This window comes from Capricornis sumatraensis, chromosome 1 (genome assembly GCF_032405125.1).
Source record: "Capricornis sumatraensis isolate serow.1 chromosome 1, serow.2, whole genome shotgun sequence".
In the NCBI taxonomy this organism is placed as follows: domain Eukaryota; kingdom Metazoa; phylum Chordata; class Mammalia; order Artiodactyla; family Bovidae; genus Capricornis; species Capricornis sumatraensis.
In genome coordinates, this window is record NC_091069.1 from 245,929,494 (window position 1) to 246,001,582 (window position 72,089).

Below are 72,089 nucleotides of genomic sequence, written 5' to 3' on the forward strand. Positions count from 1 at the left end.
TGCAGTCCAAGAGACTCTCAAGAGTCTTCTCAGTAACCATAAGTTCATATTATATTTTAATTTTATGCAATGCCTGAGAAAAGGACACCAGAGATTGACAATAGACGACGCATTAACATTGATCTTAACCAAACAGGGAGTAAAGATAAAGAAATAAGTTTTTCTTATTCTCAAGATCTTTTTTGAAATTTTTTTTAGCCAGTCACTTTTCTGTACACCATGTGGCTAAGTTCCAATGTTTAAAAACTAATTTATAAATAACACTTATTTTAATTTAAGATTCTTAGGTATCAGTTCACTTCAATCGTTCAGTCGTGTCCAACTCTCTGTGACCCCATGGACTGCAGCATACCAGGCCTCCCTGTCCATCACCAACTCCCAGAGTTTATTCAAACTCATATCCATTGAGTCAGTGATGCCATCCAACTGTCTCATCCTCTGTCTTCCCCTTCTCCTCCTGCCCTCAATCTTTCTGAGCATCAGGGTCTTTTCCAATGAGTCAGCTCTTCGCATCAGGTGGCCAAAGTATTGGAGCTTCAGCTTCAATATCCATCCCTCCAATGAATACCCAGGACTGATCTCCTTTAGGATGGACTGGTTGGATCTCCTCGCAGTCCAAGGGACTCTCAAGAGTCTTCTCCAACACCACAGTTCAAAAGCATCAATTCTTTTGTTCTCAGCTTCTTTATAGTCCAACTCTCACATCCATATATGACTACTGGAAAAACCATAGCTTTAACTAGACAGACCTTCAGTGGCAAAGTAATGTCTCTGCTTTTGAATATGCTATCTAGGTTAGTCATAGCTTTTCTTCCAAGGAGCAAGCATCTTTTAATTTCATGGCTGCAGTCACCATCTGCAGTGATTTGGGAGCCCCCAAAATTAAAATCTTTCACTGTTTCCACTGTTTCTCCATCTATTTGCCATGAAGTGATGGGACTGGATGCTATGATCTTAGTTTTCTGAATGCTGAGCTTTAAGCCAACTTTTTCATTCTCTTCTTTCACTTTCATGAAGAGGCTCTTTAGTTCTTCTTCACTTTCTGCCAGAAGAGTGGTGTCATCTGCATATCTGAGGCTATTGATATTTCTCCTGGCAATCTTGATTCCAGCTTGTGCTTCATTCAGCCCAGCATTTCTCATGATGTACTCTGCATATAAGTTAAATAAGCAGGGTGACAGTATACAGGCTTGATGTACTCCTTTCCTGATTTGGAACCAGTCTGTTGTTCCATGTCCAGTTCTAACTGTTGTTTCCTAACCTATCATTTCCTTATTAAGTAGTATTCACTGTTTTCTTGATGCTTCTTCATGGTCTAGTGGTTAGGATTCCGCTCTCCTACTGCTGTGGCCAGGGTTTGATTCCTGGTGAAGGAAAAGTTTCTTCCTGGGCTTCCCAGGTGGCACTAGTGGTAAAGAACCCACTGCCGGTGCAGGAGACATAAGAGACATGGGTTCAGTCCGTGGGTTGGGAAGATCCTCTGGAGAAGGAAGTGGGCAACCCACTCCAGTATTCTTGCCTAGAGAGTCACATGGACAGAGGAGCCTGGTGGGCTACAGTCTATAGGATTGCAAAAAGTTGGATATGACTGAAGAGGCTTAGCATGCACAGTTTAATTATAAGTTGTTAGGAAATTATCACTTTATTTTCTTGAGCATGGCAAGATGGCTAATTGTACATAGGCTTTTCTTTTTCACATTTCCCCACACATGTTTGAGGAGCAAAAGAATCTCTGAGGCCATAAACTGGTCAAACTGTGAGTCCAAGAACATCCAAAATGGTGGTCTCCTCATCTGGGAGGGGTGAGACATCAAGTGGACAGGTGTTGATGCAAACCTGCCTACATCCAAGATGGAGGAGCAAGTTGAGCCCTCTTTGAGAATCCTCTTATTTCATGTGTTTCAAAGAGCTGTAGATGGAAATGCAACACGCAAAACTTCAAAGCATTATGCTGCAGGAACCCCTTCCTGAAACAATTCAAGGTGGTTTTGAAATGAGTCTGTTCTCTTCCTAGTGAAACTATTGCTATCCTGCCCTTTCTTTTCTTTGACTTTTCCATTAGCTGTTGGTATTCTAATAATAACCATCCACAAGTGTCTAAAGTAACATTCAAAGCTGATCAGCTTCTGGGAAACCATCTCTGCAGTCCTCCTGTGGATCCATGACAGACCAACGGAATGGTGTCCGAGGTGACTGTGGGTATCCATCCTCAAGGAGAGCAGTCTACAAAGATTTTGACAGTGTATCCTCTCAGAAAAACAGGTTAGAGCATGCATTCACAATAATTTTTTATTTACTTATTTTATAATAATTTACCCAGTATTCTTGCCTGAAAAATTCCATGGACAGAGGAACCTGGTGGGCTACAGTCCTTGGGGTCACAAGAGTCAGACATGGCTGAGTGACTTTTACTTCACTTACTGCTTGCTTATGTGCTCATATAGTAAGTGCAGCTATAAAACATGCAAAAATATACCTTAAAATGAACAAGAATATGATGAGATAGACTAGATATTTTATTAATTGTGATAGATGGCTTTATTAACCCTAATCAAGATTTCCAAGCACCATATATACTTGTGAGAGGTAATTGCTGGTGGAAGGTATAAAAATCTTTAACTCAAATAGTGTTGTTAACTGTACTTCTTTTGAGCTGATTTTGTTGATTGTGTTTTTAAGCTCATGTTGGCCCTTGTGAAGACATTCTGATAGGAGAATGGTTAGGTAGCAATTTCACTGTTTCCTTTTGCTGGCAGTATCAACATTATCTTCAATCTGTGAAGATTTTATGTAGGAATTTTTTTTATTCTTGTAGAGAATACATACCATAAAATTTACCATCTTACTCATTTTCAAGTGTATAATTCTGCAGAGTTGTCTATTTACGTTATTGTGAAGCAGATCTCCAAATTTCTCACCTTGCAAAATTGAAATTCTATCCTTTAAACATCTCCCCTTTCCCTTCCCTCTCTCCCCTGTTAACCAGCTTTCTGCTTTCTGTCTCAATGAATTTGACTACTTTAAGCACCACACAGAAGTGTAATTATACAATGTTTGTCTTTTTGTGACAGGCTTGCTTTACTTATCATCATGTCCTCAAGTTCCTCTATGTTGTATCGTGACTATGCAGGAATTTTTAAAGACACTTACCCACTATGGGGAGATTAGGTTGGTTAAAGGTAAACTGTATAAATATAAATCCTCTTACCAGAGCACAAGGGACTGCAGTGCAGCACAAAGTGCTATTCAGAGAGCAATTCAAGAGTAAGGATGTCGTAGAAAGCAAACTCATGGTTACCAAAGGGGAAGGTGGGGTGAGAGTGATACATTAGGAGCTTAGAATCCCAGGGATGGGGGAGCCTGGTGGGCTGCTGTCTCTGGGGTCGCACAGAGTCGGACACGACTGAAGCGACTTAGCAGCAGCAGCAGCAGCAGCAGGGTTAACAGATACACACTACTGTATACAAAAGAGATAAACAACAAGGTCCAATTGTAAAGCGCAGGAAACTACATTCAATATCTCATAATAAAGGAAAGACTCTGAAACAATATAACACACACACACCCCCCGACACACACACCCCCACACACATCCACCCACCCACACACATATATGTATATAGTAGTGGTAAGGAACCTGCTCTACTTCAGTAGTGTTGCCACTCCAGTACTCTTGCTTGGAGAATCTCATGCACAGAGGAGCCTGGCAGGCTACTGTCCACAGGGTTGCAAAGAGTCGAACATGACTGAAGCAACTTATGTCTGAATCGCTTTGCTGTACACATGAAACTAACATAATATTGTAAATCAACTATGCTTCAATTTGGGCTTCCCTTGTGGCTCAGCTGGTAAAGAATATCCCTGCAATGGGGGAGACCTGGGTTTGATCCCTGGGTTGGGAAGATCCCCTGGAGAAGGGAAAGGCTATCCACTTCAGTATTCTGGCCTGGAGAATTCCATGGACTGTATAGTCTGTGAAGTCGCAAAGAGTCAGACACAACGGAGCGACTTTCACTTTCACACTTCAATTTATGTACCCCGATGTTCATTGCAACACAGTTTACAATAGCCAGGATATAGAAGCAACCTAGATGTCCACGGACAGATGAATGGATACAGAAGATGTGGTGTATAATATATAATATATATAATATTATATAACATATATATAATATATATATATATAATGAAATATCACTCAGCCAATAAAAGGAACAAATTTGAGTCAGTTGAAGTGAGATGGATGAATGGGTGAAACCAATGCAACATTATAAAGCAATTATCCTCCAACTAAAATTTAAAAAGTGAAAGTAAGAGTGATAGTGAAGTCGCTCAGTTGTGCCCGACTTTTTGTGACCCCATGGACTGTAGCTACCAAGCTCCTCTGTCCATGGGATTTTCCAGGCAATAGTACTGGAGTGGATTGCCATTTCCTTCTCCAGGGGATCTTCCCGACCCAGGGATAGAACCCAGGTCTCCTGTATTGTAGACAGACGCTTTAACTATACTTCAATTAAAAAAATAGGGTGGGGGAGAGTGAGGTAGTTCTGAATAATCCTCAGTTGTGGGATTCCCACTCTTTCCCACATACAAATGATGATGTTGGTATCAATCCAGATATTAGTTATTGATAAAATCTGATTTCCTTCTTACTGATCTTAGGTCCTAAAGTGATATAACTAGACATTCTAGAATTCTCTTCACCAGGCATGGTTGTAAGTGCTGAGGGGCCGTCCACACCACAGTTCACGTCAATGGCAATCCCTGGATTTGCACAGTGCACAACCTGTGTGGCTGAACAGGGCGGCTCTGCCCTTCTGGGGTGCAACCAGCTTGCTTAAAGACTCTTGACCTGGAGAAAGATGATCATTTCTATGGCCTTGCTTAGAATTCAGAGAATTAAAGGAGGCCCTATATTCATTTCATTCCAAATAGTCATTTAAAATAGGGAACTGAGTGCTCCTAGGCTAATTTTATTCAAAATCACAGAGCTTCTTAAGGAAAAGTCAGGCTAGGTTTCACTTATACCTTTCCTATCCTATTAAATTGCTCCTTTTCTGACATATCCTAGATATAGCCCAATTTCTTTTATACCTGTCCCAGTTCCATTTAGGACTTGGGCATGAAATACATTAAAAATAATATTGTCCTTTTTTTTCTTTTCCAGTCTTGAATTAAAAAAGAACAACCACAGAAATCTTAACAAAGTCATTCTCTCCTTCACTGGTGCCTCTGCTTTGCTTGTAGAGATTCAACTTTCCACTCCAACCCCCTCAGTCCTCCCACCCCCGTCACACAGGAAGTTGGTAAATGTCAGTATTGCTACTCTTGTGCAATATCATGGAGGTCTCTGCCCACAAAGTTTTCTTCTGCGTCACCTGGCAGAGTTTCCCTGACTTAGAGTTTATACCAGTGGCCTTCATTCCTTGCCTTACCTCCTGGCTCTGTTTGAATGTGTAAGACCATTCTGAACTCTCAATAAAAACTCTTAGAAAATGTTTGCTCAGGGAACAGAGTCCCTTTCTATGGTCAAAACTACTGCACATACAGGCAATCCTGGGAGGTGTTTTGGGTTCAGTTCCAGACCATCATGATAAAGCAAAAATCTCAATAAAGCAACTCACAGAAACATTTTTGTTTCCCAGTGCATATAGAAGTGATGTTTACACTGTACTGTGGTCTGTTAAGTGTGCAATAGCATTATGATGAGGAAAAATTGCATACCTTAATTAAAAAGGTATTGGTAAAAAGAGGGTAGCCATCGCCGGAGCCTTCTGAGAGTTGTAATCATCTTGCCATACTTACATCAAAGATGACTGATCACCATGACAATATAATAATAATAAAAAGTTTGAAACATTGTGAGAATTACTAAAATGTGACACAGAGACACAAAGTGAGCAAATGCTGTTGGAAAAAATAATGCCAATAGACTTGTTTTACGCAAGATTGCCACCAACATTCCATTTGTAAAAAGTACGATATTAGCAAAGTATAATAAAATGAGGTATGCCTGTAATCAGTAATCACTTATCTTGTCAAATTTCTGTCTGCCTTTGAGATTATAAACCTTTAAAAGACAGATATTGTGTCTTCTACACTCTTTCTTCTCCCCAGCACATACCATTCAAACATATTGATGAAGAATCCATATACGTTGTACATTATGCTGGGTGAATGGACCCCCACCCCTCAAAGAGTTTATAGGCTAGAGGGGGAGACAGGATCACATAAAGTTAACTGGATGAGAGGGGCCATACAGAGTAGAGGTCTACTCACTGTATAAACCAAGTGCAAGGGAAGCATTGGTTGAGGTCATCGTGCTGGCCAGGGAAAGGGAAGAAGGACATGATCAGGAAAACTTCCCCAAAGAGTCACTGCTGACAAAAGCAGGGGCTCAATACATATTGGTTGAATAACTACCTAATTAATGGTTCATCTTAAAAGTCATATATGTTAGAGCCACATGTTTATGAGTCATGAAGTCCAATGAATAGATACACATCTATTAGGATATTGTTCAGTTATCCCTAGGTATCCAAGGAGGATTGTTTCCAGGACCACCCTGTCCATCGATGGTTACCAATCCAAAGATGCTCCTTATATAAAGTTCCTTGTATAAAATGGCATACTATTTGTATATAAGCTACACATATCCTCCCATGTACTTTAAATCATCTCTAGATTACTTATGACACCTAATACAATGTAAATGCCATGTCAATAGTTATAAATACAATATAAATGTGAAGTAAATAGTTGCTGGCATATAGCAAATTCAGGTTTTGGGAACTTTCTGGAATTTTAAAAAAATATTTAAAACCCACGGTTGGATGAATCCCAGATTTGGAACTGTTGGATATGGAGGGCTGATAGTAGTTGATTTCTAACTCCTGCTTAGTGATATAAATTGCTTTAAACATGTTAGAATTTTCCCCATCCTTATCAATAACGAGTTAGGTTCTATTGACTTATCGCATCTCCTTTAAAATTGGGAAGAGAAAATAAATCTGTTCAGTAATTTAGAAGCAGATTACATGAGAACAGTTGATAAGATTTTTGCAATTGTGCCTATTGTGTTTTTTTTGAAGTTCTGTGTTCTAATTGTTAGAAATGCCCATGTGAATTTAGATATTCCTGTTATCTACCTTCCGTGAGGGTATTAGAGTTTGTGCGTGGCAGAATATCATTACACACTTTGTATCTGAGCTTCTGGTGACTTTTTTTTTTTTTGCCATGTAATGCGGCTTGTGTGGTCTTAGTTCCCTGACCAGGGATAGAACATGTGCCCCCTGTGGAGGAAGCATGGAGTTTTAACCACTGGACCACCAGGGAAGTCCCACCTGGTAACTTTAACCATTATTATTTTCTTGTCTTTGGAGTTTGTTCAGGGCAAGGCTCATGCCTGTATTTATAGCTCAGTTCTCACATATGCACAAATCTTGTCAAAATATCGAGATAATACAGTGGCACATCACAAATATTATTTCTGGCAATGTTCTATACTTCAGAAAGCTATTTTACTTCTTCTTTGAGATATCCTCTTAAAATAGATAGAGCAATTTGTCAATTTGTATTTCCACCAAATCCTTCCTGCAAGTTCACTGTTGTTTTTTCCATCTAGATTTAATCTTTCCCAGCTTCAAAGCGGATTTGGTTCATTCTGGGGGCACTATTTTGTGAATTTCCATGTCATCCTTTTTCTGCTGTGTTCTTGCTGAGAACCAGATTTGGCTGATCTACATTTGAGAGCCCCCTCACAGTTGAATTTTGGATGATGATTTGGGATTCTCACCTGAAAAAAAATTAATGCAGTGTAAAGTAGCTGTAGGATTATGAGGAGACCCCCAAGGGGATCCCACTCTGCTCCTGTGTCCCTTCAGTGTTACGACAAGGAGACAGGACGAGAGCAGAGGAGTGGAGCAGATCCCCGTCAGAAATGAAAAAATTTAATGACACCCCACTCCAATACTCTTGCCTGGAAAATCCCATGTACGGAGGAGCCTGGTAGGCTGCAGTCCATGGGGTCGCTAAGAGTCGAACATGACTGAATGACTTCACTTTCACTTTTTACTTTCATGCATTGGAGAAGGAAATGGCAGTCCACTCCAGTGTTCTTGCCTGGACAGGGGAGCCTGGTGGGCTGCCATCTATGGGGTCTCACAGAGTCGGACACGACTGAAGCGGCTTAGCAGCAGCAGCAGCACTCCAGCATTCTTTCCTGGAGAATTCCATGGACAGAAGAGCTTGGCTGGCTACAGTCCATGGGGTGACAAAGAGCGGGACATGACTGAATGACTAACACTTTCACTTTTAAAAACAAGCCACAGCCCTGTCATCGTTTGCTCCCATCCACCTCTGCCATGAACCTCTTTCAAGGTGACTGAAGCTCAGAGTTGGGAGGTCCAGGTGAGCCTGAAATGGGGCGGTAGGGACAGGACTATTGACACAATTTGGGGGAGAGTGAAAAGCAGAAATGTGGTGTTTCATGTTGAATGTGGTGAAGAGTTTTGAGAGCATGACACCAAGTTCAGGCCCTACTAAGGGAGGGACCCTGGGTCGGTTGTTCAGCCGCAGGCTAGCCCTGTAATGTGGGGGCAGGGAGGTGCAGACATGGGGGCTGCCTGATTGCTTTTTAGCAAAAAAAAGCAAACCAAACTGAGAGACAGAGCGATGAAACGTAATTCCATTAGTCCTTTATCATGTCTGGAGCCTTTTACATATAATTTCTCTCCATCCAAGCAGAGCTTTAGGAATAGCCCATGCCTGACCATGGAAGCAGGTGGCTTGAGGTTCTTAGCCAGGAATCAGATGGAGTTTTCAGGCCAACTCTGAAGAAGCCCACTCAAGGACATGCTTGAACAAGAAATCAATGATGCTGGCTGACTCCACAGGACTGTTCTGAGGATGGAGTCATAAAGCTGGTTCAAAACATTTGGAAAGCGTACATTTTTAAAAGACCATATCAGTGCTAAGCTATAACCTCAATGTGGAAAATTCCCCCAATTGCAATTTCAAGTATCTTTACTGAGCGCGATTGTTGACTCTGATCAATACTCTGAGCTGCTCATTTTTTCCAGAGACTTTTCCTACACTAAAGCCCTATGTCCTCACCCTTCTCTCCTTGCCTGTGTGATGTCAGAGGATATACAGGGCAGATGTGTCAAGGGTCAATTAAAGGATGATGTTTGCACTTGGGAAGTAAAAGTTCTCACCATAGTAGGATCCAGGGTTGGTCTGTGCAGGCATGAAACAGTTTGACAGCATCCATTTCCTTCATTTGTAACAGCCCCCTGGAAGGCAACTTTCAACTCAGTTACAGCTGGGCTGGTTTTCCAGCAAATTAAGTTGTTCTGGATTTTTGAGGGATTTGAAAATAAAATTTGCAGCAATATCAGATGTGAAGGAAGTGGAGGCGTTAGACTGAGTTGGTTGGTGCTGCTGGATGGTGGGGGCGGTGTTTTTGTTTTAAGTGGAGAGTGAGCTAGAATTTTCAGCTTTCCATAGAGCAACTGATCCAATGGTTTATATAGCTTTTTTTTCTTTTAGTCATTTTATGTATTCATTTTGTATTGAAGCATAAATTGATTTACAATGTTATATTAGTTTCAGGTATACAACAAAGTGATTCAGTTAAATATGTCTTTTTCAGATTCTTTTCCCTTATATTACAAAATATAGAGTTTGCTGTACTATACAGTCAGTTCTTCCTGGTTATCTATTTTATATATAGTATAGCTTTTCTAGCATTTTCTGATCTCTCTCGATTCACTTTTTTTGGTTCATTTTCTACTTGTATTTTGTATCTATGTATATATACTCACAGACTTCCCTGGTGGCTCAATGATAAAGAATTTGCCTGCTATTTCAAGATAAGCGGGGTTGGGAAGATCCCCTGGAGGAAGAAATGGCAACCCACTCCAGTATTCTTGCCCAGAGAATCCCATGGACAGAGGAGCCTGGTGGGTTATAGTCCGTAGGGTCGCAAAGAGTCAGACATGACTGAAGCTACTAAATAGCACCAGCAATATATACTCACACACACATATGTAAAAAGTTTATTTTTTGTAATTATATTGTATACTCTATTTTTGCCTGCTTCATAGATTTTCTTACTGTGCTGTGCTAAGTCTCTTCAGTCGTGTCCGACTGTTTGAGACCCTATGGACTGTAGCCCACCAGGCTCCTCTGTCCATGGGACTCTCCAGACAAGAGTACTGGAGTGGGTTGCCATGCCCTCCTCCAGGGAAGCTTCCTGAACCAGGGATCAAACCTTCATCTCTAATGTCTCCTGTATTGGCAGGCAGGTTCTTTACCACAAGCACCACCTAAGAAGACCCAGATTTCCTTACTATAGGTGTGCAAATATTCATCCAAACTCACTGAAGTGGGCTAGGATTCAGTTCACTTCTTGAGCCATGACAGCTGATTTAGGACAAAGCCTTGCCCTGTCTTCCCAAAGTACACAACCTCAGACTTGTACCATGTTCTGAACCTATTTAGGTTTTAGTTGATTTTGGAAAAAAAAAACAACAACAAAAAACCTGGCTGCTTCTTTATTACCAGAAAAGAAAGACTCTAGCTCTTAAAGCCTGGAACAGCCCCTCCCGGAGAGGCACGCGGAGTCACGGATAGGACTGAGTCAGCATCTGTGCTTCCTCACAAGCAGTCAGTGCATGGAGACTAAGCTTTGCCTTTCTTACCAAGTGTCCAGGCAAGAGTCTGTGAAGTTAGTTAGACGCATAAAATAAGTCAGGACACCCGGACAGAGTGAATTATGGAGAGAGCGCTGTCTGAAGTGTCCCAGAGCCCCGTTCTAGCATCCTACACATCTGTGGGGTTTCCAAAGGCGGCTGAGGCAGGTTGAGTCAACCCACATGTCCTTTTATTCAACCTCAGGCTCAGGGAGTCTGCTGATCAGGTAAGAGGCACACACGTAAAGGGGTCACTAGGTCCTTCCAGCTTCCTTCCACCTTCCTTCTTTGATCATATCTACTCGCTTCTTGCATCTTCTCTTTCTAGAAAAAAATAAAAGCAGTGATTTATATCAAACACACAAACACAGGTGCAGCAGAAGCAGAGGAAAATTCAACTGAAATTCATAACCTAACAACTAGCAGATGAAGGCTGCATACTTTATGAAAAAAAAAAGATCATAAATACCAATATTTCTGCCGTTGGATTCTCACATAGACATGTGAAATACTTGCTTAATTTAATCATATTTATTTGACTTCTTCACGAAGAAGAAACTGAACAGGTGCAGAAGAAGCCGAGGGAATCCCTTTTTCAGGGTTCATCTGGCTGCACACGAGGGCTGGGCTTCCTCCTTCCTCAAGTTTTGCTGAGCTCCTTGGGCCACTGTTAATGTACTGCAAGAAAAATACAATGGGGACAAAGAGTCAGTTGTCTTTCCAAGCCTCTTTTGCATTACTTTGCACGCTGACTTTTTCAGGGATCTCCTCCAGGCAGTGTGAATGTTTTAATCTCATTGAATTCTCACAACTTGATGATGTGGGTGTATTGTTATCTTTGGTTTATAGAAGCAGAAACTGAGGCTTAGAGATGTCATGTGTCATGCACAGGGTCACACAGCTGCTAAGTGAAAGGGCTGGAGAGCCTGGCCAGCCTGATAACAGGACATTCTTTTCTTTCTTTTTTAAAAATCAATTTTATTAAGGTATATTTTGTATACAGTAAAAATTATCCTTTTTAGTTATATAGTTGATGAGCCTTGACATGTTTATAATCTTATAATTGAGGTTTGCTGCTGCTGCTGCTGCTAAGTCGCTTCAGTCGTGTCTGACTCTGTGCGACCCCATAGACAGCAGCTCACCAGGCTCCTCTGTCCCTGGGTTTCTCCAGGCAAGAATACTGGAGTGGGTTGCCATTTCCTTCTCCAATGCATGAAAGTGAAAAGTGAAAGTGAAGTCACTCAGTCATGTTCGACTCTTAGTGACCACATGGACTGCAGCCTACCAGGCTCCTCTGCCCATGGGATTTTCCTGGCAAGAGTACTGGAGTGGGGTGCCATTGCCTTCTCCGAATTGAAGTTTAGATTATCCTAAAAAAGAACTTCTGAGGGTGATAGGATAGTTAACATAGATTAGCTCTGAATAGTTGGGTTATAAGTGTTTTGCTTTCCTCCTCATGTATTTATTTTCTAAGATTTTCATTATGACCCTATCTCACTTTTATAAATAGAAAATAGTATTACTGAAAAAGAAAATGGGCATGGAGAAAGTTTTTAAGGGTAGAAAATACTCATTTAAAATATATAGGTATAGGATAAAGTATAAAGTGAATTTCAGTAAGACAAACCGCCAATCCCTGGAGAACTAAATGGACATTTCTCCAAAGAAGACATACGGATGGCTAACAAACACATGAAAAGATGCTCAACATCACTCATTATTAGAGAAATGCAAATCAAGACCACAATGAGGGTACCACTTCACACCAGTCAGAATGGCTGCGATCCAAAAGTCTGCAAGCAATAAATGCTGGAGAGGGTGTGGAGAAAAGGGAACCCTCTTACACTGTTGGTGGGAATGCAAACTAGTACAGCCACTATGGAGAACAGCGTGGAGATTCCTTAAAAAATTACAGATAGAACTGCCTTATGACCCAGCAATCCCACTGCTGGGCATACACAGCAAGGAAACCAGAATTGAAAGAGACACATGTACCCCCATTGTTCATAGCAGCACTGTTTATAATAGCCAGGACATGGAAACAACCTAGATGTCCATCAGCAGACGAATGGATAAGAAAGCTGTGGTACATATACACAATGGAGTATTACTCAGCCATTAAAAAGAATACATTTGAATCCGTTCTAATGAGATGGATGAAACTGGAGCCGATTATACAGAGTGAAGTAAGCCAGAAAGAAAAACACCAATACAGTATACTAACACATATATATGGAATTTAGAAAGATGGTAATGATGACCCTGTACGCGAGACAGCAAAGGAGACACAGATGTGTAGAGCAGACTTTTGGACTCTGAGGGAGAGGGAGAGGGTGGGATGATTTGGGAGAATGTCATTGAAACATGTATACTATCATGTAAGAAATGAATCGCCAGTCTATGTTCGATATAGGATACAGGATGCTTGGGGCTGGTACACGGGGATGACCCAGAGAGATGATATGGGGTGGGAGGTGGGAGGGGGGTTCATGATTGGGAACTCATGTACACCCGTGGCGGATTCATGTCAATGTATGGCAAAACCAATACAGTATTGTAAAGTAAAATAAAGTAAAAATTAAAATTAAAAAAAAAAAAGAAAAATGAGGGATAAATGGCCTGCCTCACCACAGCCATGCTAATTGCTTCTATTAACATAAAGGTCAGGATAAAAATTCTCCGAGCTGAATGTAGCATCAGAAGGTGGAAGAATTATAAAGGTTAATGCCTTTGTCATGAAGATCCCATCATTTTCTTTTTAGCCAACTTTTTGACATTTTTTGAAATCCTTCCAGCGGAAGTCCTCTTCTGATCTTTAGGGATTAAATTGGTGGATTTTTGAAATGTTCAGTGTTTGGAGTATTACCAGGAGAATCATAGATGATTTTAAAATGATCAGTGCTAAGAAGATACATCAGCTGTGTTCTGATCACACAATGTTGGCAGCAAAGTCTCTTCTGCTCTTCAGACAAATTTGGGGCCCTTTGCTTTAGAAGAGGCCTTTCATGGTGTGCCTCTCATGTCGCTGAGAAAACACTGATTTCATGACGGCGGTGGCACCAAGCACACATCAGCTGCCTGTGCTGGCCAACCCAGCTGCTAATCTTACTTCACTGTGTGATTGCCATGGTTCCCCAGCACTGTCCCTTTAAAATCTGGATTTCATCTAAAAGACTCACAATCTTTCATCAATAAAAATTAAACATAACACCATAGAAAAACGCCTTAATATAATACCACAGAAACACTTCTGTTTCATTGTTTATACACATGGTCCTCAAAAGACAGCTTCGAAGGATGATTTGAGAACTCTGGGGCCCTTTCTCCATTTTGCCCTCTCTCCTGTGTGCAGGAAATGGCAACCCACTCCAGTATTCTTGCCTGGAGAATCCCAGGGTCAGAGGAGCCTGGTGGGCTGCCATCTATGGGGTCGCACAGAGTTGGACACGACTGAAGCGACTTAGCAGCTGTGAGCAGGATATTGATTCTGCAAAGAATATTGCAATTATCTGAGCCTTCATGTTTCCTGAGAGTCTTCTAGCCCCCAAACACACAGATTGGCATTTTCCCCCTTATTTATGACCCATTTGAGGATCCGCTTGTCACAATGCTAGCATTTAAGGGGCGCCAGAATCCCTGAGCCATCAGCAATCTGAATATCAGGTTGCAGCCACACCAAAGGAAGGCAAAGTCGTGGAGAAGAAACAACTTCAGAGCAAAGTCAATCACCAGGGGAGGGACTGTGTGAAGGAGCAGTTGCTGACATGAGCTTCTAAGCAACTCTGGGGGTGGGGTGGATGTTTCTTTCATTCTTTTGCCAAATTTCTGTAACTTTTTGATTGTTATTGTTCAGTTACTCAGTCGTGTCCAACTCTTGGAGACCCCATGGACTGCAGCACATCAGGCTTCCCTGTCCTTCACCATCTCCCAGAGTTTGCTCAGGCTCATGTCCATTGAGTTGGTGATGCCATCCAACCGTCTCATTCTCTGCCCTCAAACTTTCCTAGCATCAGGGTCTTATCCAATGAGTCGCCTCTTTTCATCAGATGGTCAAATACTGGAACTTCAGACAAAATCCAACAGAGGTCAGACATTGGGGACAGAGAGGAAAATGTTAAAAAATGCCTGGAAACACATACTTTCCTTTCCCTTGAGACAGTTATGCCATCTACTTGATAATGCCAAGTAGTGTCTCTTTTGGAAAACGCTGTCACTGATGGGTGGATGGGAGAGTGGACTTGCTGCATGACAGGTCCTTACACGTGACAGCAGGAGCACCATCTTTCCTTCTCAGGAAGGAGCTTGGTAAGGAGTTTCCCCAGCTCTGCCCAGCTTGTGGGGTCTCTGTGACTCATTCCCCTCCCTCAAAATATGGAACTGTCCTTGACCCCCTACTCACTCCAGTGTGAGCTGGGGGACCCTAACCAATGGTCCTGAACTTGGGTCTTATCTTACCCGCCATCTGAGGTGATTGACTTAGTCTCTCTCCCTCCAGGCTGTGACCAACCAAAGTCAGAGCATATCCCCCTTCTCCTGGGGACCCTCAGGGCCTGGCGCAGTGCCTGGCCCAAGGAAAGAGGAGTAAATTGTGAGTCCAGGAGCCAGTCACCCCCTGGCTTGCTCGCAGCCTCTGTCTGACACTGAATCCATGACTTCACTGCTAATGGTTTTGCACAGTGGTAAATACACCCTTTTTTTTTTTTGTTAAAGAAATAATGTTTTATTGGAACACAGCTAGTGTTGCATATTGTCTACGGCTACTTCCACATTACAACTGCAGACTTGAGTAGTCACAACAGAGACCACTTGGCCTGTGACCCTAAAATATTTACTATCCAGCCCTTTAACAAAATTTTGGCTGGCTCTTTCTTAAGGAAGTGATTTTTAGAGCAATTAGGAAGTGTTACTTTAGCTTCCTTTGGAAGCTCTCTGGAGTTTCTTATTTTCTTATTGTGGATCTGAGTTTCTGTGTGGTACCATCTTCCTTCTGCATGAAATCTTTTATTTCTTAACTTGGGAGAAACCAAAGTCCTCTAATGGGAACTTTCCTAATGCAGCAACACTGACAGGCTGACCCCAGGGCTGTGAGGAGCTCTTTCACATCCTCTCCTACCCTGATGGCTTGATAAGGATGATGAGAAAAAATGCCTTTGGGAGCCAAAGACTTTTATGGGCCCTTCTGTCCTTTTTCCCATGGATCTGGTGCCATGAGGGTAGTCTTTTCTCCAGTGTTGCCAAAGCAAATTCATGCATGGAGCTCTTTCCAGAATTTTGTGGCACAACGGGTGAGTTGCCTGGGAAGATGGAAGAAGAAGGGATGGAGAGCTGTGGGACTCTGGGAATGCTGGGGACCCTTACTGCTGCAGAAGGCAATTTGTTCCCCAAATGTAAGGGGCCTTTGAAGTTAGTCACACTCTATTTGAGTCTTTTGTTGTTGTCCAGTCGCTCAGTTGTGTCTGACTCTTTGTGACCCCATGGACTACAGCATGCCAGGCTTCCCTATCCTTCACCATCTCCCAGAGTTTGCTCAAACTCATGTCTATTGAGTGGGTGATGCCATCCAACCATCTCATTCTCTGTCATCCCCTTCTCCTTCTGCCTTCAATCTTTCCCATCATCAGGGTCTTTTCTGATGAGTTGGCTCTTTACATCAGGTGGCCAAAGTATTGCAGTCATATCTCATCAAATTAAGAAACAAGCCAAGTTCTTGAAGACAGATTTATCCACTTAGTGGGTGCACATTCAGAAAATATTCTTGAACTATCATTTGTGCCCCTCTGGAATTCATTTCACATTTCATTCTGTCCAACCTTCTGAAATGAAAAGCAAATGTCTTCATGGGAACTTGTGTTTTATCCTAAAGATGAAAACAGTATGTACTGGCTGAATGGATTTTCCAAGCGGACATAATCTGTCCAGGGTTCTGGGTCTGCCTTAATGAGGAAGCAGGTTTTAGTGATTCTGGGTCCTATAAGACGTACGACTGGCATGACCGATTTTAAGGGTATCAACAGCAAAATATAAAAGGCAAGACACTCCACTGCAGTATTCTAGAAATCGTAGAATAAAAACTTGAAAAATGACAGCATGAATCATAACCCACAGTCTTGGCCCTTGAGAGAGCTGCAGAAGAAAGCTTTCGAAGACTGTATTACAATAATTGTATAAATCCATGAAATTACTCAACTTCCTGAGTCTTTCATTTGCTTTAGGGAAACATGGCCAGCACCTGGGCGAGCCACACAAGAGTGTGGCAAAAGGAAATGTCAGTGGTTCGCATCTGTCTTGTCTTGCGGGTAATGCAAAATGTGGGTATTTTGTTTATCATGACTTTTTGCAGTAGTTTTGATTTTCTAAAATATTATATTAATATTTGCCTTTTTTCCAGTTTTGTTGAAGTATGTTGTTTAGTTGCTAAGTCATGTCTAACCCTTTGTGACCTAATGGATTATAGCCTGCCAGGCTCCTCTGTCCACAGGATTCTCCAGGCAAGGATACTAGAGTGAGTTTCCATTTCCTTCTGTAGGTGGAAAGACCTAGCAATCAAACCCACGTCTCCTGCAGTGGCAGGCAGATTCTTTACCACTGAGAACCTGGGAAGCCCTTTTTGATGTATACTTGACAAATAAAATTGTAACATGATTAAAGTGTACAACTAGAAAATTTGACATATCTGTACACTGTGAAAGGAGTCCCATTATCGGTTTAATTTCAACATCCATCTCCTAAAATTTTTACCTTTTCTTTTTTTTTGGTGAGAGCTCTTAAGTTTCATTCTCTTAGCAAATTTCAATTTTACAGCAGAGTGTTATTAACCATAGTCACCATGTGACACATTTGATCTGCTAACCTTGCTCATAACTAGATTTGTAACCTTTTACCAGCTTCTCCCCTTTCCCCTACCGCAGCTCCTGGCAACCACCATTTCACTCTCTGCTCCTATGACCTTACCTTTTTTTTCCTCCTTCAGATTCCATGCAAACATGATCCCAGGCAGCATTTGTTCTGATTAACGAGTTTCTTGATGCCATCTTAAATTCTGTGCCCAAGGCGGGTGAACACTTCTCTCTCCTTAGCCAGTGACTTGATAATTACTCCAAGAACATAAAGGTTTTGTGATAGATCTCACAAGGAAGAACAGAGGACGTGGTGGCTTGTGATGGTCACGCAGTAGGATTGGGCTTCAGTCTGTTGGTGATGGGTAGGATGACCTCACACTCTCTTCCAACCAACACTGTTGAGACGGGACTTCCTGATGTGGGCATGGCCCCTGTTTTTCAGTCACTGAATCCTGTCTGACTCTTTGCAACCCCATGGACTGCAGCACACCAGGCTTTCCTGTCCTTCACTATCTCCCGGAGCGTGCTCAGATTCATGTCCATTGAATTTGTGATGCTTTCTAACCATCTCATCTTCTGTCGCCCCCTTTTCCTCCTGCCCTCAGTCTTTCCCAGCAGCAGAGTCTTTTCCAATGAGTCCCGGCCCCTAGATGTAGCAAAAAGTGACTGCACACACTCTGAGCTCAAAATACAAGAAGTGGTGCCAAAGCTGGTTATTTACCAGAAAACTGGAGTGGCTTGTTCCATTACTGAAGTTTCTACTATGAAAGGACTGTCTGTGAGTTTGCAACTTGGTTGAAAAGACAACCAGCCAAGTTGATGTGCTGAGTTAGACACCTCTCCTGTGTCACTTCAGGTCCCATTAGGGAGGGCCCTGTGGGTGGGCATCCAGCGTGGGCTCTGCAGGCTTCAGGCAGGTTTAAGTGACAGTATGTCACCTCCTGCCCATGCCCTGTGTCTCCATCTCCTTCCCAGGGGTGTCCTCCTTGTCCTTCGGCAGACACCATGTTGGAGACATGGCCCAGACTAGAAGCACTGGGAATTAAGCTCCATGGTGCATGTCTTGGGCCAGTGAGAGATGGGAGCTGATGGATCTTGGGAATCTGTCCTCGAACACAGTTCGAGCATCGCTGGAGGGCACAGTCTTGGGGTCTGGGTGCCCCTGGCAGTGCCTACCTGATGCCGTTTCCTTGCATAGCTATCTGGGCCCCACTGCCTTTCCTCTCCACCCATTCCTGGAACCTCCCTCCCCAATTAAATTGTAGCACAAATAGCTCTTGCCTTGCACTTTTCTTTCTGGGAAGCCAAGCTAAGACACGTTCCTTGTCATTTCCCTGTAGCCCTTGGTGTCCGGGGACTGACAAGGAAAATCACTTTAAGAATCATACTTTTGAAAACCAGTCCTGCCTTTTTATGAGTACTTAGTATTATGTTGGATTGTAAGAAGAAGCTATATACACTTATTCTTCATTTAGGCTCCTTTTAAAAAATTCATTTATTTTTAATTGGAGGATAATTACACTATAATGTTGTGTTGGCTTCTGCCATACGTCAACATGAATCAGCCAGAGGCATACATATGTCCCCTCCTCTTGAACCTCCCACCTTCCACCCCATCCCATCCCTCGATGTTGTCAAAGAGCACGGCATTGAGCTCCCTGTGTCATATAGCAAACTCCCACTGGCTATCTATTTTGCATATGGCAACGTATATGTTTCAGTGCTACTCTCTCAATTTGTCCCACTCTCTCCTTCCCCCATTGTGTCTACAAGTCTGTTTACTTGATTGGGATTTATCAAACTCTGAAATGCTATCCTTGTATTAGTTAACATCATTGAGGAAGGAAACCTCCCTCCCAAGACCCGTGGGAGTTGCTGGGTGAGGATTTAAGGACTGAGGACCCAGAGAACACCTCTCCTGGCCATGGTTCTGCCTTGTTGGCTCACATCCCCTTCCCTCCTGGCTGCTCCGCAGAGTCCCCCAGCATCCTCAAGCCTCCTGCTTGTGCTGCAGAAGAAGGAGCCTCCAATGCTGTCATGTTAACATTTTAGGCTGCATCCTTAGACAGGGCTCTTATACTTCCTGAGAAATTCTGCAGAGGCCATCAGTGTGTGTGTGCTCAGCGGTGTCTGACTCTCTGTGACCCCTGGACTGTAGCCCACTAGACTCCTCTGTCAATGGAATTTTCCAGGTGAGAATCCTGGAGTGGGTTGCCATGCCCTCCTCCAGGGGATCTTCCCGACCCTGGAATTGAACCTGGGTCTCTTGTGTACCCCGCATTGGCAGGAGAATTCTTTACCATTAGTGCCATCAGGGAAGCCCACACTTCCTGTTGGTGATAGAAGCAGCATGTTGGATGGTGATACATTTTTTCTTAAGCTATTTTTCTCTGCGGTGCTGTCTGCCCTCCATGTAGCAATCTCCCCACCTGCTGGTGTGTTGGGTGGAGGTGGGGTGGGCTCAGAAGGATACTAGAGGATATGCAGGCTCAGTGGTTAAAAGGTCAACTAAGGAGCCAGAGCCTCTGGGTTGGAGCTCAGGCTCTGCCACTTCCCAGCTGTGTGACCTTGAGCAAGTCCTCTGTGCCTGGGGATACAGTGTGTAGAGTGATGCTGATGAGGACCACGGTGGTATCTACCTGGTTAAGGATGCTGTCATAATTTACTAAGCCCATAATGCCCAGGACCACCTGGAGCTTGTCTGGCCTCGGCACACTGAGCCCCAGCTTGACTCAGGCCCCCTCCAGATATTTGGTTCAGGGGAGTTTCAGCTTCTTCCCTAGTGATAAAACAATCACCAGTGATGACCCTGGAGACCCCTGGAACAGGAACAAGAGCCCTCTTGACTGCTCCCCTCACTGTTCTAAGCCTTGCCTTAAAAATGTCGCCAGGTCTGAAAGAATTCTGAAACAAGATGTTTTGGATGACTAGTTCTTTTTTGTGGGGATAATTTTCTGATGCGAGACACAAGCTCCTTATGACATCTATCAGCTTCATTTTGCCTCCATCAAATAAGACCTGACACAAAACTCCTATCTTAGAAATTCTTGGAAAATGAACCCCTTTTCTTTCCCAGTGCACGTTTCATTTTGGTTTTCTTCAGGTTCCTTAGAGGTGATCTTTTATGGAATGAAGTATTCAGGACATTTGAAAGCTGTCAGTGTTTAAGGCATTTAAAGATAATGGAGCTGGATGTGCACCTATTTTGCACTTGTATGCCATTGAATTTGCTTTATTCAGCTCTAAAACCCTGTCCTTTTATTCTGTGGAATTTGCCATGTCTTCTGAGTCTTCTATGAACTATGTGGGGAAAGATGGAGAGTTTAAACCTTGGAGCGGTTCAACCCGTAACTGGCTGCTGTGTCACTTTTGACCCTTCACAATGGTGATCAGATTTCCATCCTGTACAGCAAATTTACCAGCTTCCTGTTTTCAAAAAATGAAACTGAGTAAACACAGGCAAGAATATAATGGCATTTTCACTTACAAATCTACTGTATTTAAGAAATGTGTAATCTGGTTTAAATCAAGATGATGATGTGTTACAAGTTGAGTGCTTTAGATAAAGATGCTATGATACAGGGAACGAAATGGAAGAAATTTATTGAAGATCAATGGATGTTTGGCCAGTACTGCAACCTTCTTCTTCCATGGGAACATGGGCAGGTCTGGATTCTGAGAAAATGTTTAAAATTAAATAAGAAGAAGGAACTCACATTTATCTAGGCTTTCCTTCCACTTTCTGCCAGAGAGAGGTGGTTTTTCTTCTTGGAATGAAGCAGAGTACTCTCCTGACCTGGGTGGGCATTTGTACTTCTCATTGACTGAGATAGAGTCTGTGTGTACATAGAGTGTGTGTGTGTGTGTGTGTGTGTGGCATGTGTGTGGTGGGATTTGTAATAAATGGAAGGCTTGACTTTTCCTCTCTCTTGAGTTATCATCTGCACCAGATAGTAAGTGTACACAGGGATGGTTAAATTTGTTCACATAAGTCTCTATCATTCATTTGCCATATTTATTTACAGTAATCATAACATGCAAGCAAGATTTTTCCAGATGATCCAGCTTCTATTAATCAAGGGTTGGCCAAGGACCTAGGAATTTCTCAGGACAACATTGGCAATAATAGGAACTAATCATTTTTTTAAATATTGCTTTAGGCTGAAGTCTTGGACTCAAATATAAACTTTAAGTTCATTCTGATCCTTGATAGGAGTCACCTATATCAATTTTCTCCTAGGTCAGTGCCTTGCTTCTCTTTCCAGGATCCCATCAGAGAGTTACATAATGATGACTATTCCTGCAAGGTACTAAGCTTGGCAGGAAGTCCAGTCTCCAGCCTTGAATGCACCACCAGTCAGCTTCGTGAACTTGGACAAATCAGCTCCCTGCCTGGCCTCTTTTTCTACACCTGAAAGCTGGAGAGTTTACAATCACTTTATTTTTCTCAACTTATAGTATGTTTTCCAATGATGACCAGAAAACGGGACTGACAAAATACTTCTCTCTCCACGGACTAGAACGATTCCGAACAGCATGTTATTTAAAAGTAGTCTCTGGATAAGCTTTGAGGAAACATGCTTATATGCCTGCATTTGCAATACATCACATAGCTCCCCAGACCACATATCCAGAGAATCTTGCCCAAAGATTCAAGGCTAACCATAAAACATTCCTTATGGCCAACTTAGTAAATTGAAAATACACAAGATAGGCATAAACATGGACAGAAAAGTAACCTAACGCTAGAGGAGATTCTGGCCATTGACATGGGACTTTTTAAAATTGATTACCATATATCTGAAGATGAGACATTGAACATAGTGATTGGAATAAAAATGTGGCAGTGTAATCACTGACAAAAGTGATAGCTCTGATCTTGTCGCAGTTGGCGCAGACTCTTTGCTGCTTCCCTCGTGTTTCTGTTGATGCTATGTTCCATCAACAGTATCCTGTCTGCTATCCCTTGTGACTAGTGAACTGAATTCATAGAACAGTGGCTTTGGTCCAGGGAGGCAGTCTGTGACATTTCAAAACATCCTGTCTTGGACTGATCTTTTCTTGGTCTCACAAACATCATGCCTCAACCATCTTAAGCTAAAGTGACATAGAAATTGATATGATGCAAGAAGTATTGGAAACAATGAAAGAGACAGAAATAACCCTGAAAGTGACTGATAACAATTTCTTTCTTTTTTAACACCTTTAGCGACAAGGAGCTGGGACAACCAATGGAAAAGACAAGCCATCTGGTGAAAATGGTAAGACCCCATGAATAGTCTAACTACTTACTTATTTCCTGTCTGTAGCTTTGGGCACATGGCAGGTGTGGATCATAACTTTCAGCCAAATCGGCTACTATCTACGCCTGCACTTTGGTGTAGAGTGGATTTTAGCAATTCAAAGTGGGCACCATGGTCTGGTTTAAAAGAAAAAAAACAAAAACTGAGCTAAACGCAGCGGATAAGATCAGTTTGCTTCCCAAAGGAGGACACCCATTCTGGGCAACATGATAATTACGATGCAAATATAGTTCTCTGCTTTCTTCATTAGGGGTGGTGAGAATCACCCGAGTTGTTGTGAGGATAAAATGAGATCAAATGAGAGAAGTGCTTTGAAAACTGTGAAGCGCTCAACTTCACAGGAAAGGAGGTTTAAAACTTGCTTTGCTCTCCCTCGTACATAGAGCAGGGTGCTGGTTGGGGGAGGTCCTGGATCAGTGTCACTGCATGGATTCACAGAAGATAATAGTAATAGCAGAGACCAGAGCATTTACATTCTCCATTCCAGTCTCCACCTCAGCCTTAAATTGTAGGAAGGATCATTAAATTTTATCGTTGAAACAGAATGGCAGTGGAGCAGCTGGGATGTGGCCGGGAAAGGGAAGAGGATGGACTCTGAAGGCGACAGAGCTGAAAAGCCCAGCTCCCCACCTTTAGTGGTTGTAGTGGAGGATGGCTGGTCACCAGACCCAGTAAGCACCCAGGGCTGGGATTGTGGTCCTGGTGAGGCTGAGCTCTTGCTGTTTCTGTATGTGTGCGCTGTCACTCAGCTGTGTCTGACTCTTTGTGACCCCATGGACTATAGCCCACCAGGCTCCTCTGGTGGAGGAATCCATGGGATCCTTCAGGTAAGAATACTGGAGTGAGTTGCCATTCCCTGCTCCAGGGGATCGTCCCCGACCCTGGGTGTTCCAACTTTCTGTTTATTACAAAATGAACTCACCTTTCATGAAAAACTACTCCTTGCTTCCTGCTGGATGGAATGTAAGCTGATGCTGCTCATCCAGTTGTAGATTATGTCAATCTCAGATCCCAGCTGTAAAAACTCCTTAGGGCCCTGAAAACCACTTAGGACCCTCTGTTTCGAATCTTAATGGGGCCTGAGCAAGTCTGAAGTTCTAGAACATTTCGTGGTGGGTCACTCATCTGTGGCTGCTGACTCACTCACCTGTTTTGGGCCTTTGTCCTGGAGGGTGAAAAGTTCATTGTATTAATAATAAGAGGGACTGGTACCCAAGAATGTCTTAATCAGACCTGGGGGCTTAGGGAGGGTAGGGGAGGAAATGCGCTCTTTCGCAAGCCTTTTCTGATGCCCACGGCTTTTCCCATTTTCTCTGTGTGGGTGCGGGTTGGTGGGTTTATTAGCAAGGAGTTCAGAGAGCAGAGAGGAGCAAAATGAGAGCTGCTCAAACAGAGAAGGATGGACTGTCACACAGGAGTTTCTTGATTTTCTGGGTTCATAGATTCATGTCCATCTTGTCAATGGAGTTAACATCCATGAAACCTACCAACCTTGGTATCATGGGATTTAGGGTCAAAAGTCTTCTCAGATGTGCCCTCATGAAGCAGTTTTCAACCTTTTGGCTCTCACAACTTCTTTCCATTCTTAAAAATTCACAAAGACCCCAAAGAACTTCTGATTTGTTGGCTATATCTACTGATGATTCTCATATTAGAAATTAAAATGGAGAAATTGTTAAAGGGTTTATTTGTTTGGTCATTAAAAACAAAGTGACAAATCTATGTTAACATAGACAACATTTTAAAAATAAAAAGTAATAATATTTTTCAAGACAGAAAAAAATACTTTTGCAAGACAGTGGAAGAGTTCTGTATTTTTGCAAATAGCTGTAATGTCTGGCTGCCTAGAAGACAGCTGCTTCTACGTTCAGTCTGTTGTAATATGTGTTGTGTAGCCTCTAGAAAATTCCACTGTGCACTTATGAGAGGACAAGATTTTAAAAAGCAAATAATACCTTGTTGTTGTTGTTTGGTGGTACTAGTGGTAAAGAACCTGCCTGCCAGTGCTGGAGGCACGAGACGTGGGTTCAATCCCTGGGTTGGGAAGATCCCCTGTAGAAGGAAAAGGCAACCCTCTCCAGTTTCCTGCCTGGAGAATCCTATGGACAGAAAAGCCTGGTGGGTTACAGTCCATAGGGTGGCAAAGAGTCAGGCACAACCAAAGCAACTTCGCATGCACACACGTTGTTGTTGTTCAGTCCCTCAGTCATGTCTGAATCTTTGTGACCCCGAGGACTGCAGCATGCCAGCCTTCCCTGTCCTCTACTATCTCTTGGAGTTTGCTCAAATCCATGTTCATTGAGGCAGTGATGCTATTTAACCATCTCATCCTCTGGTGCCCTTTTCTTTTACCTTCAATCTTTCCCAGCATCAGGGTCTTTTCCAGTGAGTCAGCTGTTCATATCAGGTGGCCAAAGGATTGGAGCTTCAGCATCAGTCCTTCCAATGAATATTCAGGGTTGATTTCCTTTAAGATTGACTGGTCTGATTTCATTTCTGTCCAAGGGACTCTCAAGAGTTTTCTCCAGCACCATAATTTGAAAGTATCAGATAATATAATACCTTAGTATCATAAAAATGATTTTGGTTTTGTGGCTCCCTGAAAGGAAGGAAGTCCTCTCAGGGTAACCAGTCCGTGCTTTGAGAACTGCTGCTTTAGGAGCTCACGGCTCATGTGTGAGGAGCCTGGAGTCTGGGGTCTGGCAGAGTGGAGGTCAAGGCCGGACTAGGTCCCTTGTGCTCCATAGCTCTGCAGCCTGGCTTTCCCTTGGCATCCACAGGGCCTTCAAAGCAAGTCTGTGTGCTCAGTGCTTTGCACCGAGGGGATTATCAGCTGTTACAGAAGACACTGCTTTCTCGTATTATAAAGCATGAAATTCATTTCCAATAAAAATGGATTTACTCTAGTGAAAAATGCATATGTCTTTTCTGGAAGTCTAAAAGTAAACAGAAAGGAAAAATTCAAGATGCTACAAATAAAGTGTTTCTTTATATAATTCTAGATATTAGAAGCTATTCTTTTGATAAAGACTATTTGATGGTTAAAGATTATTTGATAAAGACTCATGGCTCTGTATACGTTCAAATTGTTATTAACATGTTCTATCTTAATTTCAGATATAACTGCTCATGTGTGATATACATATGTGGTATTTCATTAAAACATTAAATTGGGGGTAAAGTTTTCTAGAAGTGGTCTAAATGTTTTCCTAAAAATCTAAGCTGCCTAGTTCCTTATTCTTAAATATGCAATATGAGAAGATCATCTTGGAATTTCTGTTTTAACCTAATATTACATCCCCTTGAAATTGAATTCATTTTATTCTGTCATCATGGGTGTCTCAAGAGATCTTTTATCTTAATATATATTTCCTATTAATACAAATGAAGCTATCTACATGTTTTGAAGAAACAGGGACCCATGAGAGTAGAGATACAAAGCACAGATTATCATAATGTTATGAGATCAGAAGAGTAGTCAATTAATTGTAAAATGAGCATCCCAAAATGTCATTAGTTGACTACAATTTGAATATTATAAATTGACTTGAGGTCTCCATTTAGCACAAAGCAATGAAGACTATAGGGGGCTCCCTGGTGGCTCAGTTGATAAAGAATCTGCTTGCAATGCAGGAGACTGCCTGCAATGAAGGAGACATGGGTTCGATCCTTAGGTTGGGAAGATCCCCTGGAGAAGGAAATGGCAACTCACTCCCAGATTCTGGCCTGGGAAGTCCCTTGGACAGAGGAGCCTGGCAGGCCAGAGTCCATGGTGTCACAAGACTTGGACATGACTTAGCAACTAGACCACCACCACCAATGAAGACTATGGGGCTATGGGCTTCCCACATGGTGCTAATGGTAAAGAATCTGTCTGCCAGTTTGGAAGACATAAGGGATGTAAATTTGATCCCTGGATCGAAAAGTTCTCTGGGAGCAGGAAATGACGCCCGACTCCAGTATTCTTGCCTGGAAAATTCCGTGGGCAGAGGATCCTGGTGAGATACAGTCCATGGAGTGCAAAGAACTGGACACAACTTAACAACTGAGCACAAACATACACATAGTGAGGACCATGGGAGTGAATTTAGGGTGCCTTGAAATTCTAATCTGGATTACAGAAGACACAAGTCAGATGCATTAAACTCCAGTGGGATCTAAACTCTTGAGCTCTGCTGAAATACTGTTAAATATTATCTCAAAAGGGTCATTGGCTAGGAATCTGGATTCTTCTAAGATTTATTTTTGTGTCGTTGTTGCCGTGGTATTTATTGATGTGAAATTTAACATATATCCACCCCATACTATACAGAACAACCTTGAACTTGTCCTTATTCTCCAGTACACCAGCCTCTGGATACACAACCCAGATAGTCCTCATCTTACCTGCAGCGTGAAGACATATTTTTCCCACAGAAATACTAGAGTTGTATTATTTTTTAATTAAAAAATTAATTCATTAGTATCTTGATAATTCAGAGATTTTCATTCTTATCTGAACAAAGTGCCTTTGTGATTGAGTAGTTTTGGCCAAGAACTTCATTTTTTTTGCACATAGGACTTCCCTATGTGCGTGTGTTAGTTGCTCAGTCATGTCTGACACTTTGTGACCCCCATGGATTATAGCCTGCCGGTCTCCATTGTCCATGGAATTTTTCCAGGCAAAAATACTGGAGCCATTTCCTTCTCCAGGGGATCTTCCTGACCCAGGGGTTGAATGTGGGTCTCCTGCATTGCAGGCAGATTCTTTACTGTCTGAGCCACCAGGGAAACCCATATAACTCTCCACTTCAGTGAAACGCCACTTCAGAGCTCTGGTTACAATTCATCTGCTACATTCAATTCAAACATGGCACAATCATCTGAATCAGATTATTCCCCACTAGTCACCAGTTTGTTGTTGTTCAGTCACTCAGTTGTGTCTGATTCTTTGTGACCCCATGAGATGCGGTACACCAGGCTTCCCTGTCCTCTGCTATCTCCCAGAGTTTGCTCAAAATCATGTTCATTGAGTTGGTGATGCCATTCAACCATCTCATCCTCTGCCACCCTCTTCTCCTTTTACCTTCAATCTTTCCCAGCGTCAGGGTCTTTTCCAGTGAGTTGAGTGTTTGCATCAGGTGGCCAAAGTATTAGAGCTTCAGCTTCAGGATCAGCATCAGTCCTTCCAATGAATATTCGGGGTTGGGCACAACCAAAAGGTTTCGTTTTGTAAGACAATAATTTGGCTGTGTCTCTAGACTTATATCTTGATGTTCGTTGTTCAGAGAGACTGTAAGAGTTAAATTTCTTTATTGATGAACAAAAGTGGGAAAATACTGGAAGGAGAGTGGCTGCTGGGTGACTTCCAATCTCAAGGAAAGATTTATGAGTAATAAACATCTGATGGAGCTTACTTTTAGTGCTTGGAGGCTTACCCAAGCTAGATTGAATTTCTAAAACTGGAATGGATTTCTCGACTTAGTGAGCTGTGATATATTTGTTTCCAAAAGTCTGCATTTGGAGGTGAAAGGCATATGGGCATACCTGAGTTTGATAAGAGAATCTCCTCACCCAGTCCTGGCTGTAGGTAAATACCCAGAAGGAAGGTATTTTTCTGAAATACCTGTGGGGCTTACCCCAGTTGTCGTCTCTTTGAGATGTGAGTTGTGTTGTGTGCGTGCTCAGTTGTGTCCGACTCTTTGTGAGACCACGGACTGTAACCCACCAGGCTCCTCTGCCCATGGGATTCTCCAGGCAAGAATACTGGAGTGGGTTGCTATTTCCTTCTCCAGGGGATCTTCCTGAATCTGGGATTGAACTCACGTTTCCTGCATCGGCAGGCGGATTCTTGAGTATCTGAGCAAAAATACAGCACCATACTTGGATAGGTCCTTCTTCTTTGGAAAAGAGGTCATGGTTTGAGAAGGTTCTAGTAGGTGTGGGATTGTACTAGGAGCATCCAAGATTTAATCTCTCTTTGATGAGATTATAGTTACTAACAACGAATAAGGTCAAAGATAGGTACTATCCTCTCCTTGTTTTGAATAAAGTCAAAAATCACATTTAAGTTTATCTCACCTTTGATTTTGAGGGAACAGAGACACACACGCTGCAACTTTATTTTTCTGCTATCAAGTATGTGGAGAAACTGATTGAAAAGGACTTGCATTCATAGACATAGAGACAGATACAGCAGCATTAATTTGAGTCTGATTTTTCAAATAAGAACTAAAGTTCAAATATTTATTCCCAAAACACGTTCCACGCTGCCCGCACCCACCCCCTTGGCTCCAGGGCACCCAGCAGATACCCCCTTGTTTCTTTTGGCATCTTGTTGACCTTTCCATGACCACAAATCGACATGGGCAGATTTTGCCTGGGCTACATTTCCTCTGGCCCCTTTCCTTGGTTTGCGGAGGTGTGTGGGGCAAGGTCTTGTACACAGACAGGATGGAAGATCAGCCTGGAGTAGGGAGAGACACCTTTGGAACTGGGGACAGAAAGGAGCTGACGGAATGCTCACCACCATGCTTAAGAGAGAAGGTCAGTTCTGGCAGGAGATGCTGCAGGGCTGGTCTGATTCTTTGGTCTGGGGAGGTTAGGCTGGAAGGCAAGAGGAGAAAATGCAATCTCCACAAAGGCTACGGAGGGATCATGCTTTGTACTGTCTATGGCAGAGATGTGACTTGGTTCTGCTTCAAATACGGGACGATGGTGCCTGAGGCTGGGGGGGGGGGGTTGGATGTTTCGGTAGGCTGCTGTGAGCGGGGATCTGGAAGCCAAGGCACGGTGCAGTTCCCCTCTACTCTGAGGATGTAATATGTTAATTCTGCATGAATCTCAATATGAGTTTAGGTGGAAGCTCAGCATGCAGAGCCTCTCAGCCCTTTGAAACAGGGAAAATGGTAACCTGGAATGCTGAGCTGCCACGGGTCTCAGAGACGTGCTGGTTAAACTGCATCTGGCTATGGGAAAAACATGTCTCTAAATAATCAATCACTGAGGTGTGCAACGATTCCCAGAACAGAAAGTTCTAAATCTGCTTCCTGGTAAAGCAGTAAAACCTGCAGGAAGGCCTGAGTTCACCTGGACTGATGCATTGTGCGTGCTGCCCTGAACGCCACAGAGCTCTCAGTGTGAAACATCAAATCACTCTGATCTCCATCAGGGGTCACTTGGCCCTTTCCTTCTTCTTTTTCTATATTTGAAGTAACCAGAAAAAACTTCAAAACAAGAATGGATGAAATATTGTACTAACATGGCTCTCAAATACTATTCACAGGACGTGCCCTTTGTGTTATGAGCTTGGAATGCTCCGAAGCTTCTCTATTCCAGAAGGAAGCTATGGATGGATAGCTTGTGATATTGATCCAGACGAGGAAAGAATGAAACTGGAATTGCTTAGAAGGCCAGGTCTTTAAACCATCAGGGTATCCACACAGACCTGATCAATGAGTAATATTGTTCAACAAGTGAACTGATTCTTTGCAAAGGTTATTTTAGGGATTAGGGCTGACAGGGAATTTATTACTGCCAATCTCAACTGAGTGACTGATTGATTAATTTCCCCCTGCACCCCCGCTTCAGGTTGAGCCTTATGATAATTTCAGTGTGCTAGTAAATACCGTGGATAAACACAATGCTTCTAATCCATTGTCTTTGGAGTAAACGTGCTTGAAGCATTGTTAATAGATGTGGAGCTTTTTACCTGCTCCTGGTTCAAGTTCTCTATGTCTGTGGGTGTTTGCATGGCCTAAAATGTTCTCACGCACAACCGATTCTGTGGCAGACTTGGGAGGGGAGTGGGGGAGGCTATATCAGCCCAAGTTCCTTGGGGAGTCAGGAGATAGGCCCCAAGATTGCATAAATCACAAGAAAGATGGCGGGTCATCTGGCCTGTGGTCCAAACACACCAGCTCATCCCCATGTTCATGCTGTCCTGAGTTCTCTCTTGACCAGGGGTCTGGGGTGTAAATGGGCAACTAGGTTGGGCTGTGGTCAGAGTCCATAGCACTGAAGGAGGTTAATAGACTTACATCTTAGCCAAGCTGGAAACCATGGTCTCAACAGCAGTATCATCTCATCAATTTAGTTAATTAGCTTCTGGCACATATGTGGTCACAGACTATTATAGGGACAACCCGTTAATTTTCGAAAGTAAAACATTGAAGCAATATTCTGATTTGTGGGCTTATCTGTATTTCCTTTCTCCTTCCCTCCTGCTTCCTTTCTTTTTTTTTTGAGATTAAATTTTAGATAGCTTTAGACCAACTGCAGATAAGAGTTTTTGTATTGTACGGAGAAGGCCCATGTGAATTTATAAATTATGCTGAAAGAATTCCCACTGAAGATCTTTTGAAGCCTGTGAATTATGAGCTTGTACCTGGAGAGTGATGATCTATCCTTTGCCCTCATCAGGAGACAGGAATGTTTCTTAGTCTGCTTATCAATTATTTGTATGGACATAATACTTCTCAGGTACTTGAATATGTTTTGCTTTTTTAAGCAGCAGGTGATACATTCATAATTTTATGTATAAAGTTAATTTGCACAACAAGCAGCTTTTCAGAAGAGAGAATCCACTACGCCTGCAGCCTGCGCTCCATGATAAGATGTTGAGATTTGTAGGGTTCCTATCAGAGGGGCGCATCTGTGATTACAAAGCATTAGAGAAGCTCACAGGTCATGTTCCTTCTTGGAAGTCAGTGTGTTTAGGCAAGAGAGTGGGCTGAGTTGCCTTCAGGCACTGGACTTCCTCTTAGGTGGGACCTGCTCTCCTGTCCAAGCTGTGCAGAACAAGGAAGTCTCCTGTGCCTGTGAAGGTCTGCAGGCATCCTCAGAGCAACCACAGACTCACCCAGACCCACAGGCAGACGTCTACCTTGTCTCACCTGAAAGCTCTCATCAGCGATCCTAGAACGTGGCTTTGGGGAGAGTCCCAGAGGGTTGTTGTGAGTTTCTGTAAAATCCATGCAGCGCAATTGGTTTCTTCCAACATTCTTAATCAGTAATGAGTTGGCATTTCCAATCAATAATAATTAACTGCCAAGATTTGGCTCAATTTACACAATTCAGCCAGGAAACGGTGCTATTTCACTCCGAGTACAATTTTTATTCTTTCCTAAATGGGTCCCTTATACTCAGGAAGTGACCACTTTTTATTCACTCTGACAAGCTGGGAACAAATTAGCTCTGAATCCTCTTTAAATTTTTTTAATTGAAGTAAATAGTGTATAATGTTATGTAAGTTACAGGTGTGCAAAATAGCAATTCACATTTTAAAGGTTATGCTCGATTTATAGTTATTATAAAATGTCGCCTGTATTCTCTGTGCTGTAAAGTATATTCTGCAGCTTATTTACACCTAATAGTTTGTACCTGCTCACCCCCTACCCCATGCTGCTCCTCCCCCTCCCCTTGCCCCACCAGTAACCACTAGTTAGTTCTCTATACTTGTGAGTCTGCTTCTTTTTTGTCACAGGTACTAGTTTGTCATATTTTTTTAGCTTCTACATATAAGAGATATTATACAGTAGTTGTGTTTCTCTTTCTGACTTCATTTCACTTATCATGATGCCTTCCATGTCCATCCGTGCGTGCATGAGTGCATGCTCAGTCATGTCTGACTCTTTGCAACCCCATGGACTGTTGCCCAGCAGGCTCCTTTGTCCATGGAATTTTCCAGTCAAGAATACTGGAGTGAGTTGCCATTTCCTTCTCCAGGGGATCTTCCCTACCCAGGGTTTGAGCCTGAATCCCCTGCGTCTCCTGCGTTGGTGGGTAGACTCTTTACCACTGCACCCCCTGGGAAGCCCTCCCAGTCCATCCATGTTGCTGCAAGTGGTACAGTGTCACTCCTTTATACGGCTGAGTAGTATTCCTCTGTGTGTGTGTGTCTCACATCTTCTTTATCTGGAATCCTTTCTTTAAGAGTGACTTCAGAATGTGATAGTGGATTTTGTTGGCCCTGTGCTAAAACGTCGTCTAGCAAACAGGCTGCATCAGTGTGATTTTGCCTTATTGAGGGCAGATGCCTTCCACTTTAGAGGCAGACAGGGCAGCAAAGGCGGTGGGTCACCACGCAGCTGAGTTTGTCTCAAGGTTGGCACGATATCACCAAGCCCAGGCTCTGGAAGGCAAGCCCCTACAAGCTCAGCCTTAGCTCTTCTTCAATTGCTGCCTCCTACTTCACTTTCTCTCTATTAAGGACCAAAGACAGGGCCAGCTGTATCAGTTGTAGGGTCCAGGGAAAAACTGAGGACCTGGGCTCCTTGGATTTGCCTGGTGGTGCTGTGGATAGGAATTCGACTGCCAATGTGGGGGCATGGGTTTGGTCCCTGGTTCAGGAAGGTTCCATATGCCTCAAAGCAACTAAGCCCGTGAGCCTCACCTACTGAGCCTGTGCTCTGGAGCCCTGGAGCCACAACTACTGAGGTTTGTGTGCCTAGAGCCCGTGCTCTGCACCAAGAGAAGCCATTGCAATAAGGCCTCGCTAGTTGCATCGCAACTAGAGAAAGCCCACGAGTAGCAACGAAGACCCAGCACAGCCAAAAAAGAAAGAAAGAAAACCTGGGCTCCTTGTTAAAACTTATTAAGCTGATCATTCAGTCAAGCCTGGTCACTTCCCTAGGGTCCCTGCACCTTTTGCCTGCCATGTAACTGGCCTGAGTGGTATCACATACAAACTCCTATTTAAAAACAATTCAATATTAACTTCCCTGACAGTCCAGTGGTTAAGATTCTGCACTTCCACTACAGGGCTCATGAGTCAGGGAACTAAGATCCCACGTGCCATGCACTGCACGACCCCTCAAGAAAGTCAGTTCATTATGTATTATCCATTTCACAATATCAATATGTTTCCACCCCCGACCCCCCACCCCAGCACGTTCTAAACTGCTACCCTGGTTTAAGCAAGCAGATAGATTATTGGGAATTTTTTAGGTATGAAAATTTACATCTAAGAACTTTTCCAAGTTAAGGGGGGTAAAACTTCCCTTTCTTTAAAGTTTTCTTTACTTTTTTAATGGCCTTGGCACATATTCCTGGATCACTTTGTGTGTTGGTTGTGATTTTGTGTGATTCCTGGTTTGGGGTCAGACTTGAAGAGGATGAAAGATTGCTGCAGACTCTCTGGCCCGTGGAGGGGAAGTTCTAAGTCGCTCCTCTTGCTTCAGGGCAGCTGAGGCTCCTCAGGCCAACAGTATGCAGCAGAGGGGGGCCTATGAATTTCCTGGCTTGGACCTTAGGAAACTGGAAGCTTCTGCTTTTTCCCTCTGGGAATGTTTGCTGTGGGAGAAGCCAGTTACCACTTAAGAGATTCCAGTAGATGGGAAGGAAATCCAAAAAAGAAGAAATGAATGTACATGTATAGCTGATTTGCTTGTCTGAATGGCAGAAACATCACTTTGCCGACAAAAGACTGTATGGTCGAAGCTATGGTTTTTCCATTAGTCATGTACTGATGTGAGAGTTGAACCATAAGGAAGGTTGAGAGCCAAAGAATGGATGCTTTTGAACTGTGGTGCTGGAGAAGACTCTTGAGAGTCTGCAAGGAAATCAAACCAGTCAATCCTAAAGGAAATCAAACCTGAATATTCATTGGAGGACTGATACTGAAGCTGACGCTCCAATACTTTGGCCACCTGATGTGAAGAACTGACTCATTGGAAAAGACCCTGATGCTGGGAAAGATTGAGGGCAGGCGGAGAAGGGGGTGGCAGAGAATGAGATGGCTGAATGGCATCACTAACTCAATGGATATGAGTTTGAGCCAGCTCCAGGAGTTGCTGATGGACAGGGAAGCCTGGCGTGCTGAAGTCCATGGGGTCGCAAAGTGTCAGACATGACTGAGCCACTGAACGATAGCAACAACAAGAAACTAATACAATGTTATAAAAGAACTATGCTCCAATAAAAAATTTAAAAATAAATTAAAAAAGAAGAGCCACTACCTTAAACTGCAAGCTGTAAGGAAGTCCAGCTAGTCCATGGGCAACGGCCTAGAGAGGTGCCCGCACAGTCAGACTCTGCTGGCGCTCCCCTCCCAGATGGCAAGAATGTGGGTGAAGGTTCTTGGGTGACCCCAGCGCTGGGACCATCCAGCTGCAGTCGTGTGGGAGGCTCCATCCAAGAGAAGAGAAGCTCAGCCAAGCCTGCTACACTACAGCACCGGGGGGAGAGGACACTCAGTTCTTGTGCTGAAGCTGCTACTTCAGGGTGATCGGTTCTGCAGGAATAGTTATCTGGACACAGGTAAATTGCTCCTCTTTGCTAACCCCTCGGTTCCTTCTCCTCTCACTCCACCATTCTCCAAGAACATCCTGGATCGCTTTCTATTCTTTGCTGGCTAGAGTAGGATCGCTTCAGCATGCAGACTTTTGGGTCCTTAACTACCAGAAATGGGATGCTGCAAAGCACTCTGGACTCAAGCCTGGTTGTGCTCATTCGTTTATCCATTCACTCAGGAAATATTTGCTGAGCACCTAGTATGTGCTACCCCTGGGGTGGGAAGATCCCCTGGAGGAGGGCATGGCAACCCACTCCAGTATTCTTGTCTGGGAAAATCCCATGGACAGAGAAGCCTGGCAGGCTATAGTCCTTGGGGTTGCAAAGAGTCAGACATGACTGAAGCAACTTAGCATGCACACACGCAGTATATGCTACACGTGGTACTCAGATCTGGGGATGGGGAATTTTAAAAAAGTGATGCTGGGAGAGTGAAGCGGGATGTCCTTAGTGATGGATGTATCAGTCATGATTCCGAGGGGAACCAGAGGACAACTTCCACAGGAGTAATTTGAAGAAGGTCAGCTCCAAAAGACCGTTTGCAAAGGTGCCTGCAAATGCCAGAGACCCCAGTTTGATTCCTGGATCAGGAAGATCTGCTGGAGAAGGGATAGGCTACCCACTCCAGTATTCTTGGGCTTCCCTTGTGGCTCAGCTGGTAAATAATCCACTTGCAATGCCAGAGACCTGGGTTTGACCCCTGGGGTGGGAAGATCCCCTGGAGAAGGGAAAGGTTACCCACTCCAGTATTCTGGCCTGGAGAATCTCATGGACTGTGTAGTCCATGGGGTCCAAAAGAGTCAGACCTGACTGATCAACTTCCACTTTCATGCAGTTTAGGGAAACCCACAAAGAACAATGTAGCATCTCACACTAGGAATAGCAGAACCTGCAGGGAAGCACCAGAAACTGGAGAGGGTGCTATGTGGGGAGCAGCCTGACAAGGTCTGTGGTCTTCTGTTGAAGGGCACAGCTATGCTTCAGGCTATTTATTTATTTATTTGGCTGTACCGGGTCGTAGTGTTGACACGCAGGATCTTTAGTTGCAGCATGTGGGATCAAGTTCCCCAACCAGGGATCAAACCTGGGTCCCCTGCACTGGGAACACGAAGTCTTAGCCACTGGACCACCAGTGAAGTCCCAGCCTCAGGCTGTTTTACAGACTTTTATGGTTGCCACGTTTCAGCAAATAAAAATTCAGAATGCTCAGTTAAATTTCAATGTCAGATAAGCAAAAAAAAAAAAAAAAAGGTGTAAGTATATCCCATGGAATATCTGGGGGCATAGTTATACTAAACTTTTTCTTGTTGTTTATTTGAAATTCAAATTGAACTGAACGGTCTGTGTTTTACCTGACAATCTGAGCAGAGAAGGAGGCAAATAAATACCCAGATCTTGTTTCTTCTGTCTTCTGATCACCTCTGGTACCACCTATGGGATGAATCCACTAGAGCCACAGCATGATGTTGAGGGAAAGGGTGGGTGGTGAGTCAGGAGGGGTGAGACGGGAGGACTGTCTTGCTTTTTACCCTTGCATGTCTCCCCCTGGGCTCTTGGCCAGGCCCTGAGTGTTCCCTCAGCCTCCCTAATTAAAAATATCAACTGTTAGACTGTAAGTGGTGGTAGCTTTACAAAGATGGTGCAGGTGTGATTTTTGAACCCTGATACTGGATTGGTTTCAGGAAAAAAAAAGAAAGGAAGAAAAGCAGTGTATCAGTATCATCCTTTTATTTTAACTGCCGTGTCATTGGTTGGCTTCATATTTTTTAAAAACAGGGAAACTGTCAGACCTTTTGGGAAAAGTGAAAGTGAAAGTCGCTCAGTCTGACTCTTTGTGACCCTATGGACTATAGAGTTCATGGAATTCTCCAGGCCAGAATAATAGAGTGGGTAGTCTTTCCCTTTTCCATGGGATCTTCCCAACCCAGGGATTGAACCCAGGTCTCCCACATAGCAGGCAGATTGATTGCCAGCCCAGTCACAATGGAAGCCCCTTTTAGGAAGGATGACATATTTGACATTCTTGGAGCAATTAGGCTCTCCTTGTAAAGGTTAACACATGTTCGTGAAGTCAATTTTAGCCCCAAAGCCCAACTTGGGTGTCATTCAGGAGGTGGCCAGAGATGCGGGGTACTTAACTGGGGATGTGGCCAGGGCGACGGTGAGGGTGGACGCAGGCTGTGAGCATCTCAACCCCATCTGAGGGGAAACCCTGGTGGATGCAGGCCAGCCGGAAACGGGGGTGGAGGCAAAGCAGGTCGGTTGCCCCCAGAAGTCCGGATTATTGGAGCAGGAAGCAGAGAAGGTGGCAGCTTCTGCCTCCTGGGATTTGGGGCCACCAGCATCCAAACATGGATGGGGCGGGGCAGTCTCCCTTCAATGAGCTGGTGCTGGAAGCCACACGGGTTTCTAGAAATGCTGCTTTCTATGTATGGAGTCCACTGTGTCTCTGGATAACTCACCCAGCCACCCTGGCCCAGAAAGGTGGGGGATGGGGGGCCGCCAGGACTCCAGGTGTCCCCCAAGGGAGGCCTGGACAAGCTGCCACCTGGCCTGGGGCCAGGGCTCTTGGTCTGGCATGTACTCACTCCCAGCCAGTGATGCAGGGTAGAGATGCTAACTTTTGCTGTCCCTGTCTTGGGGAGACGTCAAGGAGCAGATCTGCTCTTGGATTTCTGGGCCCCAGAGCTTTGAATTCAACTTTGGACTCGTGACTGTGAGATCAGCTGCTTAAAAACTATGAGAAATGACCATTTCTTTCCTTTGATGACATACGAACCAGGAATCGAAATCTTCATATCTCTGCCTCTTCACACAACCCGGGGAAAGGTTCTTTGGGGACCACAGTGAAGATAGTCCCCCAAAAGAAGAGAATTTGAGCCCCTTAATATAAGCCAGGCTTTGAAAGTTCAAGAGGGAAGAAGATTAACCCATGCTGTGGGATCATTGAATTTAAAGGGCAATTATTTATAGACTGGGCTTCCTTTGTGGCTCAGATGGTAAAGAATCCGCCTGCAGGGCAGGAGATCTGGGTTTGATCCCTGGGTCAGGAAGATCCCCTGGAGGAGGAAATGACAACCCACTCCAGTGTTCTTGCCTGGAAAATCCCACGGATAGAGGAGTCTGGTGGGATATAGTCCACGGGGTCACAAAGAGTTGGACAAGAGTGAGCATTATCACTTTCACTTTCATTTACAGACTTGGCTTTTTCCAGCATTAATGTCATAGAGTATTTACTATTATCCTTCACAGGACTTGCTACCTATGAGTGAGAAGCCTAATTACTTGCAGATTACTAGACTTAATTCAATAAGACATGAAAAAATTATGTTTGTCTTGAAAACTACCCCTTTCTCTCAAAAAGTGAACCGAGGAGTAGATGCGTCTTGTCAATCCTCAGGTGTTCTTTAGGGTTCTTACCACAGCTGTGCTGTCCCAGCTGCCACGTTCCTTTTGCCTGTTGGGATCTGAAATTGAGTCAATCAACAATCAGCTGAAATATGTATTGATTCCACAGAGCCAGACAGTTGGGGCGGGGGGGAGGGGTGGGCAGGGGAAGGATGGGAAATGGACAGACAATGGACGAGATGGGCTCAGTCACAGTGTTTATGGGAACACTCCTTCCAGTAATCTGTGGTTATGTGAAATGAAAGCTTGCTGCTATTTTTGTGCTTGGGTTCTTCAATATTTCCAAAGCACCTTTTCCTCTCTCTACTCTCCCCCCATCCCAGACCCTGAAGATAACTGAAAATTGAACTGCACTCTGGCATTCATTTAGAGAGCAGAGTCTCCTCAGATGTCAGAGAGATGCTTTCATGGCTTTGGTGCTGATGCGAGGGAAGTCATTCTCCCTCTGGACTCACCCAATCACAATCAGCTCAGACCCAAGCATCCTACATGCAGGACCTACTTCCCACAGCACAGTGATGGCTAATTGTGTTCATTGCAGTGAGATGAGGCTTCTTGCATCCAATCTTTCTTAGGCTTCAGGGTTTCAGGGTTTCAAGGCAAACATTAACATTTTGACAGCTTGAATTGCTGTGTGCTCACCAAAGTTCCATTTCCCACCAGTCCATAAAGACCTTGTTTTTATAGTGAGCTTTAAAAATGGGCTGGGTCATCAGAAACAGCTCATGAAGATGCCTACTGTAGATGATAATACATTTCCTGGCCACGAAAAGCGCTCTAAATGTTCCTCCCAGGTAGTCACACTTCATAATTGTTTCCTAGGAACTGTGAAAGGAATAGGGAAATTTTTAGCATCCAATTTTCACTGGGTCTACCCTTGGAAGAGCTGACACCTCACTGCCTCCTCTGGAGAGCTTTGTCATGTCTGACTCTTTGCAACCCCATGTCCATAGGATTCTTTAGGCAAGAATACTGGAGTGGGTACGCCATTCCCTTCTCCAGGGGATCTTCCCCACCCAGGGATCAAAGGTGGGTCTCCCGCATTGCAGGCAGATTCTTTATCATCTGAGCCACAAGGGAAGCCCTTTTCCATCTTAGTTGATTGCCTTGAAGGTTCTTTACATTTTAGCCATTCCTCTTACTGCAGGGCCTCTGGGCCTCCTCGGCTGTCTGGTCTGCCCAGAAAACCCCTCTGAGTCTCAGCTTTTTCATCAAGGGGTGGAGGGAAGGATGAACCCCCAAAGTTTCTGGTCCCTGTCCTGTGGTTTGGCCATTTGCTGGCGGGTCACTCGTGGTGAATCATTTCACTCCTGCGGTTCCAGTGTCTTCTTTGTGGGACAACGGTGTCTTCAGACGCTTCCTCTAATCTGGACACCCTCTGATCCTCTTTCTCTCCCTGAACACTGCAGAACGCTTGGTTTCTCTTGATTTTACTTTCTGTTCATATCAAGGGAATGCTGCCTGTGAGTTCAAAGGAGAAAAGGATGCTATTTCTTGGTGGAGGCAGTAGAGGGGAAAGTAGGTACAATGGACAGAATCAGAATTGGATTCTCACAGGCTGTGAACCTGTGATAACAAATAATGTAACTATTTCCAAAAAATGGGTGAAAATGGAAAAATTCGGCCTTTTATCTGGACAAACTGCACTTCCAACTAGCTGACTGCCAAACATGAAGAGAGGGCTTATTTCCCTGGATGTTTCTGTGGTGTGCATTCAGGCTGATGGTGAGGCTGCCTGGCTGGGGACCGGCCTCCAGGCGAGGACAGGTGTAGACAACAAGTCCATGGGTGACAGGTAGGTGGCCTCCTAAGGTTGAAATGGGCACACCTGTGCACATAAAGAGGCTGCTGTCAGCACCCCCCTTACCCCCTAAAATTAAATTGTTACTGTGCTGTTGCAGCCAGAAAGTATTCTGATTTTCTTTTGAAACTTTGGAACCCTTTCCCTTCTCGTGCCCTGCATATTTGGGATGATGGAACCTGAGGTTGTCAGCTGGTATCCTCTCTGGTGCCATGGCAATTGAATATTGAGTTGCAGCTACTTCTGGAAAAATGTCTCATTCGCATTTTCATTCTTGTTTTAAATATCTTTTTCTTTTGGCCATGTTACATGGCATGTGGGATCTTACTTCCCCAACCAGGGATCGAACCTGAGGTGGACATCTTAACCACTAAACCAACAGGGAAGTCCCTCACTTGCATTTTCTATCCATCCAGGCCTTGACATCTTAAATGACAGCAAGGCACCATTTAATAAAAATTCCAATTCTTGCTGGGAAAGATTGAAGGTAAAAGGAGAAGGAAGTGGCAGAGGATGAGATGGTTAGATAGCATCACTGACTCAATGGACATAAATCTGAGCAAACTTTAGGAGATAATAAAGGACAGGGGAGCCTGGTGTGCTGTAGTCCATGGGATAGCAAAGTATCAGGCATGATTTAGTGTCTGAACAGCAACAAATTTTGAAATTATGAGCCAGATTAGTGTCAGGAAGGCTAGCATAGGATCTTTGAAGACATTTTGAGCAAGTCGCAGATAAAATGTTCAGTCTTTTCCTGTTCACACATCTCAAGAGGTGAACAAAACAAAACAAATCTTTCCAATTAGGTATCTGGGCTGTAAGCCGCCTGCTGGGTCTCCCTAGCCATTTATAGCTGGCAAAATAGAAGTCCCTGCTGTGTCAGTCCTCAGTTCAGCTTGAAATGACTTTAGCGAAAGGTCAGATGCTGTGGCTCTGGGGACGACTTCCGTTCTCCAACAGACTGACATTAGACTTTTTTTCCCCCGCTAACATTCTATCTAAATTGGTTTCCTTCCTCAGTTTCTTGTCATCGGCCTCTAGTTAATGTTCCCTTGAGCTGCTGCCACCAAAAATGGATATTTTATCCCTGCTTCCATGTGTGATCTGGACAGTAATGCTTCTACTGCCTCTGTTGATGATTAGAATGCTTCAAGTGATGATCGGTCAGCGCTGATCCTTTGAAATACGTTTTGTTAAAACTTTTATTTCAAAATTGAATATTTTCTGATCATGTGGCCTGACACGGGAAATTATTTCCTTTTTGGAATTCTTTTTTAAAATTAATTAATTAATTAATTTTTAGCTGTGCTGGGTCTTCAGTCCTATGCAGGCTTTTCTCCAGCTGCAGAGAGAGGGGCTACTCTCTAGCTGTGGCGCAAGGGCTTCTCAGTGTTGTGGAGCAAGGGCTGTAGATCTCACGGGCTTCAGTAGCTGGGGCGCATGCGCTCAGTAGTTGCAGCTCCCGGGGCCTAGGGCATAGGTTTGAGAGCTGTGGTGCACAGGCTGTTACTCTGGGGCATGGGGGATCTTCCCAGATCAGTGATGTCTCCTGCACTGGCAGGCAGATTCTTTCTCACTGAGCCACCAGGGAAGGCCTAGTTTGGAATTCTTGAAATAAAAATATTCTGCTTCTGGATGGGGGGAGGGGCTAGGTGGTCTGTCTGTGGAAAGTGCAAGGCTTTGCTTTCCTGTCGCGGTGCTGCATAAAGGTCCTGGTTAAACACTCACGGTGGCTCGTGGGACCAAGCACAGCCCACGTCTGGATTCATCCCAGATGCTCTTCACCTCAACCAGGAGGAGAGGAGCCTGGAGCTTTAACACTTTCCCTCCTACTTGGGAAGCCCTTCTTATTCTATTTCTTCTTGGGATTACTTGTCAGAACATCGCTACTAAATAATGCTTAAAAGTTAAACCCAGACTCTACCGAGAGCTAGTCCTTGAGAATCTGACAGACTCTGTGTGGTTGAGTTACTTCACCCAGAAACCACATCACTTTATCCTTCCTTGGGTGTTCAATTTTGTTCTCTTTTTACAAATATGTGAATCCATCTTCCTGGTAGGGAGGATAACAAAGCCCAAAGCTTAAAATGGCATGCCTCTAAAACCACTCTTTCCAACAAATCAGCAAGTCCCTGGCCGTGAGCTCTCAAGACAGTGTCACTTTAAAAAAGCAAATAGAAGGGATATAGTTTTGCCTAAAACCTACAGAAGGAAGAAAGGAAGAAAGAAAGGAAGGGAAATTGAGGCTGTGGGATCAGGAGACAGAGTGCATGGAGTTTAAACCCTCAGGCCAGCAGTTCCTGGAGCTAAATGCATGTCTTTGATGACACATAAATAGACAGTTATGAACAGACACACACACCTCTGTGAAGAGCTGGTCCCTGTCATTATGACACTCAGGAAGCACAAGAAGCATGACCAGATGGGGAAGTCAAGGTTGATCGCACCTCAGGTTTGAGACGGTGAGCAGAAACAGGCACATGTCTGTCTGGCCGCAGCTGGACCCATTAGGATCCAGGCTCTGGTTTGGCTTCACAGACCCCCCTTTCAAAACTTTGCACCCAAATTCTGAATACACAGTGGACGCATCTGTGTAATACTCTTGTGCATCTAAGAAAGCTTGTAATCCCTGAAAATCCACCTGGGAAAACAGCTGTCCACCTGGATTAGAGGTGCAGGGCTGAAGAGCCCAAGTGGGATGCTCCTGGGGAGACAACACAGTCCCTTGCTCAGCTGCTGGCGGAGCTCCAGGAAGGATGCAGACACGCCTGCCACGCTGCTGGAGAAAGGCATCTCTAATCAGCCAGTGCCTGGTGCAGAGGGCAAAGGGGAGGGGAGGAGAACCACGGTCCTAAAGGCTGGAAACAGCTTCGGTCCTTTCTGGCATCTGCATGATGACTTTTCCACTGAGGTTGCTGTTTGCTCTCCACATTTTTCATAAAGCTTGCCTAATTCCATGAGAGCTCTAAGGCTTGCCTTGGCCTTTCTGCTATTCAGTCTTCTTCCTCCTGCACAGAGTGGAATGCTTTCCATCTGCCTTAACGCCTTCCTTTCTCTTTTAAAGTCGAACTGTCTAGGATGATGGGGCAATGGAAGTTAGATACTCAGTGGGCTCAAATGAGGTTTTTCATATTGCAGTTTTTCAGTCGCTAAGACATGTCCGAATCTTGGTGACCCCATGAGCTGCAGCACACCAGGCGTCCCTGTCCTACGTCATCTCCCAGAGTTTGCTCCAACTCATGTCCTTTGAGTTGGTGATGCCTTCTAACCATCTCACCCTCTGTTGCCCCCTTCTCCTTTCGCCCTCAATCTTTCCCAGCATCAGGGTCTTTTCCAGTAAGTTGGCTGTTCACATCATGTGGCCAAAGTATTGGAGCTTCAGCATCAGCATCAATCCTTCCAATGAGTATTCAGGGTTGATTTCCTTTAGGATTGACTGGCTTGATTTCCTTGCTGTCCAGGGGACTCTCAAGAGTCTTCTCCAGCAACGCAACTCCGAAGCATTAATTCTTTGGTGCTTAGCCTTCTTTATGGTCCAACTCACACATCCATACATGAATACTGGGAAAACCGTAGCTCTCACTATATGGACCTTTGTCAGCAAAGTGATGTCTCTGCTTTTAAATATTAGATGAACTAATATTTGAGGCTACTTGAACATGTACTGTGATTATGATTGTATTTGACTTTTCTTTCTATTTCAAACTGGGGAACTTTAGAGAATTCTCCATCATGGTGAAATTTTCAGTTTAATCCTTTAAAACTAATATTTTGAAGTTTAAAAGCTGGGGGGAAAGAGCCTGAGGAAATTCCTCCCTTCTGAAGTGGTAAAACCAGGTAACATAAAAGAAAGGAAAGCACTCAAATTTTTCCAAAACTCTGAAAAGAAGAAAAAAAATGAGCCTGGAGTAGAATGGAAGGAGTGAGCTAAACCCTGGAGGGAAAATACAGGCCTAGAAGCTGCACCTCACTCAGGTTCATTTCTTAAATTTTAGGGAGTGGAGGGAAGAAGCTGATGCCCCAGGAGGAGAAAAATAATAAATGAATCCAGTACACCTGAGAGTGATGGTTGGCAAAGGTTACCACATATGCAGGCAATATTTCTGTAGAAATAAAACCTGAGGTTTTAAAAGTATTAAGTGCTATAAAGAAATGGCCATCCATATCAGAAATTGAACAGATGTGTATATCAAAAAAACAAGCATATAGTTAAGAGAAGCCAAACTATGCACATTTGATGGGATGTATATTTGAATTTTTATTATCAGCTTGAAACAAAACGTTTTCAAATGAGCTATACACATTATTATGTTATATGTAAGTAGATAAGGTTTATCTGTAAGAAGCTGAAACCCTTAAAATAGCAACAACTTAAACTATAATGTCTATTCTTCACTTGTATAAAGGGAGTCTGAAGATAGGTAGTTGACAACAATCAAGATGATTTCAAGGTGCATTAAGCATCTGTATTACTGCTTTGTCATCCCTAGCATAAGACATGCTCCAGAATGGCTGCCTGAGCACCAGCCATAGCATCTGCATTCCAGCTAGTAGAAAGCAGATAGCAGTAAGTAAAAAGGGCCAAGGGTTAGCCTTTCTTTCTTTCTCTTTTTTTGGCCTTGCTACTTAGGATTTTAGTTCCCTCAGCAAGGGTCAAACCTGGGCCTAGCAGTGAAAGTGCTGAGCCCTAACAACTGGATTGCTATGGAATTCCCAGGTTAGCTTTCTTTTAATGAGATTTCTTTCTCACATATTGTATTGATCAGAACCTAGGTCACCCGGTTTCAAGGAGCATGGCAAACTTGTTCTGAGTAGCCATGTGCTCAGCCCCAAGTCAGGGGTTTTATAACTAAGAAAATGGGGGTAAATAGAGGCAAGAAATAGACTTGGCCACAACACATTTCTGCTGATGGAGTTTCTTGAGCCCTTGCCTATGTGGCTGGCTTGCATGGAGAGCAGGTCTAAGGTGTCAGATGACTCTTGTTCTCCATCTTCCCAGTCAGTTCAAAGTCTTCAGAGTGTGAAGGAAGGCAAACGGTGGCTTTTCTGAGTGGTTCACTGTTAAGAAAGTTAGGTGTTAATCCCTGGGAAGGAATTTTCATTCTTTCCATATGCTCTTAAGAGGAAAGGAACATTTGCTGTGTTATCCACATCTCCCAGAGGTTTCTTACTTACCTACTTTCATTCAAGTTGTTCTCCAGTGCATACTAAAGAATCTTCTATGCAAATGAAATGGAAGTCTGCTATCTGATCCCTAGACACACAGGATCATCTCTTTCATTACCTAACACTCCTCTCCCCCCGTAGCCCCACGTAAGCTAGGCATGCCTGCAGGAGATAGCAGCATGGATCACAGACACCAAGATTTAGCCAAAATGGGTTTATTATAGGTTATGCATGTATTACAGAATTTCTGGGAGGCAGGGAAACCAGTCCTGGCCATTCATAGCCGGGGATAACGCACACGGAAACACGCAGCCACACGGCATGTTCTTCCAGCAGATGATCTTCCAAGAACTGTTGCTGTTGCCTGGTCTGTGGGTCCAGGCACAGGACAGGGGGTGTCTGCTGGCTGCTCCGGGAAGCCCCATTAGGTGTTTCTGCTTCTGTGCCTGTGAACGGGGCTCTTGCTGTATTTGGTTACTTCCCCTGGTGCTCACTTCTCTTTTCTCAGATCTTGCCACACTGCACCTGTTTGACTGGCCTTACACCTGGACTTAGGGCTTTCCACCTGGTACAGTGGTAAGAATCTGCGTGTCAATGCAGGAGACGTGGGTTCAATCCCTGGCTCGGGAAGATTCCCTGGAGTAGGAAATGGCAACCCACTCCAGTATACTTGCCTGGAAAATTCCATGGACAGAGAAGCCTGGTGGGCTACAGTCTATGGGGTCGCAAAGAGTTGGACATGACTGAACACACAGGCGTGCACGCCTGCATACCTGGACTAAACAACAACAACAACAACACCTGGGCAGCAGAATTCTACTCCCAGGACACCTGTGGTGGAGGGGGAAGGTGGCAGGAGGGGTGCTGGGTGAGCCAGTCTGCAGGCCCCCATCTATTACCACCAGGGAATAACCCTGCCTTTGTCTTTGCAAATTATGAAGCAGCCAGGTACACTCTGATAAATATCTTGCGAGAGAAACAGCCTCCATTTATCATTATCCCCATTTCAAACACAGGGGAGGATGCGAATCCCAGAAAGGCAAATCTGACCACACAGAGTCAGCTGGGATTTGAATCTGAGGCTTCTTTAGTGAAGCTGTTTATCACTGTAACTCATCAGCCTTTCTTTATTTTTATGCTAGGAAATGTAGGCATTCTGGCCAGTGTCACGGGCTGAATTATGTGTCCTCCTCAAATGCCTCTGTTGAAGCCGTAAGCCCTGGTGCTTCAGTATGTGACTATATTTAGAAATATGGCCTTTAAAGAGGTAATTAAGGTAAAATGAGGTCATTAGGGTGGGCCTTCATCCAAGATGTCTGCTGTCCTTATAAGAAGAAATCAGGACACAGATACACAGAGGGATGAGCGTGTGAAGACCCGGGAAGAAGACGGCCATCTGCGTGCCAGGCAGAGAGCTCGGAGGACCCAAGCCTGTGGACACCTTGACCTTGGACTTCCAGCCTCCAGGAGTGGGAACAAATAAATGTCTGCCATTTAAGCCGCACTGACTATGGTAGTTTGTTACGGCAGCCCTAAGCAGACTAATGCAAATAGGAACTGAGTTTGCCTTTCCAATAGAAAAACTGATTTCAACAATATATTTTTTGTTTTGTTTTTCTCTTCCTAGACTTAATGAGTTTGGGGAAATTTTTGATCTCACCAGTGCTTATTCTTTTCCATTGAGTCCCACAGATGTGCACTTATTTGATTACCTAAATGCCACAGCTTAGGAGTAATCTTATCTGAGCAAGGTGCATCCAGGTAGGGGTCAGAGAAATAAGATAATGAGGTCGAGAGAAAGGAGGGAGTGGGGGGAGCTTTGTATCCACCAAAGCCTGAGGTGAGCGTTGGAGACTGTGGGATCCAAAATGGCTCAATTTTAGGGCAAAAGAGAATTTCTTTCTCTTGCAAAAAGCTGTAAGGACCAGAAGGGTGCTGACTTGGTAACGGGAAAGTTAGGAGAAATGAGAACTGTGTTTTCATTTGATGCGAGAGGGAATATGGTGAATGCAGAAAGCACCCCCCTTGCCTGCTGCCACTAATGCCTGACCCTGCTCATTAATCTCTGCCGCTTAGCAGAGACCTGGAAAATTGCAATTCTCCGCACCAGCAGCCCCTGTTCAATAAATCCCGAGCCAGCAGGCAGAAGCAAGAAATGGCCCGAAGCTTGGAGCTGGCTTGCTGCATTCCGCGCTGCTGCCCAGCAAGGGAGACTCTGTTTTAACTCGGGAAAAACTGGTTGAGGGAGCTGGGGCCTCTTCATGTTCATTTCCAGCTTTTAAAAGAACGTGTTGTCTTTGTTTTTATTAGCGTTTCATAGGATGCTCTGTGCCAGCATTGTGATGAAATAGGTATACTAATTTATTTTTATTACTATTTTTTTTTCCTCGGGAGGAGCTGACCTTTTCTCTAACACTAGCTGCCTTGTTCTCTGGGTGTATTTTGATCCAATTTGAGGCTTAAGGGATAAAAATCCCAATTCTTGCTTTTCTTATTTGTGGCTCTGTTTTCCCTGCCTGGAGGGCTGGGTTTTGGTCCTGATGAAGGAAGGCACCTTAGCTGTCCTGGGTCACTCTGTAGCCCTGGTGCTGGAGAGGGTCAGTGGCCAGTTCAGAGGCCTCCGGAGCCCAAGTACAGTCTCTGTGTACCAAGGGCAGCCCAACTGACAGATGTTAATTCTTTCCCAGTTAACATTACACTTTGAAAGAAGGTAGGACATTCTAAGAAACTTGGCATTAAAATATTCCATTTGCAAGGCATACTTAAGTTAAATGACTGTTATTTCTTGATGGCATACTAAAATTTAGGTTCTTTTATAGTACGCTCTGTGCTTTGCCTCCTAATCAAGGCAAACTCCCACTCAGGACAATTATATCCCAATTTACTGCTTATGTGCAAATTTCTGATCTAGGGGATTAGGCCTTAGGAGGTAATTTGTTTCTATAAAATAAATCCAAAAATATGGAGGGTTATAAATGTGTAAACGAAAGGCTTTACATCTGTGTGTGTGTGTATGTGTGTGTGTATACACAGCCCCTGTGCTCATGAATTACTGCCGGTATCTCTAGGCAATGACTTTGCATCATCATAAACTCAGAAACAAATATAAGAGCTCTTCTGATCAAGCATGGGGGTTCATATATTTTGGAATGAGGCTGAATTTCAAACTTTTAAAATCACACCCAGAGCTGTTGCAGGATCCCTGAATAGCTCTGTTTTGCCCTGGAAGACTGCGTGTCTATGAATTTTGAAAGAACTCATGCTAAATGAGAGAAGTCTGCCACTTGGATGGGGACTGGGAAGATGAAGAATACTTTTTCAAGCAGTGGAGAATAGTTTTTCAAAAAGTGTGGTATTAGTCACCCCTTTTGTCTGGGCAAGTGAGTGTGAGGCTAGCTTTGGGGACGACCTCTCCTGTCCCCTTCCCAGAGGCCTTTGTTGTTGAGTTGTTTCAATTGTGTCTGACTCTTTTTCACCCCATGCTCTGCAGTGCACCAGGCTGCTCTGTACACGGGATCTCCCAGGCAAGATCACTGGAGTGGGCTGCTCTTACTCTAGGGGATCTTCCTGACCCAGGGATCGAACCTGAGTCTCTCGTGTCTCCTGCACTGGCAGGCAGGTTCTTTACCACTGAGCCACCTGGGAGGCCCACTAGGCACATTAAAGCATTTACATTCCCTCTCCCACTCAGCACCCTGTTTTATTTGAGGAATTTCTGAAACTCTGTTGCTTCTCTATACACTTACCTTTTTATTTTCTGTTTCTCCAGAAGAGCAGGGTTTTGTCCTCTGTTCTCTCCCAGACCCTAGAACAGTGACAGGCCTGCAGGAGGCCTTCTGGGTCATTTATCAAATGACTGAATTTGGTATATGAATTCTCCCGGACTGCCTGGTAAACAGACAGATTTTCTGAACTGGTAGACCCAACCACGTGTTTAGACTTGGACTATTTGAGACTTCTTTTTTTCTCCCTGGGCAATAGTAACTGGTCCATACAGCAGGCTGTCATCTTGATCTCAGTCTAGGGAACTCAAGGTAACAAGACACGGGGGAATAAAAAGATTTGGAGCAAGACCTGGATTCTGAATCAGCCCATGGCCAGCACTCACCGGGTGCTCTCCAATGAGGCAGGTTATTGTCTCTGAGCCTTTGTAAAGTGAGGACCATGGACGTTTCCTGCAGCTCTCATAACTGGCCAAAGGAGCCAGACAATGCATACAACATGAAGCTACTTTAAAACCTAGCACTGGATGGGAGAGGCGTTTGGGGGAGAAAGGACACGTGTATGTATAGCTGGGTCCCTTTGCTGTTCATCTGAAACTGTCTCAACATTTGTTTGTTAACTGGTTATACCCCAGTGCAAAATAGTTTCATTAAAAAATTAAGTAGTTATTGACAGGTACGTGCTAAGTCGCTTCAGTCATGTCCAACTCTGTTTGATCCATGCACTGTAGACCACCAGGCTTCTCTGTCCATGGGATTTTCCAGACAAGAATACTGGAGTGGGTTGCCATGCCCTCCTCCAGGGGATCTTCCCAACCCAGAGGTCAAACCCACATCTCTTATGTCTCTTGCATTGGCAGGTGGATTCTTTAGCCCTAGCACCACCTAGGAAACCCATTGATAGGTAACAGAAGAAATAATAAAGCCTAGAGAGCCCCAAAGTTAGATCAGGTGCTGTTATGTGTTGAATTGTGTCTGACCCCAAATTCAGATGCTGAAGCCCTGCACCCCTAGCCTCCCACCACACTGTCCCTCAGAATGTGGCTGTGTTTGGATACAGGCCCTTTATAGGGGTGAATCCACTTGCAATACAGGAGACATGGGAACCTCGGGTTCCATCCCTGGGTTGGGAAGATCCCCTGGAAGAGGAAATGGCAACCCAGTCCAGTATTCTTGCCTGGAGAATCCCATGGACAGAGGAGCCTGGCCGGCTACAGTCCGTGGAGTTGCAAAGTCAGACACGACTGAGCGACTAACACACTACTACAGATTGATATGGCTGCTCACCAAGAAACTTCAATGGGCTGTAGGGCTGATCTGTGTTTTATCCGGATGAATTCACACAAAGGGAATTTTTGTCTCTCAAACAGTTTTCCTATTTGCTGGATTTTCATGGCCATGTCAGAGGCTTGTAGTATCTATTTGGGATTGTCTTCACCTGGTAACAGTTCCTTCCTTTTATATTTATGATTCTCGATTTTCCATTTGCTGTCAAATGATCTATAAAAGAAAATCCGCTTATGTCTATGAGGGAGAATCCATGTAATGCTTGGTGAAGACTGGTTCTTATTACAATGGCATCTTCAAGAAGGGCTCCCTTAACAATTCTCTGATGGTGTAATAAAATGCAAAACAGCAGGGCCGTTCCCTGTCTCAGTTTCTGCAAGGAGAAGGCTGTATTTCAGGAAAAGAGTGTAAGAAACACCTTGTTATTTGTTTCAGTTGCTAAGTCATGTCCTACTCTGCGACCCCATGGTCTGTATGTTGGCAGGCTTTTCTGTCCATGGCATTTTCCAGGCAAAAATACTGGAGTGGGTTCTCCTCTAGGAGATCTTCCTGACCCAAGGATCAAACCCATGTCTCCTGCAATGGCAGGCGGATTCTTTACTACTGAGCCACCGGGGAAGGTCTAGAGCCATGCAAAGTGTAAGTCTGAATAGAATGAGGTTCCTTCCTAGTGGGGAGGTCACAGAAGTCTGAGCCGCAGGGAGCATTGGTTCTTCATCAGGCTGGGCCATCAACAGTGCTCGGTGTTGCGCCTTGGTTGGTTGATGATGTTTCTGCCTGGGGAAAAGAGTATAATTGTTTGGGATGGTTTTACAGCTGTGCTCTTCGTTCTGAGAAAGAAGATGGATGGGAACACAGACAGATGGATGACACAGATAGTTAGATACTGTGGTTGAGGCTGCCGCTGCCTTGCCTCATAGACTGTGAGCCTCACCTCCTCAGACTTGGTCGTGTCTCTGAGACCCGGTGCTCCAGGTAACGGACCCGACAGCGTTTGGGTGAAGTCTGAAGGGCTCGTGGGGAGTCCTGCTCACACCTCTGGAGCTCCACGGTCAGGAAGGTGGTTTTTCTCTCATGCTCCAGGGGAGTTGGCAATCAATATCTTTTTCTATCAAACCAGTGGATTTGAATGAATCATCTGTCGACCATTCTCCTATTCAGCTTCAGAAATCCTTCCTGGAGGACACACAAAAATGCTAAAGTTCTAGGACCCCGGAGAGAAACAAATGATAAGAACTGTACAGTCCTGGGTAGTTTACTCGGTGCTCTGGTGAAATACTGCCTGCCCAGGCTCAAAAGCTACTGTCAGGAGCCGGGTGGGATGTGTGCTACCCACTCCAGGTAGCAGGACTCTACATAAAAATGCCAGGTGCAGCCCACCCGATGCAGATGTGAGCAGCAGATGCTCTTCATGGAGCGGCAGTGGGCGGAGGACACTGGAGGAAGGGTGGCTGCAGGGAGGTCTGGAAATGAGGGTGGCATCGGTCCCCTGCGTGGCTTGCCAGAATCTACTGGCCCTTCTGGTGGAGAAGTGTACAGAGCCTGATGCCCTCAGGGCCTCCCAGCTGTGGGGCCTAGTGGCACGTTTCTCTTGTACTATTCTGGCTGTGTATTCGCAGGACCCAGAAGTCATCTTTAGGTGGAGGACTCTCTGTGCCTTGCCCTGCTGAGTGAGGACCATCCCAACACAAGCCCAGCAAATGCCACCTGCCACCCCAAAGACTGGGTGGGGTCTGATGCCCTGGGGCTCCGGCCTGGCTGTGTTTGGTGGTTGTGTGGTTGGCCCTGCTGGAAGGCAGTCCCTCCCTCTTTGCGTTGGGGCCCAAACATCCATGAGTCTTACCACTGAGCAGATGGCCAGGCCAAGAACCACATGACTGCCCATATCCTCTGCTGACTGAGCAAGTTCTGCCCCACACCAATGGGTCTCGCTTTAATTTACACCACAGCCTTGAATTTACTCACGACATTTGTGACTAGGCGGAGCAGGCTTGGAGTTTTTATTTATTTTTATTTTTTTTTTGGCTATGCCACACGGGTTGCAGGATATTGGTCCCCGGACCAGGGACAGAACCCGGGCCACGGCAGTGAAGGCTGGGAATCCTAAGCGCTAGGCCACGCTGAACTCCCAGGGCAGGCTCTTTACAAAGCAGTTCTACCTCTCCATTTTTGAGATGAGCAAACTGAGACCCAGAGAAGCTAGTCTGAGGGTCCCAGAGCGGGCAGAGACACCCCCAATCCACCCTTGTCTGGACCTATACCCCTGCTTCTGCTGGCAGCCTTATCAGAGGTGGGAGGGTCTGAGGGCTGGGAGAGGGTCGCCCAACCCCACAGCAAGCTGGAGGTGCTGTCTGCCTGCCTGAGACCTCCTTTCGTTCCCTCTGGACTGCTGCTAGGAACAGGCACTGTTCTGGCACATTTTCCATTCAGGAGAGAAACCTTGCCTCTTTTTCACCGTGCTGCTGGGTGGGTCAGTGCCCCACAGAGGTTTTGTTGTGCCCCGCTGCCCAGACCCTTCCTTAAGAGCACTGGAGTGGAAGAGGCGGCTGAGGACTCCCTGCCGCATGGAAATGAAAGGCCTGCACTGGACAGCTGCCTGGCTTATCAATGGACTCACTTGCAATCAACCATTGGTTACTTGTGGAATGCTTGCTATGTGCTGGGTCCTGTGTGAACCGCTGGAGCCAGACGGATGAAGTCCCCGCCCTTATGGAGCTCAGATGGGGTGATGGACCCCCAAACGGGAAGTAGAGCAGGGAGTAAAATAAGACAGAAGTAGCCCCATGAAGAGTAGCAATGCAGGGGGAGTGGATAGGGTGTGCCCTGGAGGGAACCCACCCTCCCCAGGGCCCTTCCTGTCCCCCCACAGGCAAGGCCAAGGTCCTACCTCTGGGTTTCAGCTGATGCTGCTGGTCAGCATCTCTCTTCTGCCCTGGAGTGATGGCAAAGGGAGGTTTCATATAGCCCTCCTGCACCCCTCCACTGTCACCATCACCCAGGTCATGGGAGGGAGCCTTGGCATCAGTGAGGGGATGTCCACAGGGCCGGGGGCACTGGGCGCTGGCTGTGGTCCCTCAGTTGCCCTTCTGCATCATTCCCTCACTCCTGCTGAGCGTGGGGTGCTTAGAGCTCCTTTTTTTTCTAACTCCCAGGATGACATGGACCCATTGCCAGGCTCTCACATCATTTGCATTGAACCCTGTGTCAATGTCAACAGTTCTAATGGTTTCTTTTTCACCACAATCTGGGTCCTCCTCCTGCTTTGAACATTCCTGGGCAGCTCAGTGGAAGCACTAACCATGGCAGACCTCCAAGAAATGCTGGACTCTACAAAGTAAAGACTCCTGACACATCAGTGGTTTTCTTTTTTAAACACTGGAATATTTTTCAGAGGGAGGAATCTATAAATCACGTTGGCTGAAGATATTAGTTGAAGATATAATTGCGAAATCCATTTTTATGACCCATCCTTACTGTCTCATTACATATTCCCTAAATATACATAATTTTCCACATCTTCATTCATCATGTGTCAAAAAATAATATTGCTGTTTTCTTCTATTATTGTAAGAGGTAAAAGACGAACCAGGCTGCTCAAAAGCTTCAGGCTGCTGCAGCGTTTTAACTCTGAAAGAGAAAATCTCCCATCTTCTTTTGAGTCAGATCTCATTCTCCCCCTCTGCAATCAGGGTACAGTAGATACAAGGGGTCCTCTGGGAGGAGAAGCACCTGGGACTCCAGACCATCCGGTGACGATTCTCAGTGCACAAGATACTGCTTCTGCTCTCTGCTGAGGACAGATGAGCTGGAGCCATCATGCGCTGGTTTGACAGATGCTTGCGCTCCAGTCACACGCTCTTGTGATAATCATTTTTGTTTTTGTTTAGTTGCTAAGTCGTGTCCAACTCTTTTGCAATCCCGAGGACTATAGCCCACTAGGCTCCTCTGTCCATGGGATTTCCCAGGCAAGAATACTGGAGTGGATAGCCATTCCCTTCTCCAGGGGATCTCCCCGACCCAGGAATGGAACCCACATCTCCTACATTGGGAGGCAGCTTCTTCCCACTGAGCCACCTGGGAAGCCTGTGATAACCTTGGTGAAATGTTTTTAAAGGATGAATTTGAGCCTCAGGGAACTCCTGTCCTTCCCGATGTTTCTGCTCCTTAGAGAATCTCTGAAGAAAGGGACTTGGAGTGGGGATTAAAATGCGGATGGCTACCCAATGCAGTAAGAGACAATCCTACGATTCTCTGTATCATCTGGGGTCCCATGGGTTAAAGAATATCACTCCCAAATAATCCATGGACAGCAGGCTGCTCAAAATCTCGGTGGTCAATCTGAGACAGAGGGAAACAATTTTACTGATTTAGGTCATGGACCAATCAGTCCAGTAAGGCTTACAAAGCCAGCATCTTCTCCTCCCAGATGGAGATGGGATTGGAGGGCTCCGGGCGCAACCTGCTTGGTCTCTGAGAAAACTGAGGGGAGCCTGCTTAAGGATCTGCAAAGGAAAAGTTATGCAACCAGACACATCTCTCTCTCTTTCATCTATCTACCTATTTTTTCTGTCTATTACTATCTATCTATCTAATCTATGGGCTTCCTAGGTGGCTCCGTGGTAAAGAATATTCCTGCCAATGCAGGAGACAAAGGTTTGATCCCTGGTTTGGGAAGATCCCCAGGAGGAGGAAATGGCACCCCACTCCAGTATTCTTGCCTGGAGAATTCCATGGATAGAGGAGGCTGGTGGGCTACAGTCCATGGGGTCACAAAGAGTTGGACATGACTGAGCGACTGAACATAGACATCTATTTAATCTATCATATCTATTTATCTATCTACCCATCTATCTAAACTATCATCTAACATTATCTATCTGTCTATCTACGAGAGAGAGAAAACAGAACAGAGTAAGCAAGAGAGAAGGAACCTGTGTCACTTGCACATAACCCCAGCGTCCTTGACCCTCTGTGCTGGGGATGCTGACTGAATACTGTCATCCAAGGGCACAAAGTAAGACAGATGGAGAAGGGCTGGACCACACTCAGGTTAAGTGATGAACTCAGGATGCTGGTGATAAGGTCAAGGAGTAAAGCCCTGGCAGTGCTCCCTCAGTGGGCTTCCTGTCCTGCCTCCAGTGCTCCCTGTTCTCCATCCCCAAGCTGGATGTGCTCCACACACTGTCCTGACCTCTGCTGCAGGTGCGAACCCAGGATGGCAGGGATGTTCTCAGCCCACGTGCTGAGTGGGGGGTTCTGCCTCCAGTTCCCTCAGGAGTTAACCCTAGGGCCTTATTTGTTACTTCATTTTAAGCCGAGTAGCTGGATCTCAACCCTGGCTGCATCTGGAAATCACCCAAGAGTGTTTTTTAGAAAGTAGGGCTGTCTGACCCTCTGCCCAGAGATGCTGATTACTCTAACTTGGTCTTGTTTGAAGGAATGCTTCCTCTGTGGCTGTGAAGAGGCAGCCTGAGTCTGGGGTGGGTCCTCATGACTCCATTAAAAAATAGTGTCTTTGATGATTCTGATGATCAGCTGTCACTAAACCGGAGTATTAATGATTCTTCCCTTCTGTGACTAGAGGGTTTGTTTATTTATTTTTCTTATATTTGGCTAGAAATGTACACAGCACAAAGGGAGCCTCAACACAGGTGATCACTTCACCATGGCACCGATCTATTTTCAAGGATCTTAACTGTGAATGAGTTCAGCCCCCTGCCACAGCAAACAAATGTGAAGCCTACGTCGTTGAAACAGTTTGTTAAGATGTGCAAGTCCAGCTTGATTGTGAAGGTCGGATGGTATCATCCATCTGTGACAATGGTAGAAACAGAAGCCCTCATTCAATCAGAAAATCTCTCGTGTGTGTGCGTAGAACTCAGTGCCTCTGTTATCTGGAGGTGTTCTGAGCAAAAGCTACCACTGGGTCCATTAGCTGTAGCACTATTTAAATTGTATCTCAGGAGGTTCAAGAAGGAGGGGAACATATGTACACCTATGGTGAATTCATGTTGATATATGACAGAAATCAAACCAATATTGTAAAGCAATCAGCAATCAATTAAAAATGAATATTACCAAAGATAAAAAAATAAATACAAATTAGTAAAAATATAAAAAATTGTATCTACATGAGAAAGCAGAGGAAAATAATAGCACTGTTGGTGTTTTAAGCTTTTTTAGATTGAAGTACGGTTAATTTACAATACTATGCTTGTTTCAGTGTACAGCAAAGTACAAACACATACACATGTATGAATATTCTTTTCAGATTCTTTTCCATTATAGGTTATTGCAAGATGTTGAGTAGAGTTCCCTGTGCTATAGAGTAGGTCCTTGTCACTTACTGTATATATGGTGGTTCTGCACTAAGTTGTGTTTGACTCTTGAGACCCCATGGACTGTAGCCCGCCAGGCTTCTCTGTTCATGGGATTTTCCAGGCAAGAATACTGGAGTGGGTTGCCATTTCCTTCCCCAGGGAGTCTTCCAGGCCCAGGGATCGAACTTGGATCTCCTGTATTGCTGGTGAAGTCTTTACCAACTGAGCTACCAGGGAGACCCTATTTTATATATAGTATTCTGTATATGTTAATCCCGATGTTAAATGGGGCCCCAAGGAACAGAGACTGGTACAGAAAGTATCCACGATGCTGAGACTGTGTTTCTGACTTTGCTCATCCCTCCCTGGCAGGGGTAGCGACTAGGCAGTCAGAAGATGGCTGCTTCTGAGCTCCGAGGAAGCCCAGGACATGCTCCACTGGCTTGTACTTTGCAAATTAGGTCTTGTGCTGGGGGAGGTGCCACATGGCGCCTGGAGCCTGGCTTGATCCAGAGCCACTGTCTTCCTGCTCACTGCTCAGTGATCACCTTCTGTTTGTGTTTTTCTTGCTCCAGATGGGCAGAAGAAGGTTCAAGAGGAATTTGACATCGACATGGACGCGCCAGAGACAGAACGCGCGGCAGTGGCCATCCAGTCTCAGTTCAGAAAATTCCAGAAGAAAAAGGCCGGGTCCCAGTCCTAGCGGGAGAGTCCCTTCCTAGTCTGCCAGGAGACACCACCTTCAGCCATCATCCACCAAGAAATTAAAAAGGAACAGCGCCCTCAAGAGAAGTCCTCATCACATGATACCCATGTGCACCGCAGTCCCTCAGTGCATGCACAGAGACCCGTGATATTTATACCCTCGTAGGAAGGTGTAGACAATGCAGTTGTGAGCAGCTTAATCTCTGTTTATCTCTAGGACCATTCCTCCTGCAACTAATTATTTTCCTTGATGTTGTAATAAAATGGAGTTAAGATGCGTGAAGTGTCTGCCTCTGTCTCCCCTTTTACATTAACTTGGAAAGTTACTGCTGTTAGAAGTGACTGCAGGCTAGATGCCTATTTTCCTCTCCCTCCAAGAGTTGGAGCTGAAACACAGTGCCTTCTGTGAGCAGTTTTCCTGCTGAGAATGGGAGATGTGTGCTCAGCTGTGCCTGTCTAATTCGGAGAGTTCTTACCGCTGACTGGTAATGGGCAATGTATTTTCTTCTTACCATGGGGTTAGAGCCCTGGATCCTGGAGAGTCAAAGAATCAGAGGGCTCCTGGGGAATTGTGGCTCATGCAGAAGAACTTGAACGGAGGGCAATGGGTCTATTTGGGCGTGTCACCCGGGTTTAGGCAGCAGGCATGTTTCAGTGCCCTGGGGGCACTGAATGTCCCCACTACTGAGAGCCATTCCACCACTCACCTGCCTCTCCCCACTCATGTGGGGCTCTATGGCGAGGTGGCCTCCTGCCCCCCAACTCCTTACACTCCTCAGGTAGTGATTTGCCACCTGTTAAGACTATTTAGCACATCCTGCAAATGGGAGAAGCTGTGGGTTCTCTCACGCCTCATCTCTTCCCCTGCAAACCTCACAGATAAATTGCTTCCCACACCCAAAGGGTAGGCAGGAATGAGAGGTCTGTCATGTGCAGAGGACACTCCTCTGAGTTGAGAGCCAGGTGTGTATTTGCCTTGGGGCCCCAGGAGGCAGGCATCTCCAGCCCCCAAGTCTGGTGTGGTTTGGGCTTTGCCATGTGAGACCCTGATGTGGAAGCTGTATCTTGTCTTCATCCCGAGATGCTTGGGACAGGGTACCGCTGTAGGCCAGTCAGCTTCTTTCCTTTGCCAGCAATTAACCAAGGATGGAGGCAGAGAGTGGCGAATAGTGGAGAGAGGAGGGACCGTGGTGTGTGTGTGTGTGTGTGTGTGTGTGTGTGTGTAGTGTGTGTATGTGCCCTCTCACATATGTGCACCTGGGAGTGTGTGTGTGTGTGTGTGTGTGTGTGTGTGTGTGTGTGTGTATAAAGCATGGTGGGAGCAAGCAGTGGGCAGGGCCATGACTCATAGCTCTTCTGTCAAGGCCCCTTTCACTGTCTCCAAGGTACAGACTGAGAAAGACTGAAAAATCCAGCTGCAAATGTATTCATTCTCTTGTGTACACAAATCCCTTTTACTGGACACCCTCTGGGGCTGTTACAGTGCAGGAGACTTGGGCTCCTCTGATGAGTTTCCAACTAGAGAAGCACAAGTTGGGATCATTGTGGATCACCCAGCAACCAGCCAGGGCTCCTCGGAGGCTCCTGACAACCTGTGATCCCCACTGGGAGGAGGACAGTGGATTGAGCGGACCCTCCATAGAAAGCATCATGAAGACAGTGGGTTGTGAACGGGACCCTGTCTTCTCTGGAGTCACCTGGAGCACCAACATGAAGAAAGTTGGGAGCAAATAGAAGTGTTTAAGTCATTCACATGAATTCCCTCCATATCCAGTCCTCCCAGAAATCCCACTGGCCCTCATTCTCTGAATGTTTCACATAAAGGAAGTGGGGTTCCCCCTTACTAGATGAGTCTGCACTTGATGGCCAACACTCTCTCTGGCTCTGAGAAATCTAGAAACAGGACTTCCCTGGTGGCGGACAGGATAGGAATCTGCTACCAGTGCAGGAGACATGGGTTCCCTCCCTGGTCTGGGAAGACCCCACATGCCACAGAGTTACTAAGCCCGTTGCGCCCATAACTACTGAGTCCTGCAGGCCCTAGAGCCCAGGAGCCACAACTACAGAGCCCACAGCCTGCAACTACTGAAGCCTGCCTATCTAAAGGCCACGCTGTGCAATAAGAGAAGCCACAGTAACGAGAAGCCCGAGCAGCACAACTAGAGAGTAGCTTTCACTGGCAGCAACTGGAGAAAAGCTGGTATAGCAGTGAAGACCCAGCATGGCCAAAAATAAATAAATAAAATGCAATAAAAAAAAAGAAATCTAGAAACAACTGGTTTTATAGTGAGGCTGCTCCCCCTAGAGGGGATTCTCCATGCATAGTGGGGAGTCCTAGGGAGGGACTCCTGGACCAGAAACACTCTTTTCACACTGACAAAGCCCCTGGAGGCAAAAGGAGGAGGCTGGGGTGAGGGCTGTGATGGCTGCAGAGGTCCCTCAAGCATTCTGATTCACCTTCTTGGTTCAATCACAGAACAAGGGTGTATCTGACTTCCTATGAGTCACAGGAATGAATTTAATTTACTTCCCAGGTGGATTCAGGAGAGTCTGAAATGCCAGTCAACAGCAATGGGGAGACTCCAAAGTGCCCCATTCTGCACGGGAATTGGGTGCGCTAGGTCTATGACTTCGTAGAGCCAGAGGAAGGAGCAGAGGCTCGTGGCTCCAGCCTCGGGGGACCTTTCTGCTCCCGAGGCTGCAGTGTTCACTGCAGAGACGAGGGGGACTTTCCTTCCCAGGGTGTGTCTGAGTGGGGCAACACATGGTGTCAATTTCATTTCACACATGTTTATTGAACTCCTAGTACATGTATGTACTTGGCACTGTCACGGTGGTGGCAGACTGGTGGGCAAGAGGCACCAATAAGTAGATAGTAAAATGGAGAGATTTGTGCTCCAGTGGACCAGAGGAGAGACAGCTCATCTGAACTCGGAGAATTATGAAGTCTTCCTAAGGAATTGCTACCCACAGCGGTCATCCAAAAGATAGTGGGAGCTACTCTATTTACCATATAATAGTGTGGGTGGTAGGCGGGTGCAGGGCCGTCAGCACCCACAAAGAAGCTATCTACCTCGAGCAGCTTGTTTCCATACCATTCAGGTGATGATAAAAGTCTACTTGGCAAGCTGTATGGGAAAATGTTAGGAATTTAAAATGTCTCCATGTGGGTGTCTGCTAAGTGGAAGATTATTAATGGCAGTGCACGTGTGCATGCTAAGTCATTTCAGTTGTGTCTGGCTCTGTACGACCTGACCTTATGGACTGTAGCCCACCAGGCTCCTCTGTCCATGGGACTCTCCAGGCAAGAATACTGGAGTGGGTTGCCATGCCCTCCTCCAGGAGATCTTCATGATCTGGGGATTGAACCCATATCTCTTTTGCCTCCTGCATTGGCAGGTGGGTTCTTTATCACTAGCACGACCTGGGGAGCTAATGGCAGACGATGAGGTAAAGGGTCAATCATTGCCTCCATCACCAACACCCTTTTCCCTGACTCAACCTAGTTCATGGGACTCTGCTTCTCTGGGTTGTAGCCATTTGGATAGGTGGTGTGTGCTTGACCCAAGAGGTTCAGTTCAGTTCAGCTGCTTATTCATGTCCAACTCTTTGTGACCCCACAGACTGCAGTATGCCAGGCCTCCCTGTCCATCATCAACTCCCAGAGCTTGCTTAAACTCATGTGCATTGAGTTGGTGATGCCATCCAACCATCTCATCTTCTGTCCAAGGGGCTCTAAGAGTCTTCTCCAGCATCATGCTGCTGCTGCAGCTAAGTCGCTTCAGTCATGTCCAGCTCCGTGCAACCCCATAGATGGCAACCCACCAGGCTCTGCGGTCCCTGCGATTCTCCAGGCAAGAACACCAGAGTGGGTTGCCATTTCCTTCTCCAATGCATGAAAGTGAAAAGTGAAAGTGAAGTCGCTCAGTCTTGTCTGACCCTCAGCGACCCCGTGGACTGCAGCCTACCAGGCTCCTCCGTCCATGGGATTTTCCAGGCAAGGATGCTGGAGTGAGGTGCCATTGCCTTCTCCATCTCCAGCATCATAGTTCTCTCTAAAAGAGAGAGTTATTCAGGTCTCACAGACATCCTAGAGTGGAACATCTAAGACATCTCAGATGCCATGGACAGGTAAAATTACATTGAATTTACGACCAGACTGGGGCATAGTTAGGGAAGAATGGATTTCTTTATATTATTGTCTTTATAGCATTTTATGACTTTCAGTCAAGTTTTACAGTTTTCTTCACATAGGTCTTGCACATTTCTTTTCAATTTCTAGGTATCTCATAGTATTTGTTGTTCATCCAAATACAGTCTTTTCCCACAGCGGTCTCTAGTTGGGTTTGCTTTTTTTCTAGGATAACTACTGATTTCTACATATTCAACTTGTTCAGTTCAATTCAGTCACTCAGCTGTGTTTGACTCTTTATGACCCCACAGACTGCAGCACTCCAGGCTTTCCTGTCTATCACCAACTCCCGAAGTTTACTCAAACTCACGTCCATAGAGTTGGTGATGTCATCCAACCATTTCATCCTGTCTCGCCCCCTTCTCCTCCCACCTTCAATGTTTCCAATCATCAGGGTCTTTTCCATTGAGTCAGTTTTTTGCATCAGGTGGCCAAAGTATTGGAGTTTCAGCTTCAGCATCAGTCCTTCCAATGAATATTCAGGACTGATTTCCTTTAGGATGGACTGGTTGGATCTTCTTGCAGTCCAAGGGACTCTCAAGAGTCTTCTCCAACACCACAGTTCAAAAGCATCAATTCTTTGGTGTTCAGCTTTCTTTATAGTCCAACTCTCACATCCATACATGATTACTGTAAAAATCATAGCTTTGGCTAGATGGACCTTTGTTGGCCAAGTAATGTCTCCACTTTTTAATGTGCTGTCTAGGTTGGTCATAGCTTTTCTTCCAAGGAGCAAGCATCTTTTAATTTTATGGCTGCAGTCACCATCTGCAGTGATTTTGGAGGTCCCTCCCCCCAAAAAAGTCTGTCAAATCATATGTAATATCTGATCATTTTTCAGTGGATTTGTTAAGATTTCCAAGTAGACAGACCTGTCTATCATCTGTAAATAACAATAACTTTCTATTCTGTGTTTTGAGCTCCTTTCTTTATTCTTGTCTTGTCTTCTTTATGCTCTATCCTTGCATTTTGAGGGAGGTGTAGGGATTTTTTCCATCTCAAGTGACAGCAAAAGACCACCTCATGCATGAGGTGAGCATCTCATAGGTCATGTATGTATATATTAATACACATATATATTTTTCTTTTACATATTCTTGAGAGTCACTTGGACAGCAAGGAGATCAAACCAGTCAATCCTAGAGGAAATGAGCCCTGAATATTCATTGGAGGACTGATGCTGAAGCTCCAATATTTTGGCCACCTGGTGCAAAGAGCTGACTGATTGGAAAAGACCTCAATGCTGGGAAAGATTGAAGGCAGGAGGAGAAGGGAATGACAGAGGATGAGATGGTTGGATGGCATCATCAACTCAATGGACATGAATTTGAGCAAACTCTGGGAGACAGTGAAGGACAGGGAAGCCTGGTGTGCTGCAATCCATGGGGTCACAAAAAGTCAGACAGGACTGAGTGATTGAACAACACAACAACATATATTCTTTTCCATTGTGGTTTATCACAAGGTATTGAATAGAATTCCTGGGATCTATAGTAGCACCGTGCCGTTATTCATTCTCTATATAATAGCATGCATCTGCTACCCCAAACTCTCACTCCACCCCCCACCCCTGCCTTGGCAACTGCAAGTCTGTTCTCTAAGCAGGCCCCCTTCTCCTTGCTGTGTCCTCACATGGTGGAAAGAAAGTTCTAGTGTCTCTTCTTCTTTTTGTAAGAGCATGGATCCCAGACTTCCCTGGTGGCTCAGTGGTAAGGAAACTGCCCACCAATGCAGTAGACACGGGTTCGATGTCTGATCTGGGAAGATCCCACATGCTGCTGAGTAACTAAGTCCATGTACCGTGACTATTGAGCATGTGCTCTAGAGAGCCTGGGAACTGCAACTGCTGAGCCCACGTGCCACAGCTACTGAGGCCTGTGTGCTCTAAAGCCTGTGCTCCCCAACTGAGAAACCACTGCAGTGAGAAGACTGCACACCACAATGAGAGGGTAGCCCCTGCTCACCACAACTAGAGAAAAGCCCACGTGCAGCAACAAAGACCCAGGACAACCAAACATTAAATAAATAAATAAAAATTATTTGTTTAAAAAACGGCATGGATCCCATCATGGGGTCCACCCTCATGACCTGCTCTAAACGCAGTTACTTCCCAAAGGCCCCATTACATTAGGAGTTAGGGTTTCACCCTATGAATTTTTGGTGGGACACAAACATCCAGTCTACAGCATTCACCTTCTCAGGAGCAGAGCTCACCAGTTTTGAAAGCCCTTTGCTGCAATGTAAACAGACTGAAGAACTCACTGGACCGGCTCCCCAACCCCGCTGGTGGACTGCAGGGCTCTGAGGTGTCCTTATCACCTCTATTTTTTCTCGGCTGCTGCTCTGATGTTTTCCTCGTGGCTGTGGCACTGGACTCTACAGGCTGTCACGTTGCCCTTTTCCAAATAGTCTGTCCTTTTGCTAACAGATGCTTAACTGAATACGAATGAAGGCTGCTCTGCTTGATGTGACCTCCTGAGAGGCAGGGGTCCACAGGGCAGGGATAATGACAGGACTTTATCAGGATTTATGGATAAAACAACCAGAGGCTAGTCAAGAGCACGATACTGAACTTGTCCACTTTCTGCTCCTTGCCCTGTGAAATAAGACCTGACTATGGAGATTCCTCTCCTTATTTCCATGCGCCAGTGCTGCAGGGGCTTGCTGACTAAGAGTTCAGAAAGATGTCATCACATGACTTGTGATCGCTCACAAAGGGTGAGCGGATGGAGAAGGTTTCTCTGTTAGTGCTTTCAGGGCTTCAGGTGAGGTTTTTTTTCTCATAGCCCCTCAACTAAAGAGAGCTTCCCAGGTGGCACTACTGGTAAAGAATCCACCTGCCAATGTAGGAGACATAAAAGACGAGGGTTCGATCCCTGGGTCAGGAAGATTCCCTGGAGAAGGGAATGGCAACCCACTCCAGTATTCTTGCCTGGGGAATCCCATGGACAGAGGAACCTGGCGGGCTACAGTCCATGGGGTTGCAAAGAGCTGGACATGAGTGAGTAACTGAACAACTAAGGAATCTTTCCCTAGCCCACCTCTGGGATGAACTACAGAGCTCCGACAAGATGACTGGCTTGTCCCAAACCAGGTTGTCATTGACGTGTGTGATGGACTGCTGCATGGACAGGCCTGAATGGAGATGAAAACACATTGCTGAGTTAGACTGAGCGGCGTCTCCATTGCTGTGTTCCCATGTGAACTTCACTGATGCTGGAAACGTCACCCTGACCACGGGTTTCCCTCTTCTGCTGCCATGGCCACCCATGTCCCAGTCCTCTGTCCATCCACTGTGCCCTGGAAGCCACACACACAGCATAGCCAGCTTGAGACAGGAGACTTGTGCCGCACTCTCTAGTGATCTGCTGGTCCAAAGGGCTAGATCGAGCTGCTAACTGGGAGGGAGCCATGCCACTCTGCACTGGGATCAGCTCTTTGTTCCTCCAATTCCTCCACTTTGTGTCCACAGTCCTCTCTTGAGAATGTCCCCCTGTAGCAGCCAGCGTATTCTTTTACAAATGTGGATCTGACTATGTCACCTTGTCTTCCTGCCCCCACACTTGAAACCTTACACTGGCTTCATTGTGTTCTTAGGAGAAAGGCAATCTCCTTGATGTGTCTTGGGGAGACCTGCCCTCTCTCCCCTTGTTTTCTGGATGTTTCAGTTCTTCAAACATATTTTCCCACCTTCCATGTCAGTGCCCCTTAGTCTTTGCATCTGGTTACCTCCTAGCATGGGCTTCCCTGTTGGCTCAGATGGTAAAGAATCCGCCTGCAATGCAGGAGACCTGGGTTTCATCCCTAGGTCAGGAAGATCTCCTGGAGAAGGGAATGGCAACCCACTCCAGTATTCTTGCCTGGGAAATCCCATGGACAGCGGAGCCTGGTGGGCTACAGTCAGTGGGGTCACAAAAAGTCAGCATGACTTAGTGACTAACACACACACACACACACACACACACACACACCTCCCATCATGCCTTAGTTCTGAGCTGGCACATTCCCTTCTGGAGCAATTGAGATAAAATTAACTGCTGGAAGAGCTCAGCCTCCAATTGTGGAGGCTGCACTTGAGGGAAGATCATTTTTCACTCACTGTAGAGCCTAATGCAGGTGTTCTGGGCCAGTGTTCTTCACGTGGAAGATGGCATCAAAGGTGTGTAATGGGCCAGGTCAAGAAGTGACTCACAGAAGTTCCTCTGCTCTGAACACAGGCAAGTGGCCACACCTATTTTCCAGGGAAGCGGGAAATGTGTCCACCCATGTGCTTAGGAGGTGTAGGACACATACCTCCGTTTCTGCTGCAAGCCCCACCCTGGCACCCCCACCCCCTCTGTAAGGTCCTACTCTTGGAGGTTCTTGGTACAGCTTCAATTTCACATGCATTTATGTGCTTCTGTGATTGGTGTCTTCACTCAGCTCCGTGAGGTCGGGGACGTCCATTTGATGGCAGGTCAGTTGCTCAGTAAATATTTGTCAGGAGAGTGAATAAATAAATACATATTCAAGTTGTGAGCACTCTGAAGAAATCAGCTCCTATTGTATCTGAGGACATGGACATCCACATTGGAGAGACATAAATAAATCTTCTGTTCCCATTCAGTCAACAGCCAAGAAAGACTGATCCTGATTTGGTCAGAGTTCAAAATCAGCCCATTTTTCTTTTTAAAGAGGGTTTTAGAAAGATGTTTGGTGGATTTTTTAAATCATTTCAGCTGACAATGGATAGGTATACAGTTGAATCAGGACAGATGGGCATCAAGACATGTACATTTGTAGGCTACCTCTTGCCTAAAAAAAAAAAAAAAAGCAAACAAACCCCCAAGCCTATGATGGGCACAAGAACAGCAGGTGTCTGAGCACTGCAAATCCAGGATTCTGCTTAGCATATATTTTTTGCCCTTTCTTTCATGTGAACAAAGTTCCTTCTTTCAACTTAACCTCCCAGGAGCACCTGTCATCAGGAGAGCCAGGCTTGGGCTCTGACTCAGTTACTACCACTGATGCCATCCTGGGCAAGAACCATAACTTCCATTGACCTCAATCTCCTCCTCCGTAAAATGGGTCTAATAAGCTCCCCAGAGTGGTAGAGAGGGAACAGAGACCTTTCTGTGTGTCAGGCTGAAGCAAGCCACTGAGCACTTTATATATATAAAACCTATTTTATAAGATTATCATTAAATGAGATTATACACATATAGTATATATAGTCTATATATTATCAGTTCAGTTCAGTTCAGTTGCTCAGTTGTGTCTGACTCTTTGTGACGCCATGAATTGCAGCACGCCAGGCCTCCCTGTCCATCACCAACTCTCGGAGTTCACTCAAACTCACGTCCATCGAGTTGGTGATGCCATCCAGCCATCTTGTCCTCTGTCATCCCCTTCTCCTCCTGCCCCCAATCCCTCCCAGCATCAGAGTCTTTTCCAATGAGTCAACTCTTCACATGAGGTGGCCAAAGTACTGGAGTTTCAGCTTTAGCATCATTCCTTCCAAAGGACACCCAGGTCTGATCTCCTTTAGAATGGACTGGTTGGATCTCCTTGCAGTCCAAGAGACTCTCAAGAGTCTTCTCCAACACCACAGTTCAAAAGCATCAATTCTTCGGCACTCAGCTTTCTTCACAGTCCAACTCTAACATCCATACATGACCACTGGAAAAACCATTGTCTTGACTAGAGGACCTTTCTTGGCAAAGTAATGTTTCTGCTTTTGAATATGCTATCTAGGTTGGTCATAACTTTCCTTTCAAAGAGTAAGCGTCTTTTAATTTCATGGCTGCAAGCACCATCTGCAGTGATTTTGGAGCCCCCCAAAATAAAGTCTGACACTGTTTCCACTGTTTCCCCATCTATTTCCCATGAAGTGATGGGACCAGATGCCATGATCTTAGTTTTCTAAATGTTGAGCTTTAAGCCAACTTTTTCACTCTCCTCTTTCACTTTCAAGAGGCTTTTTAGTTCCTCTTCATTTTCTGCCATAAGGGTGGTGTCATCTGCATATCTGAGGTTATTGATACTTCTCCTGGCAATCTTGATTCCAGCTTGTGCTTCTTCCAGCCCAGCGTTTCTCATGATGTTCTCTGCATATAAGTTAAATAAGCAGGGTGACAATATACAGCCTTGATGTACTCCTTTTCCTATTTGGAACCAGTCTGTTGTTCCATGTCCAGTTCTAAATGTTGCTTCTTGACCTGTATATAGGTTTATCCAGAGGCAGGTCAGGTGGTCTGGTATTCCCATCTCTTTCAGAATTTTTCACAATTTATTGTGATCCACACAGTCAAAGGTTTTGGTATAATCAATAAAGCAGAAATAGACATTTTTCTGGAACTCTCTTGCTTTTTCCATGATCCAGCAGATGTTGGCAATTTGATCTCTGGTTCCTCTGCCTTTTCTAAAACCAGCTTGAACATCTGGAAGTTCACGGTTCCTGTATTGGTGAAGCCTGGCTTGGAGAATTTTGAGCATTATTTTACTAGTGTGTGAGATGAGTGCAATTGTTCGGTAGTTTGAGCATTCTTGGGCATTGCCTTTCTTTGGGATTGGAATGAAAATTGAACTTTTCCAGTCCTGTGGCCACTGCTGAGTTTTCCAAATTTGCTGGCATATTGAGTGCAGCACTTTCACAGCATCATCTTTTATAAGATAATAATACCATAAATTTAATAATAACCATATATATCTTATATATAATCTATAACCATAATCTTATAATAATCATATATTTATAAGATCATTAAGATTAAATTAGATTATATATATATATATATATATATATATATAAATATAAAATTACCTGATGACTCAGCAGGTAAAGAATCTGCCTGCAATGCAGGAGACACAGGAGATGTGGTTTCAGTCTATGGGTCAGAAAGATCCCCTGGAAAAAGAAATGGCAACCTACTCCAGTATTCTTGCTTGGAAAATCACATGAACAGAGAGGAACCTTGTGGGCTACAGTCCATGGTGTTGCAAAGAGTCAGACATGACTGAGTGACTAATACTTTCACTTTCATATATTTTACACATCAACCTATGTAATCTATATTATATATTAATTTATTAGTTAAATGAGATTATATTATTATATATTATATAAAAATTTATATAATATAGATTTATATAACTGCAGATGATGAATGCAGCCATGAAATTAAAAGACACTTACTCCTTGGAAGAAAAGCTATGACAAACCTAGACAGCATATTAAAAAGCAGAGACATTACTTTGCAGATGAAGGTCTGTCAAGTCAGAGCAATGGTTTTTCCAGTAGTCATATATAGATGTGAGAGTTGGACCATAAAGAAAGCTAAGTGCTGAAGGATTGATGATTTTGAGCTGTAGTGTTGGAAAAGACTCTTGAGAGTCCCTTGGACTGCAAGGAGATCAAATCAGTCAATCCCAAAGGAAATCAGTCTTGGGTATTTACTGGAAGGACTGATGCTGAAGCTGAAGATCCAATATTTTGGCCACCTGATGTGAAGAACCGACTCAATGGAAAAGACCCTGGTGCTGGGCAAGATTGAAGGCAGGAGGAGAAGGGGACGACAGAGGATGAGATGGCTGGATAGTATCACCAACTTGATGGAATTGAGTTTGAGTAAGCTGCGGGAGTTGGTGATGGACAGGGAAGCCTGGTGTGCTGTCATCCATGGGGTAGCACAGCGTCGGACACGACTGAGTGACTGAACTGAACTGACTGATCTATATACCATAGGTTATACAGATTAACATATATATATAATACAATTTCACTTAATCTATAACATAGATTATATTTTGCTGGTAGCTCAGCTGGTAAAGAATCTGCCTTCAATGAAGGAGACCCTGGTTCCATCCCTGGGTTGGAAAGATTCCCTGGAGAAGGCATAGGCTGCCCACTCCAGTATTCTTGGGCTTCCCTGGTGGCTCAGCTGGTAAAGGCTCCCTGCAATATGGGAAACCCTGGGTTTGATCTCTGGGTTGGAAAGATCCCCTGGAGAAGGGAATGGCTACCCACTCCAGTATTCTGCCCTGGAGAATTCCAGACAAGACTCAGTGACTTTCACTTTCACTTATATATAATTTCACTATATATAATTCATAGATTATCTATATTAATATAATATAGATAATCTCATTTAATCTTAATAATATAAAATAAGTGCTCTATCTCCATTTTACAGATGAGAAAACCAAGGCTCAAAGAGGTAAGGAAATGCTTAGGGTCATGCAGCTAGTGAGGAGTGAAGTGGAGCTTCTCATCTGGGTCTGACTTGAGAGCCTGCAGTCTTTGACACCTGCATCCCCTAGGCATTGAACACCAATTTCTTATCCAGATAGTGTGCCTTAGGGTTCTACAATCTTCAAGGGTCCCCATGATGCCTCCCTTATCCATTCAATCCCTTAGGAGGCTCTTTTGCTTCTGAATTCCAACAGGGATGGTCAGTAAAATTGTTCCCAAAGATGTCCATGTTCTTGTCCCAGAAAATACAAATATGTTTCCTGACATGGCAAAAAAGCCTTTTCAGGGAGATCATACTGTTTGTATGGGTGAACCCAGCATAATCACAGGGTCCTTAATAGAGGGAGGCAGGAGGATCACATCAGAAAAAGACATAATTTAGATGGTAGAGAGGTTAGAGTGATGTCTTTTGAAGATGGAAGAAATGGCTGTGAGCCAAGGAATGGAGGTGCTATCTAGAAGTTGGAAAAGTCAAGAAAACAGCTCTTCCCCCAGGGCCCCGAAAAGGAACTTAGCCCTTCCCAAATCTTGATTTTTCAATCCATAAAATGCATTATGGATTCCTCACCTCTACAACTGCAATAGTAAATTTTTGTTATTTCAAGGTATTGGTTTGTGGTATCTTGTTACAGTAGCATAGGAAACTCATAGAGTGATGCTTTCTGTGCTGTTTCTTACAACCCTTAGCACTTGGTGTAGTCTTGTAATTTACCTACTATGCATGTGTTAATTATTGTCACCCTAGCTAATGGAGATGACTGAGCACTGAAGAACTGATGCTTTTGAACTGTGGTGTTGGAGAAGATTCTTGAGAGTCCCTTGGACTTCAAGGAGATCAAAGTAGTCAATCCTAAAGATAATCAACCCTGAATATTCATTGGAAGGACTGTTGCTGAAGCTCAAACAATACTTTGGCCACCTGATGCAAAGAACCAACCCATTGGGAAAGACCCTGATGCTGGGAAAAATTGAGGGCAAGAGGAGAAAGGGGTGACAGGATGAGATGGTAAGATAGCATCACTGACTCAGTGGACATGAATTTGAGCAAACTCTGGGAGACAGTGGAGGATAGAGGAGTGTGGTGTGCTGCAGTCCACGGGGCCACAGAGAGTTGGACAGAACTTAGGGACTGAACAACACACAACAGCTAGTGGAGAATCTTTTGGTAGAGGGAGAGGGAGACCAGAGCCTACCAGAAAGACAGGGCAGACTCATAAAAGCATCGAGTAGAAATCTGTAGAGGTCCAAGACTGTGACCCAGTGGTGAGGCCATTGAGCCAACTGGCAGACCATTATGTCACCAGGGCAGTCTCTGGAATGGAAGCTGCATGGCAGCGTCACATCCACATCCACCTGGGCTCACCTCCAGGGAGCAGGTGTTGGCTAAAGTGAGCTGAGAGTGTCATGGCATTGGCATGCCCACACAGCTATGCACAAACTCCACACCCAACCATGTCCTGCTGCAGAGGCTGGCCCAGTGCCAGCTCTGGTGTCACCTGGATCTTCTGGTGGTTCAGGGGTTACCCAGGCTCTTTTGTGTGTGATCTGTTTGCCAGCCAGCCAGCATCCTCTGCTGTACGAGGGCACCAAGCCAAGTCAATGAACACAGCGGCCGAGGGAATGGCTTTGCAGCTGCAGAGCTGCAGGTGGGACGGGGTCAATTTAGACTCTACAGCATTTGTTATTTCCTCAGCATCGCTGACCTCTACTGCAGTCAGTTCTGAGTGGATCCTCCTGGTGGAGATGAATGGTGGATGGGACAGCAGGAATCAGGACCCTTTGTGAATCTGCTAACCTCTGAGGTGGGTGTGTGATGGTGACTCCAAGGAGCTGTTTGTGGAGCGGTTTTTGTGACTGTCTAAGTCTAAATGAACTCTCTGGTTCTTAATCCAGCACTTGCTTACTCGGCCCTCCCACGCCCAGCTACAGCTTCCTGCTTGTAAATCAGAGAGCACTCAATGTTTCAAGCCTCCACAGGGATCTCAACCATCCCTGCATTTTATAAACAAATAAAGTATATACCAAGACACGGAGTTTTTGATCTGTGATCCCATGGCCAGGCCCAGAGTCCTTCAGGGCCAGTGCATTCCCTAATGAAGCTTCACCCCAGACACGGATGATGTAACCCATGCTCAACTCCTCATCAGAGACA

General features: G+C 44.8%; 1 protein-coding gene across 1 annotated transcript; it reads left to right on the plus strand.

Annotated features, from left to right (window-relative positions):
* The first annotated feature begins 16,912 nt into the window (after window positions 1-16,912).
* Window positions 16,913-57,513, plus strand: PCP4 (Purkinje cell protein 4). Its single transcript, XM_068969375.1, has 3 exons — window positions 16,913-16,990; window positions 22,743-22,794; window positions 57,386-57,513. Exons 1-3 carry the CDS (start codon window positions 16,913-16,915, stop codon window positions 57,511-57,513), a joined length of 258 nt encoding a protein of 85 aa, XP_068825476.1.
* The last annotated feature ends 14,576 nt before the right edge of the window (window positions 57,514-72,089 follow it).

Bases quoted from the DNA above. Each gene is read 5' to 3' on its own strand.
- PCP4 (XM_068969375.1), top strand. From the start codon at position 16,913: ATGGCCAGCACCTGGGCGAGCCACACAAGAGTGTGGCAAAAGGAAATG. The intron at 16,991-22,742 runs GTAATGCAAAAT...TAACACCTTTAG, and splicing joins GCATCTGTCTTGTCTTGCGG to CGACAAGGAGCTGGGACAAC. The intron at 22,795-57,385 runs GTAAGACCCCAT...TTCTTGCTCCAG, and splicing joins CAAGCCATCTGGTGAAAATG to ATGGGCAGAAGAAGGTTCAA.